The sequence below is a fragment of the Pelodiscus sinensis genome, chromosome 5, assembly GCF_049634645.1.
Source record: "Pelodiscus sinensis isolate JC-2024 chromosome 5, ASM4963464v1, whole genome shotgun sequence".
Taxonomy (NCBI): Eukaryota; Metazoa; Chordata; order Testudines; family Trionychidae; genus Pelodiscus; species Pelodiscus sinensis.
Window position 1 is genome coordinate 59,244,840 of NC_134715.1, and position 60,948 is coordinate 59,305,787.

The 60,948-nt window shown below is 40.1% G+C and overlaps 1 protein-coding gene across 1 annotated transcript; it reads right to left on the reverse strand.

Annotated features, from left to right (window-relative positions):
* Nucleotides 1-39,436: 39,436 nt before the first annotated feature.
* On the reverse strand, nucleotides 39,437-59,756 carry GASK1B (golgi associated kinase 1B). Its single transcript, XM_006121862.4, has 5 exons — nucleotides 59,485-59,756; nucleotides 57,624-58,904; nucleotides 49,549-49,763; nucleotides 44,254-44,480; nucleotides 39,437-42,356 (listed from the first exon to the last, which is right to left on the reverse strand). Exons 2-5 carry the CDS (start codon nucleotides 58,582-58,584, stop codon nucleotides 42,149-42,151), a joined length of 1,611 nt encoding a protein of 536 aa, XP_006121924.2. The 5' UTR covers nucleotides 58,585-58,904; nucleotides 59,485-59,756; the 3' UTR covers nucleotides 39,437-42,148.
* Nucleotides 59,757-60,948: the final 1,192 nt, after the last annotated feature.

The window sequence follows — 60,948 nt, forward strand, 5'->3', positions numbered from 1 at the left end:
AGAAGCTCATTTTTAGACCCAACTACTTTGAGAAAGTGAACTATGAGGAAATTGTGGAGAAAGATTTATCATTACTAATGCCAAATCATGGCTGTATCTCACACAGTCCATGCGGCATTGGCAGCAGTACATGCATAGCTACACTGGCAGATGTCTTACTTGAGGTCAATCTTACTTTCATTGACCAGAATGCCATGCTTCAGGCCAGCTCTGTGTATGGACTGGAAGAGTGTATATTTCCACTCCTTCCAGAGACCATGATCCAAAGCTCACTTGAGTCTGTGGGCATCTTTCTATTGACTCACTGACTGACGGCCTTTGGATTGCAGTTAAAAGGAGCAGAATATGATGTCATCGAGTGCTTGTTGCTGAAATTAGATTTAATGCCTGTCCATTCGACCATGCAGTCATGCTAGAAAGCTGTAGCTGTTTGTGCATGAAATGCATGGTGGCAAGATTCTATTTACCAGTCATATCATATGCAACACTAATTGCATATTACAGAATGATTTCCTATTCCATTTTTTTCCTTTATCACCAGGTACGTTATCTGGGGTAGTTTCTACTCTTAAATTTTACTGAATGGCTTAATACTGTCTGCTCCACTTTAATATATACACAGTGCAGTGTTCTTGTATCCTAGTAGGTTTCAAGATATTAGAAACAAGGTGGGTAAAGTAATATATTTTATTAGACCAACATCTGTTGATGAGATAGACAAACTTTCAAGCTTAAATATGAATCGCTAGATGCCAGAAAGAATAACTTCAAAAATGTACTTAAGAAAAGATCATACAACCTAGAAGAATAAAATAAAGTTTTTTTGCAGATCTACCCCCAAAACCATCTAGTCAATATTCTGTAACACATCATACCCATGCCTTTACCTCAAGAGAAGCCAATAGCTATGTCTGGTCCTTGGGCAAGGTATGGGGAGGCTGCTCCATGAGCTCAGAAGGGGAGGTGCCTCAAACAGAAGGAGTGGGACAGTCAGCCCTCAGCACCACCTGGAGCATGCCGTGCCACCCACTGCCCCTCCCAGCCCTTAAAGCTGCCTGGGACTGCATACTCTGAAAGTGATTTAAAGCATCTGGGACTCTGGGCACTGCCTCTTCTGCAATAGTAGTGATAGTGTCAGGTAGCCCTGGACCTGTTAGCATCACTAGGCCTCAAGGCAGTTGTCTCTTTGTCTTTCTCCATTGGCGGATCTGCTCACCTCTCTGCACAGCAGAGCAACAAACTATTGCTCCAATAAACAAATGTCAAATATGCACTGTTTACACTATCCAGCTATAGACTTTTGAACATTGTTATTGGTAAAAAGCAGATGGACATTACAGTAATTTGCCGGTTACAAAAATTATTATGGGTACGTCTACACTAGCCCCCTAGATTGAAATTGCAAATCAAGCCCTGGATTTAAATATCCCATGCTTAATTTGCCTGTTCCCGGCCTGTTCCTGGCCAGTCGCCATTTTAGAAATTGACTAGCCTGAAGTTACTGCCCGCATCTACACGCGGCAGTGAAACGGGATTCTGAAATAAAGCCCCTAAATCAAATTAGCTGGTAAACCTCATTGCAGGAGGAATACCGGCTAATTTGAGTTAGGGCTTTAAACTAGATCGGTCTAGGAGGCTAGTGTAGACGTACCCTAAGCTGCATTATCTCATTTCCTGCTGTTTATCATTAACGTATGGAAATAACTTGTGCTGTCAATTATTCTGATTGACTTTATTACAATGATAGTAGCTATACCAAGATAGGAAAGTGACCACACCCAACAGAGTACAGCTGTAGGTCTCAGCCTACCTGCAACATGGATCTCTGCTCAACTTGTGTTTGGGAAATATAATTTTTTCAGTGTATGAAAAGAATATACGTAGCTTGTGTAAGATCTAGGAATGCTCATTTTCTGTGTCTTTTCAGATTTATGAGTCCTAGTTACACATAACAGATGTCTCCAGTTTCACCAGGGAAAATAAAATTAAATTATTATGGAGGGGGAAAAAAGCATTTTTGCATGGATTTTTTTTTAAATGCTCAACACTGTTTTCATGTGACCTCTGTGTGAAAATGTCCCGTATTTTTTGTAACTACAGCCCTCTGACTGGAACTGTCAGCAACATGAACATTACACGTATTTCAGAAGAAAACAAGAATAACAAAAGCATTACTGAATTTGACACGGACGTTTCCATGGAAAAAAAAATCATCCATCAAAAAGGGGAATCAGAGGTGAAGCCACAAATGTTACATTGTTTTCTGTTCTGCCCTGTCAGCTATCTACCCTGTTGACCCAACTGCAGCTTTTTGCCCTCTGACATTTAGCAAATGGTTACAAAGCTAACACAATCTCTGGAAGGATTCCAATTACCCATCTTCAAGAGATTCTCAGTACTAGTGCTAAGTAATGAGAAATGAGATATACTCAGGAAATATGACTCCCCCAAAGTAGAAAATAAAATGATTTATAGACAACTTGATTATTGCTGCTTTAAAAACCTCATAAATTCATGAACATAAATCTGAACATTTGTTGTTGAGAGTCACATACTGAACCTTTATATAGATGTATATTTTATTTCTCACTTATTTTAAGGTTTAACCCTGTTCTCCTGTAGGAGGGCTTGTATTTTTGTGTAACCCTTATAATACCCGTGATAGAATAAGATACATGTATTGTTCATGGTAAATGTCCTGACCTAAAAGGTGTACTGGCCCCCTTGTGTCTGTCAGGACTGTAAAATCACTGACACAGTTGCATACTTCAAATATGGAACCTATTTTGCCCTTCAGTTATTTCAGTGCAACCTCGGAAATGACTCTTGTTATCTTCTTACTTCAAACATACTTCTTGTATTCTATATCTGACACAAAGTGAAAACCCCTCTGGAGTTATGAATGCCAGTATAAACTAAGAAGGTTACCATATCATATATTGCTTTGAACTGGATGTCAACATTCTTTTCAGGCATTTTTCTTAAATTTCGCAGTTTGGTGTGTCTATCCAGCAGCAAAAAAATGCAGCATTTCTTGAGTTGCCCAAAAATAGGTTCCTTAGTTTCCTGTTTCTATGTTGTATCAAAGGCTCTGGTAAACTAATTTTTATTGGGATGGCCAGTAGCAATATGGGGTAGAGATGGAAAAATTTAACCAGTTAACCTAGTAAACGTTAGCCCTAGTTGCATGCTTACCCAGTATCTAATTACCCCCAGAGGGCCAGGTCCTGTGGGAACAGACCCTCAACTGCAGCGGCCCAGCTGACAGGACCCTAGCTGGAGTGGGCCTGGCCAGCCAGAGCAGCTTCCTGCCCATGGAACAATGGGCCCACCAAGTGTAATTGCCCAGGATGAGTTGGAGCAGCCCCAACCATGGAGGGCCGGGCTGGAGGAGTGGAATGGCCAGCAGGACCCAAAACATGGGGCCGTGGCCTGGAGCAGCCCCCACTGCAGGATTCCAGCCCTCTATAGTTAACTGGTTAAATAATTCAATTTATATTGTTTTACCAGTTTACTTTTTAATGAGTCTTTACATCCCTAATATATGGTGCAGAATTATTATTGATTCCAAATCTGCTCTTTATGTATACCCCAAAATTGGTGCTGCATGTGATCAGCACTGAGAGAAATATTTTTCACACAATCCCAAATCTTTTCATCCAGTACATAGCCCAAATGCTGTATCGCCATTCAGGGTGAGGTGGAAAGGAATTCTTTTCCTTGGCTCTGTACTCCTGAGACACTAATACTCCCCATGAGACTCTTCATAACAACTAGAACTGGTCAGATTTTTCCAAATAAAAATATTTTTCAATGAAAAAGATCTTTTTTCAAGACTGGAAAGGGGAAGGAAGGAAAAAAGTAAGAATTTTTTTAAAATTCAAAATGAAAAATTGTTGAAAAATCCTTTTCAAAGTCTTCATAATGAAAACATTTTTGACATTTCTTTATTGGGGGGTGTAATTTTATCTCCTTTTTTATCATTATAGCATGTTATTATGCTCACCTGTATGGCCTACTTGTGCTGTGGGGGAGACAGCTGTGCCCCTACACCCTTACTACATCTTTGTGCAGCAGAACCATGCTGGTTGTCAGCTGGAGTCTGACAGAATTATTTTCCAGTCTGAGTCACTTTTTCATCCCAAGGAGCAATTTCATTCTCTAGAGTGTAAATGATATTGCTCCTTTTAAAAATGTCTTCACGCTGAAGCCTCAGTTACCGTCTTAGGTACTGAGGCTATATTTTAGTTAGCAGGATTGCGTAGCCCTCACAGAACTAGGGGCAATCTTCTTGCATAATTCATTGAACTTTGGCTTGATTTCTGTTCGATGAGCTCACTTAAATCCTCCCCCCAACATTGATCACTCCTGCATGTGTACTAAAAGTGCTGAACAGTCTACTTTAGGTCTCACAGTAGTGGTGACCCTATCTCAGCTAATAGTTAACTGCAAAATCAATTGATCAAATAGCATGGCACACAAATACAAGTCTATTTTTTGTGTTGTGACTCTGCCTAAGTTGAATTTGTGCATCTGATCATGAATTCCCTCAGTGTAGTACATTTCCTCAATGGGGGTAACCCCAAAAGTGTATCAGCTCCATTGTAGCAATTACTTTCCCAGATCCTCTTGGAACTACCGATAGAGTTGCATAATTTGGGCCCCACATTAATATACATTTGTAGCAAAATACAATGTAATAATAATTTGTGGTGCTTTATATTAAAGAGTCTGCTAGCGTACCACAAGGGAATAACTCAGATTGTTTATCAAACAGTGGCAAAGCTTCAAACATTCATGTATTTGCCATGAGGCATATATGTTTACAGTAATTACAATTGATATTTTTTAACTTTTTTCTTAAAACATATCATAAATACTGCAGCACAACTCATTGCTCCATGACAGTAGAAAGGTTATGTTATGTTTTAATAATTTCTACAGCTTTTTCTTTACATTCAGTTAATTTCTGTACGTAAATTAATGTTGTGTAATGATGCTAAAGATTACAGAAGGCACTGTCATAGAAACAGTACTCAATACCCCCACCCATCAGGAGAGGTTTAGAAATAAATTAATGCTGAAAAGTAACATAAGTCCTGTAGGGAACTAAGTTAAAATTCTGAAGCTAATGATCTAGCAAATTCAGCATAAAATTGGTCTATTCTGATTAGAATAGACTGCCAGACTGCGTTATAGGACATGTCATCATTAAAGCTATGTCTACACTGCCGAGCTTTTCCGGGATACTGGAGGTATCCCGGAAAAGTTCTGCCATGTCCAAGGAATGTGTCTGCTTTTCCAAAACATTTTTTGGAAAAACAGACACATTTTTTCAGCATTCCCGTAAACTTCGTTCTACAGGGAAGAAGGGATGTTCTGAAAGAGGGTTTTTTTTTCCAAAATTTGGCCTCATGTAGATGCCTAATGTCGGAAAAGCCTCTTTTGGAAGAAAAGCAGGAAAAGAACTGCAATTTGTGTATCTTTTTCTGACTTTTCTTTGTATTGTAGACAGCCATAATGTAGCATCTGGAGAAGAATTTTTTCACAGGTTTGGGAAGAATATTTCCCACATTAATCCTTAATGGTTTGATTCAGTAAAATGCAGTAGAGGAAGTTATGTTGAATACCATATTTGAACATAACTGAAAAGGTTTATGTGATACTCATCATCTGTTGTGATTTCCAATCTAACAACAAGGCTGAAGGGAGACCAATGTCTGTACAATCCATGCTTCATTAAAAGATCAAACAATTTCATTCTCCTTTGCCATGAGTTCAAGCCTATCTCTTCATATCTCTGAAAATCGGCTATAGAGAATAATAGTAATCCTCTGCAAGTACCCTCAACTTATTTTGCAATGAGCCTTCACAATGTGAATGTCTCAGTGCTAGTTAGACTTTCCTCATAAATTGGCTAGCTTGAAAGCATGAAAGCACTAACAAAGTTTCAGGAAGGAACAAATAGCAAAAGACTACATTTAAAACAATATTCTCCTTTCCCGAAATCTAGCTGGAAAAGAGAATGAAAAATGAAGGTCAAAATTGTCTCTAAGTCAACAAAGTACATCATGAGTTTTAGGCCACACATTTAATCAATAAGCACAAGCCAAATTTGCAAGAAGAATAGCCTATCAAATCCAAGAACTACCTCAGAGATGAATTTTACTTCAAGGATTTAATTTTTTTAAGAAACGTATTTTCAGTTCAAATACCTTCAAAACCATTCTCAGTAGCTTAATGAAAACATTTCAGCTAGGCAGTTTGTACATTCCACTGCACTTAAGTCACAACACTAGCTGCAGTAATAAGGAGGCATGTGTCAGGATGAACTTTTTTTAAAAATTGTGCAGTGCCTTCTAGAATAATTGTTCAGCATTTGGGTTCCTTTTCAATAATATTCTAAGGGTTCTTCCTTAATCTGAGAGCTTCCAGGAGGCAACAAAACATGGAAGAAAAAAACATTTTATCTACCAAACTTGGTAGAGATTCTAAAGATTCTCGTGGACATATTATAGATCAAAGAATTTAGCATTTGAACAGACAAATGTTAAACTATCAAAAAATCAAAAGCAGCAACACAAGTAATGTGGTAGGCACACTCAAAGGAATGAGACAGAGTGAAGATCAGAGCATATTGGCAGATGTTGTTTCTTTGATCTTTACTTTCAAGGGATGATCTTTACTTTCAACACCTGCTACAGGTTGAAAAACTTTCATTTTACTCCAATTAAGGCTTACATGTGTGCTCACAGTATGGTTGAATGGTTTTTAAAATGTAGTTGTGTTTTTCTAGTCTCAAAAATTATTTTTACAGAGGAAAAATGTCTATAAAAGATGCAAGGTGGTGGAAAATCAGGTCCCAAAATTGTCTTGTAATACATAGAGAGTGACAAACTGAAGTAAAGATATATGTTAAAATAGAAAATTAAAAATTACTATGGGATCTAACTAGAAGTATCTGTGTCTTTTCTGCTATATAACAAACCACTGTTTGCTAGCTAATAAGAGAGAGAGTCTTTAATATTATTCTAAATTTTTCCTTCACAAATCTATTGCTAACCCATTGCAGACAGTGAGGTCTTCACAGGTGCAAGAGAAAAATTTGACCCATCGTTTTATTTCTGTAAATTCCAGAAGTGAAGAAGTCTAGAGTATAATACAACATCCATTTTGCATACAAGTCATTCACTTCATACATTGCACCTAGTGCACTTTTTATATAAAAAATGATATGCTATGATTTTAGCTGGAAAAAAGCCACTGAATAGTGACATCTAGTCTCCTTCTGAAAGTATTATACATGTTTTATTTCACTGGTGCCAACTTTGTGTCCTCAGAACAAAACCCAAGAGCAGCAGCCACTTATTCTCAAACTGAAATTAGCTCTACCAAATCATTCTTCCAAAGTATCACCAAAAGTTATTTATGTTGTTTCTGGAAATTAACCAATATTAGCTTCATGACAATGATAACAGAAATAGCTAATAGATGGTAAAGTATATAAGAAAAATAGGAATCACATGGTAAGAGTAATATTAGATTTGGAGTAATGAGTTGCTCTAAAAATATGTTAACTTTTTAAATAATCGTGCTTCCACCTCCACCACCTTCTGCCAACTAACACTGATCTCAAATTTCATCAATGCCAGACATGTTGATGGGACAGTCTACCTTTAATTTGTATAAAAACTGGAGTAATTCCTTTGAAATTAATGAACTTATGGCAGACTACCATATTTGTAATTTAGAGTATGCCTACCATAAGTGCTGCAACTCTTCACAGAATCATAGAACACTAGAACTGGAAGGAACCTCAAGCGATCATCAAGTCCAGTCCCCTGCTCTCACGGCAGGACCAAGCATCGGCTAGAACATCCCTGATAGAGGTCTATCCAACCATGAAATGTGGTGCCCAGAACTGGACACAATACTCCAATTGAGTGTTCAGTACTCCAATTCAGGGTTGACACTCCCTATGCCAGATGGAGGGATTTGTCCATCAGTGTAGGTAACCCACTTCCCTGAGAGGTGTAGCTAGGTCAACTGAAGAATTCTTCCATCAATCTGTGCTGTTTACACCAAAGGTTAGGTTGACTTAACAGGTCTGCTCACAAATGTGGACTTTTTTCATACCCCTGACCGACGTAGTTAAGACAACATGATTATCTGCCATAGACCAGGCCTGAGAGTTGAACTTAGCTTATGAAGTAAGTTTACAAATGGTTCCATTTTAAGTATATGTGGACAAGAAACAATTTACCCATCCTGAGAGAATTTTTGAGATTTTGGAACATTTTCCTACCACTGACTGGGACAAAAAGTTGAAATCTCAAACCAAAAAGGAGGTATTGATATCTCCATTTTACAAATGAGGAAACTGAGGTAGACAAGTAAAGTGACTTGTCCAAAGTCACACCAAATCAGTAGCAGAGCTGGCAATGAAAGCCAACTCTCCTGTCTCCCTGCTATCTTGACAAATGTTGGAAGATAATAATCGAGTGGTAATTGGACAGCTAATCTGAGTTCTAGATGTCAATAAGCATAACACATTATAGAAATACACCATTAGTTGGCAGAGCAGACACTGTCTTTACCCTAGCTCACAGTTGTTTCCCCTAACCTACTGGTATGAACCCTGGCTTCTCTAGGTTGAGCCTCAGTTACTTCACTATTACTCCTACACCAAAATCCACCAGATTCTGGGAAAGGTACTCAGTCATACTGCCAGTTTCTCACAAGAGAGGAACATGCAACTTGATATCATCAGCATACTGAGACCATCATAAGCTATATGTGTGTATATATATGTTAGAATTTACACACATATGTCAACTGTATAAAATTCTAGAGCTCAGCGTATTTATTCATTTCTGTTACCAAGGTAAATATTTCAAAAATAAGGATATCAAGATCTCAAAAATCTTTGCACTAAGATCTCTTCAAGGGTTCATGAGTTAACCACATTTGATGTTTCTAGGCTAATCCATTGATAAGAGATATACAATAAGTGCTAGAGTTCTTTTCAAAAAATGAAATGATCTATTAAGCCTTAAGACTGTTTACTCCGTAGTAGTTATATAATTCACCTCTGATTAAGCCAAAAATTACCCCTAAGGAATAGCTGACGCATGCAAATTCAAAGCACATAGATCAGTCTAAAGGAATGGAAAGGATATGCCAAAATCAGTCCAATAATGATAACTCAGTTACTCCTTTAACTATGGTGCTATTTCACAAACTGATGGTTCTGATGAATAGAGCAGGGTTATGATAGTTTTGCAAGGTCTTCAAAATAGATTGACCAGACCACTTGGTCTCTGGAGAGGAGAAAGTGCAGCTAGAGTGTGTAAATGATTATTTTAGGGTAAGAAAAGTAGACAGAAGGGTTGACTGAGTCAGAAGAACACTGTATGTGTGTGGGAACTGCAATTACGAATGATCTCAACATTTGTTGCACTGGCTCTTTCTTTGCTTCCTACCATTTTGACATCACAGCTATTGAAAGTGCTGGCATCGGGCTGTAACCAGTTGGAGTTGTCAAAGCCTATTAGATTGTAACAAACCAAAGGTTGTGCTCATAAAAACACAAACAGGATTTTCTGTTCACAAATCTGCAAATATGAATGTATGGCTTGTGAGTTACAGGGAGGTTTGCAGGAAACCCTGTAAACCAAATTCTGGAGGAGTAACATACGCTGCCAGATAGTGACAAACTATTCTCATCACATTTCTCACCACGATCTCATCCTTTATTCACCTTTTTTTAGGGTTGTGACATTGTGAGACTTATTTTCTGCCACCATAAAGGTTTAAAAACCTAGATTTTTCCACTGTCATAAGGGAGCTCTGTGAATCAGTTTCCGAGTTAACTGATCATTTCTTGTTGCTTAACAGCGATATAAAGCCTCCCCAATCAGTAGAAGGAAGGTGGCCTTTTATTAGGAAGGCCTGTATTAAAACTTAGTTTAATTACTTCTGTGTCAAACACATAGTCAAGCATTCAAAAACCAACAAATCTCTCCATTTGAATTTAGCAGAGCTGTTTGAAGAACTGATTTATATTCACTAATCACCTAATTCCTTCAGCTATCAGTCCTCCTATTCTTGTCATCTGTCTTTATGCTCTCTGCCTATATTTTCCTTAAGGAAACAACATATCACACACACCAAACAATAAAATGTCGTTCACTGCCAGCAGGCATGTGAGGGGTATGTGAAAAAATATATGTTTGTTTCTTTGCTGATCATCAAGTTTTATCTTTTGGTGTTCGTGTATCTTGGACCAATCCTGCAGGATGCAAATATGATGATAAAATTGCTGTTTTAAACTCTGTGTCATTATTCTAGCACAGTGGTTTTCAAAGTGCCTTGCAGGTGGGCCACAGCTCAAGACTCAGCCAGGTAAGCACCCGCACTCCCGCCCCATCCTCCTCATTCCCGGATCCCACACTCCCATCCTTCTCATGCACCCCCTGCCAAGACCCGACACTCCCATCTTACTCCTGCACCCTCCCTCCTGCACAGACCCCCAACCCCAGCCCACTCCTGCACCACCCCTTCCTCCTGGCCAGACACCCGATCTGCAGCCCCCTCATGCAGACTCCCTCCCATCAAGACTCCCCACCCCACAGCCCATTCCTGCATCCTCCCTCCCATCCGGACTCTGCACCGTGAGCCCATTCCTGCAGCCAACCTCCCACCAAGACCCCCCACTCTCAGCCTGCTCCTGTACCGAGCACAGACAACAGCCACCATGGGCCCTAGGGCAAAGTGCGGGGTGGCTGGCTCAGCACCCCCAGAAGCATTGGGTCCAAGGGCAGTCAGTCCTTAGTGCCATACAGATCACGGCACTGGGCCCTCCCCAGCCCCCAAAGCCATGTGGAATGGCACTCCGGCACTCCTGCAGCAGTTCAAAGGAGCTCTATGCCCCTTTGAATGACTGGACCCCAAGGCAAATGCTTTCTTTTCCCCCTGTTAGTGGGCCTGCCTGCACCCTACTTTCCACTCAGATCCTGCACCACCATTTTGTCATCTTGTATGGTTGCACCCTTCCCACCCTTGCTGCATCCATTTTGTTATCATGTGTGGTTGGCTGATGGGCCGCAGAAAGGTTTGCATTGAGAGAGATGGGACGCAGATCAAAAAGTCTAGGAACCACTAGCATGATAGTGATGGCTAATATTAAATAGATCATTCATCCTGACTGTGATGGACTTGGAGCTGTTCTGTGATAATTTATTAACATTATATGTTGCCCTGTTATTGGTGTGTTTTCCATATGACTATATTTGTTTAACTCAATAGAGGCCTGTCTGGAAAAAAAAAAACAAGTGGGAGGAGAATGGGCTCAAGATAGCCACCTCTTTTGAGAGATAAGGAACAATGCCAGAACTATCCGTTTCTGTCGGTTGTTTCGAGCCAACCTCCAAAAGTGGTTTGAACCACAACAGAACACAGGAGTCAAAAGAACTCTGATTAAAAGGGAGCAGCAGGTGTTCAGGAAAACCATGCTGAGGCACAGGAATCAGAATGGAGGCCTCTGAAGAACTCAGGTCCGCCTGAAGGTATGGCAAGAATTTAGGTACGACAGATGTAGATGTAGAATGGTCATTGAAAAAAATCTAAATGCTTTGTTCCTATTGCAAAATAAACAACATCTTTGATTTCAGAAAGCCACTTTCTCAATGTATTCCACTGGCCACAGATTCCTGAAGGGATGTACTACCTGTGCTCACACAGCCAGATCAAGTGGGTAAGAATGGTGGAAACACAGTGTAATGATGCTCAGAGCTGGGAGAATTGCAAAATTCCACCCAGGATTGGTCAAAGAACAGGGCCTGACACCTGTGAGAATGCACACAGAGAGACCAGGAAGGGGGCAGAAGTGCAATTAGTCCTGGAAACATTACATCATCTTTTTGCCAATAAATGATTGTTCCATTAATGTTTTAGTGTTCTGTGCTCCCTAATTTTATTGTGCCAATTATTGGGGTATAACAATTTCCTTGGGAGACTTTTCTATGGCCTCATACAGTTCACTGTCAGAAAATGTACCCCAATATTCAGCTCAATTTTCCCTCTCTTAGTTTCATCTTAGTTCTCTTAGGGTATGTCTACACCACAGAGTTATTTTGAAATATCTTATTTCAAAATAGTTAATTCAAAATAAGTTATTTCAAGATAACGCGTCTACACACAAAATGCATTTCAAAATAGCATTTTGCTATTTTTTACTGAGTGGGTACTGAATCGCATTTAAGGCCGGCCGGAACCAGGTCCAGCAGGGCATCAGGTCAAGAATTACTTTGCGTGGCTGCTGGCTGAGGCTATCTGAGGCCTGTGCTTAAAGGGACCGCCCCCCCCTCAACCTCCCGGACAGCCAGCTCTCAGCTTTCCCTGCTTGTTTGCCTACCTCAATGAGGGACAGCAAAGCATTTTGTCTCTGTGTGCTCTGTAACATGGAACCAGAGCTGGATTCCATGGTGCTTCTCTTGGACATGTTGCTGCGAGCCTGGCTGCACTTTCTGCAGGCTGCCTTCTGGGAGGTCCATCGGGGGGCTGTCAGTATCCAGGAGGCCTTGTGGGAGAGCTTCCATCCTGAGGAGCACTTCCTCCCTGGTCTGCCCCACTGGGGGCTTGTGCCTCATTCCTCCCTCACGTCCTTCCACTTACCCCTCCCTAACCCCCCTTCCTGATGTCAAATAAATAAACAGAGTTTGTGTTCATGAAAATCCGTGTATTTTAACAAAACTGGGGGGGAATGAAACTCTGGTGAGGCTGGGGAAAGGAGGAGGGAGAGAGGGAAGAGAGGAGGGGAGAGGGAAACCTGGGAGGAAGGAGCTGGAACGGGGAAGCAAGGGGGGAAAAGGGGGGAGGGGAAGCTCAGGGCTCAGGGTTGGGGGGTTTCACCAGACCAACTTGATTTTCATGCAAACCTGCTCCTGGGTTCGCATGTGGCCTTTGGTGGCCAGGCTGGCAGCTATCCTGCCATAGACAGCCGCGTTCCTCCATCTTCTGTGGATATCATGGACGTTGGGGGGCATCCCCCCCCCAACCTGAATAAGGTCCATGTCTGTGTAGACGCTAGTAAAGTTATTTTGAAATAACTTTACTGTGTAGACATACCCTTAGTTTTCTCCTATTTATATCGCTGTTTCATATGAAATATTTCATCCTTCCCCTTTCGTGTTTACATCTTTCAGATTGCTTCAGATAGATATATCTCCTTTAATCCCTCACTTATCCATTGCTTAGCCAAGTAATACATATTTTAAGCTCTTTTAATCCTCCTTCATAACCCAATCCCTCCAGCCCATTAATAACATTTGTTAGTTTTCTCTGAATTCTTTTTAGTTTGTCAGTATCTTATATAGAACTCTGTGCAATATTCAAGGTACAGTTGAATCAGATTCATAAAGAGTGAGACAATCACATACCCTTTTCATGACACAATGCAGTTACATTTACATCAAAAAACATTCATGTTGGTGTTTTGCAGCAGCCAGATCATATTGCAGACGTATGTAATTTGATGTCCTATGCCACATTTTGATCTATACAGCACTACTGATTCCCAGATTTTCCCTCTTCATGAATGAATGAATGAATGAATGAATGAATGAAATCCTGCCTCCATTGAAGTCAGTCGCAATGCTCCCTTTGACTTTAGTGGAGCCAGCATTTGACCCTATGTATTTCACATTATTTGTTCTAAATCTGTTGGTCTTTATTTTCCCACACCAAAGCATTTTTTATGTCCCAGTCATGTTTGCAGTCAATCTGGGTTCTTTTGTATTTCTTCCTTGTCCCCACATGTAGATGGTGTTTCCTTCCAATTTAATGTCATCTTAGGGTCTAAGCTCTCTATACATTATATGTTCATTCAGATCAATAATGAAGCTATTAAATAAAACTAATATTGAGGATTATAATGAAATTATTTAATATCAAAGCTACCATAAAGGCATTAGCATTCATATATGCTATCTTCTTTATTTGCATCAGTGTGGTGGGGTCACCGACCCCACCCCCTCCAATCCCCAAGGCCTGGTCCTTTAAATGAAGGCCCAGCCACCCAGTCCTTTAAACGCAGGCCCAACGGCCTAGTCCTTTATAGGATCCCCTCTTCGTCCGGGATCTGGGAGGACGGGGGGGGGGGGGGGCAGACCCTCAAGGGTCCTCCCTCTCCACCGGGCCCCAACCCAGGGCCCTATCTGTGGCAGGTGGTTCCCACCACTGGCTCAGTGGGGAGTTCTCCCCAAAACTCGCCGAGCCCGCTGGGTACTTTCCTGGTCCCCACCCTGGGTTGCTTCCTACCCCCTTGCCCTGGCAGCCAGCGGTCCCACCTGTGGATGCAGGTCTGGCTACAGCAGCAACGTTGGCAGGCATGGCCGTGGAGACGGGAGTGGCTGGTGCAGCGACAGCTTCTAGGAGGGCTGCACAGTTCAGCCAGCGTTGCAGTCTGGCTCATCCCGGGAACAACAGCAGCAGGGGTAACTGGTCCAGCACCTCTTGTTCCAGCTGCAATGGCTGTGGCTCCTGTGTCTGGACAGGAGCTCCTTCCCCTCTGGTGGCTAGCCCCAACTGAGCAGTCCTGCAGCTTTTTATACCTGGGCTGCACTGTGAGCATGCCCAGCAGGGCTGCGGGCAAGGGGCGGATTCCGCCCCCTTGTTCAGTGCGGGGCTGACCAGCCCTGTCACAATCAGGATAGATGAGTGCAAAATTCATGCAAGCTAGACATAATTTACTTTATGCACTACTGCATCAATTAAAAAGAACATTAACAATGTTCCTGAATTTTACCTATAATTTTAAAAGCGCTTATAAAAATGGGAAAGAGGTTGTATCTGGTGTAACGTGGCTTAGAGTGCATTCAAAAAATGCAAAAAGAACAAAGTTCCAATGCTCACAAAACCACAATTCCTCCATCAAGATCAATTTTGTACAACTAGCAAGTATAACTTTTTTTCTCGGTTAGCTCAAATCATTACTGTGACTTTAACATTATAGTAAAAAAGTGATATTGGATGTTCAGTAAGGTCAACATCTAGCATGTGGAGGAGACACCGAAAGGAAGATTTTTATTTTAGGCATCATCTCTTCAAATGAATATTGGCAGAAGGAAATGAGAAGGGAGTAGATTAGACTTCTTGTTTATTGTGTCCTCTGGCTCAAAGTAGGCCCAGAGAGTGGAAAAATGCAGCTGGGAAAGAAGCAAAAGAAGAATGGTATTTTTAGAGCTGACATTGCTCTCCAACCCAGCAACAGCATGGCAAAACAGAGTCAAGGCTGAAGGAGGACACTGTAAAGTACTGAAAATTATTTTAATGGAAGTTATTACAAAGCTTTGACAGCTTTTCTTCTAATTACAAACAGGAAGAGAACTGGCTATCCAAGCCAAGTTTTTCATTATTTGAATAGAGAGGTTCCTTAACAATAGCTTAAAGTTTTGTTAATAGATCAAACATAAATAATAGCAGCTGCTTTTTCATTATGCAACTACTATCAGTCTTTCTCCCTGCCTCTGGGTTGTTTTTTTTTGTTTGTTTGTTTTTTTTAATGTCAGCAGTGTCTGGGCCAAAGAACAATAAAAGTAAACAGTAACCTCTGGCCTTGTCTATGTTTTTTAGTATAATCAATATTGTTATCTCAGCATAACCCCTTTTAAACCTGGTGTAAAAGCACTATGTGGCTTGGCTTATTCATTTGGGAAAGGTTTTTTGCCTATATAACAGCATTGATATAACTGGTAAAACATTCCCATGTAGACAAGATTTTAGATTTCCTGGGTTGAGGTTTTTGTACATGCTATAGCTATAGCATCAAGAAGGTAGCAAGTCAAGTGACCCCTGACAAAAGTTGCATTTTAAGTTTTCTGCTGAGCTATCTTAACTTGTCCTTTGGATGCCACGCTTTAATCAAATCACAATAAATACAGTTAATTAAAGTGATTAAATGATTAATATTGGTATACTCCCCTCTCAACATGCCAGAATCTCTGCTGATGCAAACAGCTATAACTTCATGGACTTCAAAGGAATACAGCATCTGCTTAGCCAATAGTGAATTTCTGCCAATGATAGGGAGGCATCAGTCTGCTAATAAATCCCTGTGAGCTGAGCACAGTATAAACTTGTTTCCCATTTCTCTTCAGTATATTAACCTCTTTGTAGTTCATTTTTAAATTTACTTTACTCCCAGTTTGCCTGAAATTAGACTCCTTTTTAGGAAAGCTTTTTTTTTTCAACTTGTCTAGATGGAATCGGATTTTCCAACGTGCTATATATATTATACCAGGGCCGTTTTCCAGTACGATCATAAAGGAATTAATTAGTCTTAATTGACTTACATTTTCCATCCTTGTGAGCAAGCCATTACAATGTTTCTATGCATTAGAAATATAGAACAAACATTTCCTTTCTGTAAGTACAGGAAATAATGTTTGGAGAAGATTCAAATCAATTCTCCATGGAAAAAAGTGGTAGGAACAAGGGAAAGATTTGTATGTTTCCCAATTACTATAAAATCTCTCCCCTCTAGCCGCTTACAAAGGAAAAAAATGAAGTTAAGTATACTTACCTCCTCTGGCATTTTTCTAAAGATTTATTCAGTCATACAGTACATTGTGTAAATGAAAGGAAACAAAAATAGAAAGGCTTTAGCCTAAAACACTTTTCTGTCTTATTGTGAAGTTCTTTATTTCTTTGTCTGCCATCATAAAACTAGGTTTTCAGCTGAGCATGAAAAACCACAGCAGGTCCTATGAGAGGCCAGTCTTCATGCCGTACATGCACACTTAGCCAAAGAAGGGCTGATCTCTGACACCTGCTCACAGCTGTAATTTTCTGAAGAACTTATTTAGATAATAACATTAGCAGCATCAAAATGGTACCTCCCCCATAGTCCAGCTGTACCTTCCAGGCATCAACATTTCTGTCCTCTTCTCCCTTTGTTATTATTGTTGTTTGTTTCACACTGTATATGAAGACAGAAAAATTATGTACAAAAACAGTGTTTCTCTTCATCTGCCACAGTTTGAAGTTGTATGCACGTAGAGATGTTATCTGCCTAGTAATAGCTGTCTTATGCAATTATATTTTACATGTCTGGCTTTTGCTATATTATACGGTACTTGTCTTTTATTACTACCTAACACCTTAATTGTGAAGTGATAACAAACCCTAATAAAGTGGTAGCATGGAGTTGTGCTATGCCAGGACCAGACCATTCACAATGTGGTCTTTGGTTTCTTGCTTGCTCTAAGGGAGACATAATCTGTGCCAAACTTCGTGCCCTCTCTTTGTCAGCTCAGCCCTGTGGCCTGTACATTTGATGGGTGGAGACAAGGCTACTTCTCATCCTTGTGCACCTACTCCCTGACCACCTGTACTGGAGAAGCCTCATGGAGGTTCCTCCCCTCCCTGAACTATCCTCCACAATATCAGGATGTCTTGCTGCCCTACATTTCCATCAAAATTAGTGGGCCATATCTTCCTCCCCTGAGTAAAAGCATGTGAAAAGAGAGTACTCACATCACAACACCATGGGCATCTGATGGAACATAGTTCTAACTGCATCATCTTCTTGAATGTGTAGGCCCAGCAGTGGTGGTCCACCACAGGTATTGGGTGAGATACCCATAAATGGACTAGAAATCTCTGTGGGCATGTCTACACAGCAAAATTAATTTGAAATAATAGCCCTTATTTCAAATTAACTTTAATAGCGTACAAACCGCTATTTAATACAGGCAAACCGCTATTTCAAAATAAAATCGGAATAGCGGGGTGCTTAATTCGAATTAGTTAAATCTCATTCTACGAGGAATATTGCCAAATTTGAAATAGCTAATGCGAAATAAACACTGTGTAGACGCTTATTTCGAAATAGAGGGCCTCCAGCCCTTCCCAGTTTCCCCTGGTGGCCACTCTGGGCCAAACCAGGAAAACTCTTCTCCTCTCCCCCAGCCTCAGAGCCCTTAAAGGGGTAGACTCTGGCCACACAGCACGTACCAGATCCAGGCCTGCCAGCAGTTGCTGCCCCTGACCCAGTGGCCCCACCATGAGCCAGGCAGCCAGAGCCAACCAGCGGTCCCCGCCCAGTCTCCCAGCACCCAGGAGCCAGCCAGAGGCCATAAATGGCAAGCACCCTCCTGGACTAGTGCAGAGATCATGGACCTCATTGAGTGTTGGGAGCAGGCCCCCAAGATCCATGATCTCCGTACTAGACTGAGGAACGCGGCCGTCTACGGCCGCATAGCTGCCACCATGGGCAACAAAGGCCATAGGTGCACCCAGGAGCAGGTGTGCTTCAAGATCAAAGAGCTGAGGCAGGCATATGCCAGGGCCACTCGGGGCAGCTCTGCAGCAGGGGCAGACACCTGCCCCTATTTTAACGCCCTAGACCGCATCCTGGGGGGTGGTGCGGTCCATGCCACCCTGGGTGGCAGCGAGCTGGGACCTGAGGGCCCTGACCAGGGCATGGAGGAGGAGCCGCCACGCCAGCAGGACCCCCGAGCAGTCCCAGGAGAGGAGTCAGCAGGGTCGTCCAGGGAGACCACACCACGAAAGTGCCGTCACCGTACTCTTCTGGGAGGGAGGGCGGGGAGGGAGACCAGGGACCACACACGTGGCCTTTGCTTACCACGCATCACGCAGCAACCTGTGCATGTGCGAGCACATGCCGTGCCACTCCTGGGCAGGTGGCTCCAGCTGGCTGCCCCACAGGGGCTGTGGCCTGATAGCCACATGCGTGTGTGAAGAGACCTGAAATGCTCCTGACCCTGGGGCAGGACCCAGCAGGACGCCCTCCCTTCACAAGCCTCCTCTACACAGAAGCAGGGGACATCTCCCCCCGACCTCGGCCACACAGGGGCATGGGTGCAGTCTCGGGGCAGCTCCCACTCACGGGGATAGCTGGACATTCCAACCATGGCCTCTGTGCAAGCACAATGGCTCTGACTGTGCAGGGCACTGTCATCCTCACCTCACAGAGGGGGGCGGGGCTTCACCCACTGTGTCCCAAGGGAGAACTGACCACTTCTCTTCTTTCTGTACAGCCACACCAGTTGCGCGTGCAGGGTGCACCGGGACATCCTCCCACTGCCTCATGCCGCTCCAGCGCCTACTGCCTCCCCAGCTGCCACTCCTCCTCCCACTCCTTCTCCCCCTTCCGCCTCTCCCTCCTCAATCTCCACACCCTCCTCCCCATCCCCCCGAGGGCACTGAGGCCCCCACATCTGCCGTGCTGTGAGACACTTGGCCCGGCGAGACTCCCACCCCTGAGCTTCCCCTCCCCCTTATTTCCCTTGCTTCCCCCTTCCAGCTTCCTCCTCCCAGTTTTCTCCCTCCCCTGTCCCACCCTCTCTTCTCCCCTTTCCTGCCTCCTTTCCCCAGTCTCCCCAGAGTTTCATCCCCCCCCCCCGCCCCCCGGTTGTGTTAAATAAAGAGAGTTTATATTTTTGAAAATACGTGTATTTTATTTTACATCAGGAAGGAGGGTTAGGGAAGGATAAGTGGAAGGTAGGCAAGCAAGCAGGGACACCTGAGAACTGGCTGCCTGGGGGTGGAGGGGTGTCCCTTTAAGCACAGGCCTCAGATAGCCTCAGGCAGCAGCCACACAAAGACACTCCTTACCTGATGCCCTAGCCCTGACCTGGTTCCGGCCAGCCTTAACTCCGAATCAATGTCCACTCAGTGTGGACGTGGTATTTAAAATAGCAAAACGCTATTTAAAAATGCATGTTGTATGCAGATGCGTTATTTCGAAATAACTTATTTCGAATTAACTATTTTGAAATAATATATTTCAAAATAACGCTGTAGTGTAGACATACCCTGTGAAAATAAGCTAACAACCCTGCATACTTCCCACCATCTTTAGTTCCTCCACAAAGCTCCCAGACCCTCTCCTTGCCCAATATGGGCAGCATGGTTGATCCCATACCCAAAACAATGAACAGAAATAGAAAAGGTCCAGGAAAAGGTACCAAGAATGGGCTTAATAGAAAAAGGAATTGAAAACATTGCATTTTATAATTGAGGAAGACAAAGGGACATGATAGAAGAGACATATCTGAGCTAATGGGTGGTATCATGAATGGCAGAAAGGAGTTGCTATTTACCCTTTCACATAATACAAAAACAAATACACTCTAAATTAGGTTAAAAGATAATACATTTAAAATTATTAAACGCAACGCTTGATGGGACCTGATTCTGAAAATATTTAAGTAGATGAAAAACATAAACACATGAATCACTTGCTTTTAAAGTATAGAATCATAGAATACTAGGACTGGAAGGGACCTCGAGAGGTCATCGAGTCCAGCCCCCCGCCCTCAAGGCAGGACCAAGCTCCGTATGCTCAGGACTGGACCATTACACAGCATATAGTTAACCTGGGAAACTCTCAGCTATGAAACTGAGACAAACAGTTTAGTCCTTTTTTTGAATAGTATTAGACACTTATACTGAATACTACACTATCATCCCCAGCTACATTAATAAAGAAAGATATATTGGGGATCTGACCCAAGAATTTGGCACAGTAAACATGAAAACACAAAATCAATCCCATCAATAGATAAAGGCTACTTTTATTCTCAGAAGACAGAGTACTGCTATTGCCTGCCAACGCAATTGGCCTTCTTCAAGGGTCAAGACAAGATCTGGCTTATTAACATTTGTCAAATATATATTAATATGTGTCAAATTGTATGTTTTATTAATTATTTATGATCTGTAGCTTTTTTTAAATTCAGCTATACAACTGGGTAGATTGTCAAAAAAATACAACAAATAACTGATTTGATGCATACCATTACATATTCTGAATAATGTAGCCAAAGACTTTTTTATTATTATTACTTGTCTGGCTCTAGTCAAGACTACACCAAATGACTGTTGTTGACTACATTTGCAAATCCTCCTACACACACTAAGGGTGAGCTACATCACCCGAGTAAGTTAATTTAAAACATACTCCCCATTTTCAAACAATATTGCAATTGTGTTATTGCCAAATTCTTCCCAGACCCCATCACTTTATAGAAATGATATTTTGATTATTAATTATCATATTTGTTACCCTGCAAATCTAAATTTTACAGTTTCTTTTTTAAATAATTTCTCATCTGGCAATCCAAGGTAATGAAGATATGCTCCGGGATGTTTTATTTGTCAGAAAAGTAACCATTTGTATAATTTGGGTACATACAACCCAAATTGTGTTTTTATTTACACTGGTGTGAATTCAGTGGAAATTCTACATATTAATACAGTGTTCCCTCCCCCCCCTTTTTTAATGAATTGTGTTTGCACCACTTCATCATTTTTTATCTGAGCCTATTCTAGCAAACAAATTCTCTAGAAAAAATGTATGGCCTTTCTAAAGAATTAATATAGATTAACCATGTGGTTTGCTTAACTTCTCTTTGTTCACGCCATCCAATTTATCATACACAGCACACACAAAGCACAGAATGGACTCTGTGTTCACTGGTGGGCGTATTCTGTTTTAACTTCTTCCATTTGTAGAGTTATACTTAAAACACAAAGCACAAATTGGCACTTGTGTTCTCTTCATGGTATACATAATTGTGCAGCTGTACCAGGGAAATTACATACTACCAGAAAGGTTAGCTGCCTTTTCCACTGGAAAAAACACTGCCAACTTATCCTTAGAGGGAAAAACACCACCAGGTTCATTCTATTGAAGATTTACTACTAGAGGGTCTAATCCATGCTACTACAGTAGTATATGGAATCCAGTTATTAATCATTATTATCATTATTTCAATGTACTGCACTGTTGACTAAAATTAAGGATTAGTTCTTTTGTATATAGAGTATAATTACAGCTTTAAATATTCCTCTATATTATTCAACATGGGTGAAATCCTGGCCCCACTGAGCTCTTTAGAAAAACTACTATTCAGTGAAGTATGGATTTCACCTATAGCTTCTCTCTTATACATACAGTAATTCCTCATTTAACACGGTAGATACGTTTCAGAAAATGATTGTGTTACATGAAAATGTGTTATGTGGGGTCAATTTTCCCATTGAAAATAATGGAAAAGGTGGGGGTTGCGTTTCAAGTGGTGGGGAATGGGGAAACCCAGCTGCCGGCCTGCAAGCTGGGTCGGAGGAGAGGGAGCAAGGTGCCCAGTGAGAGGGGGTCACCGGAGAACGGTGCAGCAAACCCTCTGCCGCTTTGCAGGGAGGCAGAGGAAGCCCCGAGCAGCCACCGGCAACCGGCAGGCTGGGGAAACCGTGTTATTTCATGGATAGTCGTGTTGTTCAAAAAACGTTCCACCCCAAAAAGCATGCTATCATGAAAACGTGTTAAGCGGGCATGTGTTAAGCCAGTAATTACTGTATATTAAAATAAAAAGAAACTGTTCCATTGCGATTTACTATATCATGTAAGGACTGGTAAATAGTTTTATTGTTAAGGATATTGACGTTTGGTAGTATGATGATTAAATCCCTTTTATTATGTATGTAACTATCCTGTCTCACGACCATATTCTTTTCTGGAAGATATAAGTAAATCTGTCAGTAGTTTAGAATTACCACAGGGGTGGGCAAAAGGGCCTCCACGGGCTGAATCCAGCCCACCAAATGGGTTGATCCAGCCCAAAGGATGCCCCACCGCTCCTCCACCCCCAGGCCAATCAGGGCCTAGGGACAGGGGGGAGAGTACGAAGTCTCGTCCCCCACCAGGGGTGCACAGCACTTAGAGTGAAGTGCCAAAATTGACTCTAAGCGGCATGCACCCCTTGCAAGATGGGGGCAGGGTAGGAGGAAACTTTGCATGTTTGCCCTACTAGAAGAAGAAGGGGAGAAGAGAAAGAGAGAGAAACACGCACATAAGAAATACCCATACAAAACACTTGGGTACCCTTCAAGTTATCATGGTAAAGTATATTTTCCATCAACACAATCACCAAAATTAATTGGAATAGGAATTAAGTGGATACCACTTTGTACCTTAGTCCATTACTTATTCACAATATTGCACATACCATTACATAAAATTGCCAAGATAAACCTAGATACATTTTCTTATTGCCTTGTTAATATTTTTTAATAATACATTATTGGAAATGAGTAGAGCTGGTTGGGAATTTTTGGACAAAATATTTTTTCATCAGAAAATGCCCGTTTGGCAAAACTGAAATGATTCCCAGAAACATTCTGGTGTCAGTGAAGCTTTCTTTGGGAAGGATTCTCAGGCCCAGTATTCCTAGCCAAAAAGAAAAGAAAGTGTAACTATGTCATTCTTCTAAACATAGCTATTCCATTTCTTTGTTTGATTTCAGGGAATGGTGCAGTATCTGTTCCATGGGCAATTAAAACACTTTTGTGGTACAACGATCCAAGTCCTACATCTCAAAAAAGTTTGCTCCAGTTCTACTGACATAACACAAGATATTATTGGGGAAACCTGTGCATGGGGCACTACTCTGCATTTTTTGTGTGCAGAAACCTCTCATACACCTCCATAGAAATTCGGAATGTAAAAAAAATGCAAGATCTACAGTAAGTAAGAGAACAAGTTTACACAAGGTACACATTTGTCTCCTTTGCCTTCCTAAAAAATTGAAAAGCTTCAGAGGGGTAGCCGAGTTAGTCTGTTACTAGAAAAACTTAAAAAACAACAAATAGTCTTGTAGTACCTTAAACATATTTTGTTAGTCTTTAAGATGCTACTAGACTATTTGTTGTTTTTTTGTTTTTCTAAAAAAAATTAAATCAGTCTTAGTCAGAAGTTTTAGAACTAAATTAAATTAAGTTTTTTAATACAAAAAAAATTAAAACTTTATCTTTTTTTCTCATGTAAAGCTCAGCTGATGAACTTTTCTTTTTGTTTAAAAAAAAAGAAAAGAAAAAAAAGAAGCAGCAATTTTATGGAGTGAGACAAAATTACACCAGAATCTGTTACAGAAAAAGAGACTTCTTTGTGCAAACCCAGCTGCTTGGAGCTGTGCCAATGCACGTCCTGTAGGAATGAACTTATTTGCCTAAACGACTGTAAGACTTCATTTTCCATTTCTTAAGATTGCTTAGGACACAAAGCTCTTGTAATGGTGTAGGGTGAGCCAAATCAGCAACTGCAAAATGAATCCAATAAAGACCTTCTTGCAGTTTTTCTTCTTGTTTTATCAAAACTGATCAGCAAAGATTCTATTCAACAAACATGATAGGCGGGCACCCACATTCTTTTGAGATCTTATAAAAGCAGTACGAAAACTGTTCATGACACTGCATAATACTCTCTTGTATTTACACAAAATCATTCAGAGTATTACCAGTTATTCTGCATAACAAAAATACCTTCAGTTATCAACTAAATAAAAACCTTGTAGGGGAGAAGGACGATCATACTATATTATCAGAGCACAGAGGGGACATTTAGTAATAATAATAAAGGTCAGAATTTACTAATTGCACTTTTTGTGCAGAGAGGAAGGCCTCATATGTGTTTGGAGTCCAACAACAAAGTAGGGTAAAGCAGATTACATAATACACATACTCACTTTTGGATTTATGGATCAGCAGTAGTCACTGAGACAGATCCCCACATCCCATGCTTTATGAATTTGACTTATGGATACAAATATGCATAACTCAAAGATGCTTTGGACAGAATACCTATCGATTTTAATATCACAATCTGTTGGATCTGTATATTTTATTTTGGTGTATGTATCATTCTTGTGTATAAAGTTAGAAATATGGGGTAGGAAATGGTTTATGGTTTTAAATGTGCAAATGAAAGCCATCAGTTGTGTTTCCAGTGCTGGGACACCTCAATGTTTGGGTAATTACCTATTCACAGCCCCTTTTGTCCTTTAAGTCTAAGTAGTGGTTGGTCTTAGGAAGACATGTAACCTCCCCAACTGGTAGGATCTGACTAGATAATTTTCTATGGAATATGAAGCAAAGAATTCATGCCTAAAAGGAAGGTTATTTAAGATGTGAAGTTTTCAGGCTCTTGGTTTTTAGCTGGCATGTCACACCCAAGAGAATGAACCAGAGACCCCAGAGGAAAAGATCTTCTTCCCTGGTGTGTAAATCCTCCTTTCATTGTTAAATGGGACATACCTGAATGTTTTTTTTTGGGGGGGGGGAGCAGGGGAGGGTTCTGATCCTATTTGGGACTGGGCTCCTGGAAGCTGGGCCCAAAACTGCATTCTCCTCAGACCTGAAGAGTTTCAGTGTCTTTACTGTTGTTTAGGGAGGGAGGGGTATAAGGATGGGGGAAAGCGGTAGGGGGAGGGGGATCATGATCTCAGCTCTGTGCCTTGGCTGAGGGAGACCAGATGTAGCCCAGCAAGACGGGATGCTGAGAAGCTCCAGAGAGCAAGGTGGCAAGTATCAGTGGCTTTATCAGAACAGCAGGAAGCAGCCCCAAGGGGTCTTCTTTGATCTCACTCCCTCATAGCCACTCCACAGTTAATTTTGAAAATAATTTCAGATATAAGCAATCACTTGTTTCAACCACTTTAAATGAGCCAAAAAGTCACCAATAGCTTAAATATTTTATATGTTGTGTTTCAACATAAGATAGAGGTTTTATGGAAAGTTTGGTAAAAATCAGAGAGGAAGATATTCGGTTTTGAATTTTTTTTCATTGGTCAGATTTTTAAAATATTCCTGTCATTTTTGTCTCATTAGGCACCAAATTTACTGTTTGCTTTGGCTTGCTGAGAAATATCTTTTAATTTTAATTGGAAAAACAAGGCTATAGGGAGCTGCTTGTTTATATACAGGGCAAAGTTTTGCATTATCTATATTTTAATGTTTTCATATAAATAAGTATTTATAATATTGTACTGCCCTACTGCTGCTATCAGGTTTCCCTACAGTCCAGCATGGGGGCTGAGCCTAGCCAAAGGGGTTTATATGCACTGTAGGTGTATGGGCAGTGCAGAGGGGAGATTTGCATGAATTACTGAAGGACTAAAAGTAAGAATCCATGGGTGGATGTGTTTGAGGAAATAGAACCGCAGGACAAGAGCTGGGGAAAGAGATCTGAACTAAAGTAAAAGGAAATTTCATAGAATAACCATGTAATTGAATATACATCCCAGTTAAAGTCTAAACTCAATTCCAAATCTGAATTTGAAAACCTCAAAGTTTTCAGGGTCTTCAGATGAGAGATATAAGTATGGTTAATTTTGAATATGGGGACCATCTGCAAAATTCAGATCCAAATCTAGGTACATTAAGATTTTGGAGTGATCTGATCAGATATTTTGTTTCAGACTTGTCTCAAGCCTAAACTTGTCCAAACTCCTCAACTTCATTGTATGCTTTCCGGTAGTGCTTGAGAAATTGCATGAAAATTTACGTTTTCTGAGTGTGTCAATACCTCAAGCAAAACTGTCCCATGAATCAGGTTAGATCTTGTGTATGATTTAACAAACCAATCAGATAAACAAAATGTGCACAGCTCTGTCCTATGGGCAGTAGCTTGGACATCACCTGCTACTAAGAGAGACGTTTGTCCACCCCTTTTTTGCTATAGGTTGGACCTCCCTTGGCTGGCACCTTTGGGACATGACTGGTCCCAAACAAGGGGATTTGTCGAACGAGGGGAGATCCCTTCCAACATGGCCTGTGCTGCCCCCAGCTAGGACTCCAGCCCAGCCCCACTGCTGCTTGCCCGGCCAAGGCTCCCCAAGCTGGAGCTCAATGGCTGCTGGAGCTGCCAGGGCTCTGCGTCTGCTGCAGAGGGTCCACAATTGCTGGCCAGAACTCCCTGCTGTGCCCTCCTCCCTCAACACGGAGCTCCTGGCTGAGTTGTACCCCTCCCCCCACTCCCACTCCTGCCCTACGGCCCGACTGCCTTATACTTGGTCTGTAGAACCTCTGTGGTCCTGCCAGACTATGGATGTTGCTGAACCAGAGAGTCCCAGTTAAGGGAGGTGCAACCTGCACAATGAAAAAAACACTATGGAAAGCAGGTGCTCAAAGAAATATAACAAAAGAAGAAACCCCTCAGAAAAGCAGGACACAACAGAGAATTTTTGTTGACAAGAGCCATGTTTCCCTTTTCTACATTTTGAGCCAATTTAGGCCTTCACTTACACAATCCAACCCACTGAAGACAATGAGTTTGTACAGGTGTAACTGAGCCCAGAATTTATCTTGTTATTTATCAAAATGGTCAGATTGAAGATTAACTTTATGTGTTGAATATTTATTAGTGTTCAACTTCACTTGAAGTGTGAACTGCAAGTCCTTTCATAAATAAATTAAAGCTGTCTAGTTTAAATGTGATGGCAGTAAATCTCTTCAAGCCCTTTGAAGTTTGTTATTAGCCTGATCCAAAATGTATTGTAGTAAATGGGAGCTTTTCTGTTCATTCAAGGGATATGATAATATCCCTTTGGATAATGCCCTACATGCAGGGACCAGGCATAATAAGTTATAAATAAAATTATAGCAAGTCTCCTTGTTATAGCAACAATACTGCCGGAGTGTATTTTTCTCAGCTGTGTAACAGAAGTGTCACAATATTTGAGCTGAAAAGGTGTTCTTCTGATCACACTCATTTGTCATTCAGTTAAAAATATAATACAGACCTAAAATGCTCATGTTCCTAATGCTTATATTAACGGTGTAACCTTCCTGATTGTTGTTCTTTTCAAAACTTATGCTACTTGATGTTGTATATAAACCACCATGTCTCCAGTAAAACAATTCATGTAGCATATATACCACAGTTCCCAAAAGTGACTGTACATGGATACAGTAAGTCAGGATCAGTGGTCATTTCCGGATGTCTACTTTTTCACTGTGTCAAGCCAAAATAATTGACATTTTATTATTAACAGTAATTCAGCTCTAGAAGTTTGCTGCCCTGTTAATGGTCCTTGACTTCTTCAGTAAACATGTGGGGCTCATCTCTGCTCTGAAAAAATGAACTGATAGAAGTAGCTAAATCTTGGTATTTTGTATGGGAAGTTCAGCTGTGGGAATGGTCTCTGTGCTTACTTTTTTAAATCTAGTTCAATCATTTGTATGTACTGTTACTAGAAGATTTACCCAGCATTGCTTGGGTCCATAACGCAAATAATTTTTGTTTTTCTTCATTTGAATCATTGCTCTGGGGTGGGGCTCGGGATGAGGGGTTCAGTATGCAGGCTGCCCTAGGGGACAGGACAATCCCAGCCCTCTCTCACTGCAGCAGCTTGGGACCAGGTGAAAAGTGCTTCTCCATGGCCGCTGCAGCTATACTGAGCACTATTATACTATTATTACATCTGGGCTTATTGTACTGCGTATATTATTTTAAATCTCCCTCTGTGTCTTATTCTGGCTACCTATCTGCAATCAGATTCCTATAGTCCAGTTTTATTATTTTATCAGACTGTAATTATTAAGTAATTATGATCCAAACCCAGAGAAGTCATTCCGAATCTTTCCATTGATTTCAACAGGCTTTGGAGCAGTACCTGAAATGAGAAATAGCCTTTGGCTGAAATGGCAGCATTCAGACAGTTTAGGAGACATATGTTTGAGCAGGAAAGAAAACTCACAGAGCCAAACTCCCTCTAGGATACACACCAATTTTTCCAGATATAGATGTAAATTTATGAAGATTTTAATTGAGACCATATACATAAGCCACATGCATTTGCCTTTTGGCTTGTAGCATTCGATAGCAAATGGCATACATCTTTCAGCAAAGGGACCAACCAGCTGTGAAATCCAACAGACAAGAGGTAGTATTCTTCAGTCAAAAATTCATAGCACTGAGTGCTTTTAAATATAGTGAGAGGCAAACCACCTTTGAGAAAGTAATGTAGTCCTTTCTTTATGATTGTATAAGCAATTTTCATCCTTCCACACAGGATGTTTTGAAACAGTTAAATAAATTGAAAAAAAATTTCTAAATTATATTAGTAACCTCTGTGGAATAATGCTTGGATTACTTATTAAATAAAGACTATTACCAATGTAACATCAGCTGCAGGTGGAAATCTGAATGAATGGATGATGACTATACTCCACTCATTTTTTATGCTCTCTCAGTCCCTTGTGTATACATGAAAATGTGAGGGATGGATTTTGTATCCGGAATTAGCTGAGAGATATGTAATGCCATATCTGAACTAGAAGCTTCATGCTTCAGCTGAGACATTGCTTATTTTAGCATATATATGAAATATATTGTGCTCATGAAATATGCTATGAAAACTTTTGACCTTAGAGTCATTTATGCTCCTTCGATATCATTTATATTTTCACCAAATTTAAGTCACCTTTACTCTGCTCTGCCAGAGCACTGTAGAGAAACCTTAGTGATAACAGTAACTAGAGTCAGCAGTTTTAGGTAGGAATGAATAAATAACTAGTGTGAAAGGCTTAAACTATCTTTTAATCAAACTACACCCTAGGGCCAAGACAACTTCCATATATTCCTTCAGAGGAAGAAAATGTATGTATTGTCATCTCTTAGGGAGGGAAAGTGCCATATTAACTTCATTAATATGCTTCAGTTTTCTGAATCTTACCTTCATGTTACAGGATGGTCAAGCTTGGAGATTCCTGATTTTCCTTTGATTCTTAGTTTACTCCTATGTTCTCGGTTATCTATTAACACACCCTTTTTCTTTACTTGTCCTTATTCCATTACTATATATCTCCTTTATCATCTGTATTACAGTTGCAACCACAAAAAACAAAGAGCAGTCCCCATTACACTTTAAGCACTATATCACCAAGTAGGAAAAGTAGCTCCCCCAGCACAGATACTTATTCTCCAACTAAAAGATAGGAAGCTTCACCAAATTTTGTTTATATCATCTTCTAAGTCTTCAAAACTAATTTAGAAATCTGTCAGCGGGAACAAACTCTCCTATAAGGTTTCTGACTTTCTCTGGTTAGGCCAGAAATTCAGCAAAAATCTGGTTCAGCAGAAGCAAAACTGCTTATCCATTCAGTAGAAAGTTATTAATTGTTATTAATTAAGTTATTAATGGCAATACAGAACCCTGCAATCTACCCTTCCCTACAGTGGATCGAAGGGCAAGAGCTGGTGAAGATGAATGAACAAGGGACAGGGACAGGATGGGTCTGTGTGAAACGGTGGTCTTGAAACTCTGAACAGATGGCCCTTTGCCTATCTTACAAGATCTCTGTAGTTTTTCTATTTCTCTTGGGTTGCAGGGACTCTTGGCTACTTCTGCAGTAGAATAATGTGAAGTGAGCTCCATAAGCGCAAACCATGAAAATTATACAGCTATGTATCCTAAAAGAAACCAAAATTGCTGTTGCTTTATTTCACACTATATCCTAACCCTTAAACTACCAAATACAAGCTATGTCCAGGGAACACGTCTGCTCTTCTGACATTTTTTGTGGAAGAGCAGACGCAATCTTTCAGAAGCCCTGTCTTCCTCCTTCCATGAGGAGGAAGGGCTCTTGCAAAAGAGGAGGTTTTTATGAAATTTAGCCTAGTGTAGATGGGCCAAATTTCAGAAAAGCCTCTTCTGACAAAACTAACAGAAAAAGGTATGCAAATTGCAGAGCATAATTTGCATACCTTTTACTGATAAAAAGCGGCAGTCTAGACATAACCACAGACATTGTTAGGAACCATGTTGTTTTTAAGGATATCTTAATTGTACTCTGAAAGTGTGATTCTATATAATAACATAAATAGGAAAAAAAGGCATATTTATTCCTATTGAAATTTAGCCATTGCTTTGATTTACAAACCAAAGGGTTAGTCTCAGAACTTTCCCCCACAAACATTCTGAATAACAAAAAAACTTTTGAGAATTTTCTTTTGACATTTTAACATTTTTCATGGTAAAATCTGAACATTTTCATTTCAATTCAAAATTAAATTTTATTTGAAAGGGTGTTTGATTGGAACATAGATATACTGAGTGAACAGGAAAATGGAGAACCAAGCCTGAGAATGTGTCGTCAAACCGGAAACATTGCTCAGAGCTGTATTTTTTAACCAGTACACTGGAAGGGTGAATATCAAGAGCGTTAGACTAAGACAGAAAAGCTCTGATTTATGTCAACAGGAATTTTGCCACTTTATGGTCAGGATCAGGGCCAAAGTTTGGCAGATTAAATCTGAATTCTGATGCAACACGATGACAAGCACAATCTGGTTCTGATGCCAGTGAAGTCCACATTCCTGGGATGGAATGCAGGCAGCAGGGGACTAAAGCTGACTGGGAAAACACAGTGTCTTTTTACCCATGCACTCCAATGAACGTGTCCCATGATGCAGGGCTTTGCTGGCTGCAATCACATTAAACCTGTGATGTTTCAGTTCAGAAGATCCTAACAGAGTTTATTTGGGGGTGGCGGGGGACTCTTCTTTGGTAGTCACTCATCCTGTTCTTAAATAAATCTATAACTATGGCACTGAACTAATTTTCTATGCTTATGAGTGAATATCACCAATTCAATTCCATACATGAAAATGGAAAGCACTTGTCACCACTTTGGAGACTCCTAAATGAGAAACTTAGTTAAAAGAAATGACTAGCTGAAAAAAGTGATTCAATGGAGTTCAGTTGTAGTATCAAGAATTTGTATATATTGTTTGCAAAAATTTCATATCTCAAGAAGGAATGCCATGTTAAAAAGCTTGGAAAGCTACAGCGAATAGATCCTGCCAGCCCCTTTTGCCATAATATTCTTCACTTTCCAGTTTCATGACTTGCCTCATCCATTCAACTTCTGGGTTGAACCACTATCCACAATCAAGCTATGTATGTTCTCCACTCCCTGCTTGTAGGGTGGGATTCTATTATCCCTCCCAATCCAACACTTCATTTATCTACCACACAATGCTTTTTTAGTAAGACTTTGGCAGAAATGTACCCACCCACAGGCAGTACATGGATTTATTTTTCCTGATTATAACTATACTTAAAAAAAACAGACGTGGAGCATTTGTGCTGAAAATGCTGCCCTAGATTATGAGCGGAAGATGGTGTTCCAAGTAGCACTGAAACAGATGTACGTTTTATTTTCTTAGTAGGCAAGACAGCCATTGTGAAAGCTGAAGGATATTCCCAATGGGTGGTAAAGCTGACAGGAAAAAAATCAAAGAAACCTTAGCACTAAGGCAACAGTGTAACATAAAAAAATGTGTCAGCTCTCCGTGGTCACGCAGATTATCACTCACATGATGATGGAAGGTAAGAATTGTTTCCCAGTGTGGTGTTGACACTGCATGAGCTTTAATCTGTTGTTCTTTGCCTTTCAGATCTCTTGCTTCAGAACACAAACACTAACAAGATGACAAAAGCTGTATTTGAGCATTATATCTACTTGCACACTAGCATTTCAAGTTCAAGTTTAGACATAAAGCACAATGAAGAGGAAGACTGTGATTTTAATGGGGCATTAACCTCTTTTGTTCTTTGACCTTTTGTAGCTCTCAGAATATATCAACACTTCTGTCGCATGAATTACCTTATCAGCTCAGTCGATGCTGCTATAGCCATTTATGCATCCAATTACAACTAGAAGCATAGATTTTGGTGGCATTTTGTACCATTTCCAGGTGCAGGTATCCCAAAGCACTAAGCAGTAAAGCCCAAATCCATGAGTCAGCAGATTCAAGCACTGGGCCTGTGCTAGTGATCATTGCAAAAGAGGGAAGTAGCATCATGACCAGATTGCAGAGTGAATCTGCAAAAAACTCCCACATCTCCCTTGTCTCTCCTTTGCAGAAGTCAAAGGCAGGTTGGAAGTGTCAGAGAAAATGTAGTTGATTAAATACAACTTTTCATTATACTTTTTAAACTGTAAGTTTGAGTATAGTAAGACTTATCTTCCATACACAGTTGTTCATTCTCTTTCTCTCCCTTTTATAAATGAATTCAGTCTTTTGATAGCTGCTGGACTGGCAGCTCCAGAACCAAAGTTTTTAATCCATAGCATCGGCAACAGCATGCCATCTTACTCACGATTCCCCAGGAATGGTCTCTTAATGGAACACTCACTAGGAGTAAAAAGGTAATTCAATCTCTCTGCCCAGTCACTTTTTGGTCTTTCTACATAACTAGTCAACTGGGATCTAGCTAATGGTACTCAGATGACAATTCAAAGGATGGACTCGATGAATAAGAGATTATAGGGAGGGTGAGGATAAACCATCAAGGGTCTTGAAAGTAAACCAAGTAGCTTACCTTTGACACAATGGAGGAGGAGTCAATGGATGGCTGCAAACATATGAACAGGGCACGACTGCTTTTGCAAAGGCCAGAGAAAAGGATGTTGCAGTAAATTTTGCCACAAGGTAAGTGTATGGGTGAGTGTTAGAGCTGAGAGGATAGATAGGAAAAGTGGTGTCTTGGGGTATGTCTAGACTACAGGCCTTTGTCGACAGAAGTTTTGTCGACAGATACTGTCAACAAAGCTTCTGTCAACAAAGAGCGTCAAGACTACATCCAGTTCTGTCAACAAAGCAAGCTGCTTTGTCGACATGACAGTGTAGACGCAAAGGACAGTGTATATGCAATAATACCGTCTGTCGACAGACCTCTGTCGACAAAAGGCATTATTCCTCGTAGAATGAGTTTTACAGCTGTCGACAAAACTGCTGAGTTCTGTCGATGTTATGTCGAAAGAACTCAGAGGCAGTGTAGACGCAGGTATAGTTTTGTCGACAAAAGTCCACATTTGTTGACAAAACCCTGTAGTCTAGACACACCCTTAGAGATGTTTTGAGAAAGAACTGATAAGATTTAGATAGAGCCTAAAGGTGGGAACTTAGGCTGTGTCTAGACTACACCTTTCTGTCGACAGAGAGATGTAGATTAGGCACGTCGAAATTGCTAATGAAGCAGAGATTTAAATATCCTACGCTTCATTAGCATAAACATGTCCACCGCTTCTTTTCGAAATAGAGCTTTTTTGAAAAAAATGGCAGTCTAGATGTGGATCTGTGGAAAATAAACCCTTTTTCGACAGATCCTGTATTCCTCAAAAAATGAGGTTTACAGGATTTGTCGATAAAGGTTTTATTTTTGACAGATCTGTGTCTAGACTGCTGTTTTTTTAAAAAAAGCTCTGTTTAGAAAAAAGCAATGGCCATGCTTATGCTAATGAAGCACAGGATATTTAAATCCCTGCTTCATTAGCAATTTCGACGTGCTTGATTTAGCCTTAGAGAAAGATCTGAGTTAAAGATGATGCCCAGGTTACAGTCCTGAAAGACAAGTAGGATGGTGGCACTGGTCACCATGGCTGAGAAAAGAAGTAGGAGGGTAGGCTTGAGGGGGAAGGTTCAGACTGCTGTTATTACCAATTTTGTGCTTGAGTCGATGGCTAGACATTCATGAGGAGATGTCAGAAAAGACCCCAAATTTTCAGAGCTAGAGGTTGTGTTTCAAATAGCTAATTCCTTTATCTTCCTTGAGTATGGTGCTTTTATAATAATAAAAAATAGCTGCTGTTTGGGTATGTGCAGTTTCCTGTTGAAGTTTACGACAATTGCACCACAGCTACCTTGCTAGCGTCATTTAGCTCTCTAATATTTTTAGCAATATGAGCGTGCATTTCCTTTTCTGGAGAGACTGGAGGCAGGAAATATGGTCCATTTTTATCTCTGGTATGTCATGTATTGCAGGGAATTAAGAAGAATAACCTGTTTTTTGAAATTCCCAAACCAAAAAAGGTTATCAAAGCACCAGTTTTTACCATCTGTCAGACGTAGTTCTCACACTTCATAAAATTGTCTCTCACATTGGTACCATTATCTGTAACAGTTTGTGAATAAATTCCATCCAAATCTTGAAGTGTTTCACATGGCTAGCTGAAGAATATCACTGATAAAGCATGCTAATACTGCTTAGCAGCCCTCCAGCGACTGCCAAGCTAATGTTTTCATGCAAGGAAGCACAGATAACATTCCTTAGCAAAGGATGCCATGCCAATCTTAGATCATTAAATGACAAGTACAGTACAAGGGCTAACCAGGAAAAGGTCCTGATAATCTGAGACAAACAGTTTCTAGAGAAAGTTAAATTCACCTATTTCAAGCTCAGTTTTAGTTCAACAGACTATATTGATATAAACGTTAAATTCAGTGCAATCTCATGTCTGCCAAGAATAGGACTTCATAATGAAAGAAGGTTTTTATGTTTTGTATCCATTTAATTACAGTCATTTCTCATCCTTTGGCAGACTGCCATACATTAGTAGGGTTTTTTTTGTTTTGTTTTGTTTTTTTTGCCATCTCTTATCCATTCCAGGACATCACACAGTCTATCTTCTTTCTTTTTCAGGACTGTATTTTGTGCCAAGCCCTGAGCTGGCATAAATCAACTTGCTACCACAAGCAGTTACCAGACTTGCACGTCATAAGGATCTGGATCCAGTGAACATGATCTTATCTCTTGAAAGATCTTCAGATCAAATTGCTCCCAGCTGACCATTCTCTGTGCATTAAACTACCAGTGTTCACATAAGGTGTCTATACCTATTAGTATTACATAGAGCAATCACCAAGGAAGAGAAGGATGTGCTAAGCTCTACGGAAAAATCACTAGGAGGACTTAAGACCCTATTTTTATCATTCTGAGAGACCCACACCATTGAGCTATGCTATACTTTAGGAAGGAAGAGAATATCTACATTTTTATTGTACAAAATTTCATTGAGATTTTCAGTGAAGATATGATTGGTATGTGATCAATCACATCTTGTTTCAAAAATATCCTCAAAATGTATAGGAAGTACTTTGCAGATGCCAACCCATTATTTAGTCAATTTAAATTACTGATCTCAAATGTCCAAATTCTGAGCTGGATCAACCTCATTCTTTTATGAGGTTTGGTGGTAGAACTGACTCTGCAGCTTGCTCCAGAAACTTGCAATTCCCAGGAGACCTTGCAACACCCAGGAGTATTAGTAGGAGTTGAGTGTCTCCTGACAGGAGGCCCTGTACTCCGCTTCAGCATCCCAGGCAGCTCCCCTGCACAGTCCATTGGAGTCATGCTGCCAGGACTTCTCTGGTCCTAGTCCTTTAAAACAGGTTCCTGATCATGGAAGGATCCCTGGGGGTGTCAGGGGTATATCACCTTTTCATCCTAATCTCTGCAGTGCCAGATGACATGATTTGTGTTCCCCATCCCTACCCCCACCCAACCCTATTTCTCGTCTATCCCTTTGCCCATAAGAGCAAGCCATCAATGTGTCATGGGAAGGGATGGGATGGTGTTGTGGAAGCAATTGACAAGACCCATCTGTATTAGCAATTTGATATCAGCAAGTAGAGGTTGCCCTCCGTGCACGGAATTAGGGTCACAATTGTCCCCCTGCTCTTGAGTATACCACTATAAATCTGAAGTAACCCCATTCAGTTATAACCTTGCTTTATTCACAATGTAATTAATTTAGCAGTGTTACTGTGTATTTATAGCTCGGTAAGAGGAGAATTTGACCTAAAATATAGAAAAATGTTAAGACAATCAAATACAAAATTATAATTAATCTTGAGAATTTAAGAACACCTAAATGACCATGCTGGGACTAACCAATAGTCTTTCTAGCCCAGAATCCTGTTTTCTGACAGTGGCCAGGTGCTTCAGAGGGAATAAACAGAATGGGGCAATTATCCAGTTATCCACCCTGTATCCAGTCCGAGCATCTGGCAATCAAAGTTTTCAAGACACTCAGAGCATGGGGTGGCAAATACAAAAGTATGAATTATAACAGCTAAGAGGATAAAGTAGCCCAAGATTTTTTTATTCTTAAGGTCTCTGGAGTGTGCATTTCTTCAGGAGCCCAAAAATGCAATAGGAAGCACTAAGATTATTATGCATTCTTCCCTCCCCACAAAAAAAGTAATCTGTATAGTTTATGAGACAGGAATGTCAGCTTTCTGTTCTAAAGCCTGTTCATTCTGTTACAAATTTTACCACTATAAGTCATCCCTTTCTGATACCAGAACATCACCACAAATGGATATGGGTTTTTTCTTTTCAAATTTAAAAAGTATTTTTCTTTAAATATATATGCTTGAGTAAGACTAGGCTACGGTAACACCACAGTACTCACATGCTTCATTGCTAGTCAACCACATTTAGTAAGAAAGGGTTATAAGGCTCATGAGTAAATGGCTAGAAAATGTTTCCACGGGAAAAGCTTCAGATCTGGATAGTTCCTTGAAAGAAGTAGCTTCAACCCTGCAGCTCTTTTAAAATGCCATACCATCTGTACAGTAAGAGTTGTTATTACTTCAGATCTTAGTACTACTGCAAATGACAGGGATCTCAATTAAAAACCCAGTGAACATACTCATTTTATTCTTTTTTGTTCAAAACTCAGACAAGAACACACTCTCTCTCTCTTTCTAGAAATAATTGCCTAAATTATTCATTGCTTATGACACTGTTTTAGGGTTAATTGAAAAGGACACTACAATGGCATTTTTAAAATATTCAAAGTCAAAGAGAAGAGAGAGAGACTGTGGGATGTAACACTAAATAGACCGTTTTATAGTGCTAAGAAAATATCTCAGAAATAATATTCTACTGATAGATAATTTACACTCAGACAACAAGCATTTTGCCATTTTTCTGCATTTAATAGCTAAAAGATTTCTTAAACAAAAGTATTATCAGAGGGAGATACTGTGCTTTTTGGAGGAAACTTTCAATTTGTCAGCCCCCACATGAGTACACCAATTGAGATTTGTATTCACAAAACACTTGCTTTGTACTATATCTTTCAATGCTATTTAATCTGCTGTTCAAGTCTCCTTACTTTTTTACAATTCCAATTTATGTGGTTCTGGCTTTCAGACAGATTCAAGAATGACACATTGTCCTTTCCCCACCCACAGATCTTGGATTCCTACCACTAGCTACACCCCTCTAACTAATATGGAACATGAAGCTATGTCTGGTCCCATATGTCCATAAATGGAAGGTAGCCTAGCACAGATGATGTATGAGTGAATGAATGAAGCTAGTGCCCACAATTTCCTTGCTGACTGCATGCCTAACAGTGGCACAGCAAAACTTATTTTTAACGGATTCATTTTATTCTGGCTTTCAGACAGGAGTGCCATTTCATCCTTAGGTTGTAATTTTTAAAATAAAGTAAATTAATATTAAGCTTTATCCCAGCTGTTGAGGTGAGAGATCTCTTCTGTTTGAACATATTAGTAGCATATAAACTATGCAGAATGTTTATTTCTGCATAAGCAGTTATGTACACACACTTGAAATGTACAGGATTCTTTTACTAAGAAATCCTTCACCTTTTATGAATTAAAAACTCAGTTATCCTTACTTCAGCTATTCAGTAATTATACTCCCTAGATCAGTCATTATTCTTTGGTTTATTAACAATACTATATTCCACACAACATTAACCAATAATATAACAATAATGCCAAAAGTGAGAGTTGTTTCCTGGGATTTGTATTTATTATCACCATGACTAATAAGTCAACCCGTGATCTTGTGTCCTATTCTCCTATCAGTACTCCTTAAAGTCAATGGGAGCATTTGTGAGTGGTATGCACTTCCACATGGGGTGCAAGATAAGGTGCTTAAGGACTATATATAGAAATATTAAGGCACCATGATATTGGGGGACAATGGAGGTGTAGGTGCAGAGCCCTCCACAAATACCAGAAAGAGTTGTTGCTGAAGCAGACACTGTACTTTAATCCCTGCATCTCAGACAGTGCTGCTGATCACTTCTGGAAAGAGTAATGTCTAGCCCTAAGTGGCTAGCCATGGTTCTACTAACACTTTAGCCTCCTTCACCCAGTAAGGAAAAGTTAATACTGGCTTTGTCATAAGCCTCAGAGAGACCTTACACCCTGTGGTGGCTGCTTAAGGTATTGGCACTATCTTTGGCTAAATACACAAAATGTGTAAAACTCACACACAGCATTGTATGGCATCCAGGGAAAAAGAGAACTCTACACAAAAATATGATTAATTGATTTTGGGGAGCTGGAATAATAGGTATAGTGGGGGTGCTGTGAGCCATGGAACCAAACTGTAAACCCTGTATACGATGGAAACTACTTGAAGCCAGTTGGTATGGTACTAGATATACTGATACATGACCTGCTGGCTTCAAGTGGTTTCCATCATATGCAGGGTTAACAGTTTGGTTCCATGGCTCACAGCACTCCCCACTATAAATATCATTCCAGCACCCCTGGATACAGCAGCACCCCAGAACCCCATATTCAAGCACCTATGAATCCATTTAAAATAAAAGAATATCAAAATGCTCTCTCTGCATTCCATTTCTTTCTCCTCTTTGTTAACTACTTTTCTCTAGGCTTTGCCTTAGCCAGACCATAAGTTAATGTAAAATTGAAATATAACAACATCTGGCAGGAGACCTCCACAGATATTCCTTCTGATTTGTGTTAAGTGAGAGCAGCATCCACTGTAAGTGATGGGATTCAACTCATTTAAAACTTTTTATTAAAAACCTTATACAACATTTTTTAAATTTCTCACATTGGAAAAATACTGTTGTGCATACATGATCAGAGATGAGAACATATAGACACGTGTAACATGCCCTACTAACCTTCTTACATGTTCAAAGGGGAAAAAAACTTTCTTGAATGTCTAGTGAGTACCACAAACAGCTATATTGTCATGGTATTCAATAATGATTTATGTTTTATTATATCTGGAAGCACATTAAGACCTAGGAAAAGTCTTTTTCATAATGAACGGTGGAGAGTTTGTCACTTGCCCAATACCCCTCTATTCAGAAATACTTCTGACAGATTTCAACTAGTGTGGGTTGTCATAACTTTTTGAAGTCACAGCTACGGTTTAAACCTGTTGAGGATATGCTTCGTTGTTGCTTCATGATTCATCACATCTAACAGCAAAATATCTTCTTGAAGAATAGTGGACATTCTTAATGGAACACAAGAGACTGCATTTGAAGTTGAGAGAATATTGAAAACAACATTTTCAGTTTAAATTTTACAATATTAATTTCCTTCTTGTTTCCTTTCTGTCAGAATTCAAGAAAATGAGTTTATTGCCAGGAACATTTGTAGAAGTAAAAATATGTACTCTAATATAGCAGAATACACACAGATAGCTGATATGGAATTTATAATCACCATTAGCTGCACTGGAAACCTGATTCTTGAAGTTGGATTCAGTCCAACAGGAAACAGAAATCTACCATTTGACCCATAAGTACCAAACAATTAAAATGATGAATATTTATTACACTCAAAAAAAGGCACTTGTCAATCTGCAGACCAAACTAGACAAACTGTGGACCAAAAAAAGGCAGTTGCGTTCCAAATAAATCATTGGTGAGAAAATATTTGTCCTTGTGGTGGGGATATAAACAGGCTATTGAAAGTTGGTTATTGATAAATTATTCATTGATTACCAGGAAAAATTTAAATTGTGATTATATGTCTATGTTTGTATGTTTAGTGAGAGGGGTTCTTTTGGATCTGATGTTAGTTTAATAAGTCAGCTTTGATTGGATTTATTGATTTAACAGTTATTAAAGACACCCCAGACTGCAGAAGACCTACCCCGTAGTTTTCTTACAACCTGTGTTCAATCTTCAAATGCTCTCTCTCTCGATTTCGCAGGGTAATTATACCCTTATTATTCTATTATTTATCATTCCAGCCTTACCTATTTATTCCCTTTCACACATTCTTCTTATCTTAGGTTATTTTCTAAAACTGCTGTTCTCTTGTAACTTTCCAAATAGGGCAACAGCTTATAGTCAGCAGTTCCCTCTAAGCTGTGCACTAGCACAGCTTCACAGGTGATTAATCAGCCCCACCCAGTCATAGGCTCAGGGCTGGGTGCACAGAGATGACTGACTGAGTGGGGCTGATTAATCACCTGTGAAGCTATGCTGCCACACAGCTTAGAGAGAACACTGCTTGTAGTTAATCATTATTTATTTCCTTTGTTAGAGCAATGTTGTTATACCTCTTCCACACTATTGTGTTACTAAAATATTTGGTTCAGCAATTTCAATATAAGCTAAAGGTTACCACTTAGTAAAATTCCACTCCTTAAAGTTAGCTTAAGTGCAAAGTGTCCTGGGTTCTTGTTCGCAGGCAAAATTTAGATTCTTTCTTTGACCTGTATTAAGCATCAAAAAGGCCCAGTTTCATTGCCTTCAATTGAAGTCATATCTGTTTACAAAAGAGCTGAATTTGGTCCCTGGATGTCACAGATGCAGTACAAATATCAGCCATAGGAGAAACTAGAAGTTTTTGTGTTCTTAAGGAACAAAAAGAAAGAATGCAACTCCCCGAATTAACATTCTCTATTGGAGGTTTGGTTATGCATTAAGATTTGGGACTTCCAATCAAAAGTGCTCAACATTGGCTTAATTCTGCTCCCAATTAAATTAATGCTAAAACTTCCTTGATTCTGATAAGAGCAGTTGGCCAGTGCTAAGCGTTTTTGAAAATCCCACTCTTAATTAATACATAGCTGGCAAAAGAATCAAGTGGAGATATATCTATCTTTAACTGAGGCTATGTCCACGCTGCCGAGAAAAGTAGGAAAAAGATATGAAAATTGTGAAACGCGTATCTTTTTGCGTATCTTTTTCCGCTTTTTTTCCTGAAAGAGTCTTTTCCGAAATTTGGCCTGTCTACGCTGCCAAATTTTGGAAAAAACTCCTCTTTTGGAATATCCCTTATTCCTCTCACCAAAAGGAATACAGAGATGCTGAAAGAACATGTCTGCTTTTTCAGAAACTGTTCCAAAAAAGTGGATGTGTTCCTTGGACATGGCAGAGCTTTTCCGGTATGCTGGAAAAGCTCTTCAGTCTAGACATATCCTGAGAGCATAAAAGAAACGTTAGCAGATTAATAATCCAAAATTAAATTATTGCATTCTTTATTACACTGCTTAGACATCTTTCTTAGAAAAACACAGAACTAGCTGTATTTAAGAATTTCAAATGTTAGAGAACTAGCACTTTTATACTATATAACATTTTTTTCCAAATGGCTTTAAAAAAGCCCAGGCTTATCAGTTTAATGTTGTGTTTTGGAATTTAAAAGAATTTTAAAAGAAACACTAATTTTGCCATCAGTTATTGCCTTATATAAAGTTTTATATAATTTTTAGAGTTAGAAATAAAAAGACTTTTATTCATTCATGGGTAATACTTTGGCTCCATGTGCATTTATATAGGTCAGAAGAATTTTGGCCCGCCTTTCTACCACATCAATCAGTTTCTCAATTCCTTGGCGACCTCCTTGGCTCTCCCAATATACTTTGTCAAGGAACAGAGACTGTAGAAGCTTCTCTCGCAAGCGTTGGCTTTTCAACACTGAAATTGCTGATTCAGGGAACCTGAAAAAACATAAAGGAGTTTATCAGCCTTGGCATCACTCTGAGCTACGTGGGTTGTGCCCATGAAAGCTCATGATACCATCTACATATTTTGTTGATCTTTAAAGTGCTACCAGACTATTGGTTATTTTTTAAGTTTTTCCTGTTACAAACTAACTCGGCGACCCCTTTTAAGCTTTTTTACAATATTTATGTTGTGTTTTAATAACAAATGCTATGTAGTCATCAACGTATTTCAGTGCCTGCCTATATATATGTACACAGTCCCATTCATATCTACCTCATCTATTTAAATTAGACACTGCAGTAGTTTGATGAGATAGGGTCATAGTTATGATAGTGGCTCTCATAGGCTCCGACTTCTCCTCTAGCTGGGGTCCTTGAACCCCCACTCTGCCCAGGCCCTGCCCCCACTCTAGCACTTCCCCCTAGATCCTGCTCTGCCTGCCTCTTCCCATTCCAACTCTGTCCCTGCCCCACTACATTCCAACCTCTTCCAAAATCCGCCCTCCCCCCCCACTCTGCCTCCATTCCTCTCATTTCCTCAAGTCCCTACCCACTTCCTTCTCCTCCCCACAGTGTGTCCCACTTCTGCTCCTCCCCTGCACTCCCAGAACTTGCTGGGCACCATGAATCAGCTGTTTGTGGGGCTCCAGAGCACTGGGAGGTCAGGGAAGGAGTTGGTCAATGGGGATATCTGCAGACAAGAAGCACAGGGGGAAAGAGAGGCAAACAGGGATTGCTTAGCTGCCCGTAAGTGTTGAACATCTACTAATTTTCCTAATGGGTGCTCCAGTTTCAGGACACCATGGAATCAGCACCTATGATGGCACTTGCTCTCCAGTCTGGCCAACTAGCTGAGCAGTCCCCGATGGGATGTTTATGAATGTATGTACTCTGATTCTGGGGTTATCTGGCCTGCTAGGGATCAACCAGGCACAGGGCTAACCTGGCCATGCCCAATATATTCTGATGGCCAGGAAAGGGGGGATGTGAGAGCTGCTTTGGAAACTCTACATCATCAAATGAGACCCCCTATTCAGAACTGAAAGGGAACCCTCCAATGTCCAGTTAAAGCAATTTTTACCCACAATAGTGACTTAAATGTACCAATGATTCAAGTCCACATTACTCAAAAATATCCTAAATTCTCTAGGCTTAAAAAAAAAAGCGGCTTTCTAGCTGCATTTTTTTTAAAGACTGTAGAGTTCTGCAATTCTTTCCTTGAGAAGCTTGAGAGAAAAGTTGCATTTTAGGACCTATATTTATAAAGATCTCTTTTTGTTTTGTTTTTCTTTTAAAGCAGTGTGAAATACAGATGTGTGCAGGACAATCTACATAAATGGGGCTTGCGCTATCAATAACTGACAGCATGTGGTGTTTCTGCACTGAGGGTTTACTGTGGTGACTTACCCATTTGCAGAATGTCTACATTAGAAGTTTCTACCATGTAATGACACCAGTGAAGTTAGAGTGGTGCAGATTTTCCTAGTCTAGATAGGCTTATTGATCTTGCACACACACACACCGCTCCATGTTCCCTTCCGCTTCACCTCCCTTTTGTCAATCATGCCTTTGAGGAAAAGATCTTGCCTCATCTTTTCTGTAAAGCACTTAGCTGTAAAACTGTGTGTGACTGTCCAAGAAATAATACCTGCCTACACACAAACATGTGTATCTCTATAACTTAGTTTAGTCAAATTTTCCTATGGAGGAAACATAGGACAGACACTGGGACACGTCTTTATTGTGCCTGGGGAAAAACAAGAAAGATTCCTCATCCCATTCACCAACTCCTAATCCCTGCAGACTTCCTGCACAGCCTTTTCATTCAGGAGTGGATAGGAAAAAATCTACTGAACCCCATGCAAATTTGTAGGGATGTTCTAAAACTTACTCTTTGATTCCTTGTAATATTTTGAAATCCAGATTGTCTTCGCTTCTGTCAAAGAAACCTTTATTATCTATAAAGACCAAGTGCCTACGGTCATGCCTTCTCTGAATAATGTGCGTCAGGTCAACAGAGTCTTGATCCTCACATTTCAGTTTCAGTCCTTTCTGAACACAGGAATCCTCCTTGCGAGGTTTGAACCCACAGCAGTTTCTGTCCAGTCGATTGTAGACCTACAAATGAAAATAACATATGACTAAAATGAAATGCAACAGGATACAAAGTTTGACTCATTTAGTCCTACTGGTCTAGAGGCACAAAAGGAGTTGGGTGCCCAAGTCTGAGTTTTAAGTTCCATTGTGATGACCAAAATGCTGAACATTGTAGGTACATTGTAGGTACCTAAACTCAGCACCAAAGTTTTTACAGTAGTAGGTCCTCGGAAGCCTACATTTCTGTCTCTCAGCAAGCACATTGCTGCTTTCCTTTAGGCATCTGGATGCCTATCTTCCACCTTAGCTCCAGGGAAAGATAGGTGTTCAGTCAACTGAGACACATGAAGGTGACTCTGAGTGCACCTACCAGATTGGGCCCCTTAGGCAAGTTCAATACACATGGGGGTAGGGAGAAGGCGAGAAAAGCAAACTCTTCCTGGTAACTTTTAGCCCTAGTCAGGATACTCATCTGAGATGTGGGAGAGCATCAGTCAGAGGCTGCCAGCCACATGAAGGGATTAGGGTCTACTACTTGTTAGACGAGTGGTCTAACCACTGGGCTATGCTGAGGTGCTACATCCTCGGTAGATCTCCATGTGGAGCTGTTCCACTGTGGTTAAATAAAGAGTCACTGTTGTAGAGGCACTGGATCCCCACATCCTGTGTGAGAGAGCTAACTACCAAGCTACTGAGTCACTCCTCTATCTGCTCTCCCTCTCTGGCCCAAATGTGTCTTCAGTTATTTAATCTGGATTGCAACAGCACATACGGGAGAGATGAAGGGAGCCCCACCTCAGAATATCTCACAGCCAATGGTCAGAGCACTCAACCAATGAGGAGGCACATCTTCACAATGGGGGACCTCAATCCACATCTCAGGTGCATACCCTAAGCACTGAGCCAAGAGATATGAGGGAAGGAAGTGGTTGGCCTCCTTTACCCCCCCACCGCTGTCTTCTTGCAAAAATGGCATAGGTCTATAATTCCAAAGAGGGTCCCTAGCTGTAAAATACGAGCAGCGATAGGGGCCCCCCTGCAGTGTCAACTTAGACACATATCTCAAGGGAGGGGCACTTACCACACACTCCTTTTTCAGTATATCTGATTGGCTAACGTAGGCTTCTTCCCTAATGGTTATGAATCTTATAAAGCCACCTATTTCTCCCCATTTGCTTCATAGGGGCTTTGGTAACAAACTCAGACTTCGTGAATCATATTTAGGCATCTAGAAGTTCAAAGCCAGGCACTGTGATGCTCAGCATCACCATGTCTTACTCTGGTTAAGCATCCAGGCTTCCTATTACTTAGACTTGTTAGATTTTGGAAAAAAGTGATCATGCCATACTCTGTTTCATTCAATGTCCAGGACAGATGGTAATCAATTAAATGAGTAGCTATTCAATGTTTAGTTTTATCCTCACTGTTCAATGTGTGGCCAGAGCCTGATTTACTGCTCAATAGTTGAACCCTGTTGTGAATACAGAATTATCAGTTTCCTGATAATTACCCTCATGGACATGGTGCTTTACAAAACATTCATTTATCTTCTTAACATGTCAGTAAGGTGAGATGATATTATCCTGATTTTACTGAGAGGGAACTGAAGTACAGGTTAAAAGTGTTCATTTATTTTGTGTTTATGTAATTACTGAATCAAAATGCATCTGCCCAAGAGGTCTGAATTAGGATTACATAGGCAGCCCTTAAATCTGGCACGTCCTAACTTTTGAGAGCTTGGCTTTGCAACTTTAAATGTTTAGCAATGTTTTTGTGTACTTAATATACTTTTATATCTTGTGTCTAATGTATTTTCCTAGTTTTAAATAACTCATATGGTGGAGGTTTTACTTGAAAAAACACTTCCATGGTCTAGTAGATTGCACTCTTAACATACTTTCCTTGGTATGCAGACTATTTTCCTCTTTGATCAAAGTCATCCGTTCCATTAATCCTTCTTCTGTTTACCAGGACCACCCTGTGTAAGCCCCTTGCTTTCCTGACAGTTACACATTTCAGCTAGTTGTAACCTGTTATCATACCTTATACCTCTCCCTCCTCTATCATCAGATAAGCTACATATATTTACTCCTTTTATTTTTTCTTCATTAATCCCTTCAACTACTGTCCCTTGTTCTTCAAATTCCCTCCAATTTCTCTGTATCTTTCTTCTCAGTTCAAAATCAAAATCTTTCCACGAACAGAAATTTACTCCCTTGATTTTTAGTGCTAGTTACTTTCCTAAGACGTGGCCTAGGAAATCTTTACACAGGTATGCCATACTCTATAGTGAATGTGACTGTGTGATATATCAAGGGAAAGCTAGCTGGAAATGGCGATGATCAGGAAAATCTCCAAGTTTGAATAAAGGGAAACTAGTCATCATCTCTCAGGTGATGAGAAAATGTGAGAATCAACATGTTTGAAGTTATTCAGGAAAATAAGTGTGCTTACTAGTACTGGAATAGCTCAGAGGTTAAAACTGAAATGCAATACTTGAAATGCAGTTAGAGAATTACTAGCTAACTGAAACATCTCGGTCCATTTAAGTGCAATACTCTTAGAATATTGATCACTTTTACTAATGATGACTAAAACTCATTATATTGGTCACGTCACCTCAGATTCCCTTGTCAATCTGTCCCTTTTTTATGGATTTTTCAGGCATCAGTTTTCTCCTGCTGAAATGTTTCTAAAGTTTGTTTTATGTTCAAGTACACCCTGAGTGCACTTCAGCATTCAAATGAGCAAATCTCTCAAACACCTATTCAGCTGTTTGGCATACACTTCTGACAATTGGCAGAGCATTTATTGGAATCACAGGACATCCCAGATTCATAGCCTGCCTTGTAAAAGTGATTTGCTTCCTTTTTATTTCATGAATGGCTCAAGCCTTCTGCATCTCATCGAGTAGTTAACTTTTATTTCTGGATAACCACAGAGTTAACATAATGTTCGTTGCTAAATTGCTGTCTTTACTCTAGAAGATACTTAAATTAAAAAATAATAGATACTTCTGTACATCAGTATAGGAACCATGCTATCTTTTACACCATTAGAAGAGAACACATTAGCATTTTTAGATTAACAAATCAAAACCCATTTAAAATGCTCTGACGCACACTGTTCTATTCCTATAGTGCTATTGCTATGTTTAGGATCAATATAATCCACATATGACTTTATATCAGATTACAAGCATTACTCATACGTGGTAGGATTGAGGATGGAATCATTACACAAATGACAACTTAATTTAAGCAGAAAATTCATATCCTATAATTACCTCAAGCAGTGTTGCATAAATATAACTCTAAATTTCAACATCGATTCATCCTGGTTTAAAAAAAAAAAAAAACTTGGGAAGGACAGAGATTTCTACACTTAAAAAAATCATAACTTTCTAGAAAGTAGAGTTGTATGTGAAGTGAAATGCAGAATATATCCAGGGACTATTGTAGCTCCTAGATGAAGGTATCTGGTGGGGACTATGCAGAGGTGTACTGAACTAACAGTAGCTCCCGGAGAAACAATTTACCCACATCTCCATATCACGCAGGGGGGAAATGGAAGACCTTCATAAATTCCCTCCATGTGCTACATCCCAAAATGAAGTTTTCTTCTTTGATCAATGTTACAGTGTTGATTCATATTTAGCAGTGATCCTCTATAACTTCCAAGTCCTTTCTTGCAATACTGCTTCATAATCATTTTCCCATTTTTTGTTTGCACACTCAATTGTGAAATCCTAGGGATGTGTGGAAAGAGCATTCACATGTCATAGATTATAAAGCTAGAAGGGACCACTTGTGAATATCTAGTCTGACTTCCTGTATAAAACTGGCCACAGAATTTCCCATGCACCATTAGACCATTTCTGTTAAAAAGTAAAATCTGATTTTGGTTTAGAATTGTCTGTCGATGGAGAATCCACCACATTCCTTGGCAAAGTGTTAAGAATGTGTGTCTTATTAATAATTTAAATTTGTCTTGCTTCATCTTCCGGCTATGGTATCTTGTTATGCCTTTGCCTACTACAATAAAGAGCCCTCTAATATTAAATATTTTTTATGTCGGAATAAAATCATCTCATAACCTTCTACAGTACAGTATTTAGAAAAATAAATAGATTGAACTCCTTGAGTCTATGTTTTCAAATTTTTAAAATAATTCTTGTTGCTCTTCTGAACTATCTCCGTTTTTTCAACATAAATCCTGATTGTCTTATTGGCACTTGAAATGGACAGCATACTCCAGTAGTGGCTGCACCAATGCCAGATACAAGGGTAAAATATTCTTGACTCTACTCAATATGCCCCTTTTTATACATCCAAAGATTGCATTAGCCATTTTGGCCATCACCTTCACACTGGGACCCATGTTACATTCACTCAATGTCCTCTTGGCAGGAAGAATGCTGAAGAAGGAATGCCGTATGTTCTTTTAAAAACATTAACAAGAAGAAAGACCAATGAGATTCTCGCATCTATGGCTCAGTGCCAGCGGCCTTTTGCTGGAGAAGGGGAAATGAAGGAACTGGTGTCATTGCAGGTGATGCTCTGCCTTTTTCAAGAGCATGAGACTGGTGCTGCAAAATGGCTTAGGGCCAAATCCTCCATAGCTGAGTTCTACTAAATGGAATGAAAATGAGTCACATCAGCTAAGGATCTGTCACTGTGCCTTACAAATAGAGGTCCTGACTGTCCAGTGCCTTGTATATTTATTTACACCTATGGATGTAAAATACTACCAAACTAGAATGGCAGCAGTTTACCCCCACTTTGCACAAGTGTAAATGAATAAAGGTGCAAGGCAGTGCTGAATAAGACCTGATCTTTTTTAACTTTAGGGTTGTACAACGTACCAGAAACAAGGCAAAGGGACACAAACACAAACCTTTCTCATTAAAGACAAAGCCTAAAACCATCTTTTTAAACATTCCCCTTCTGCAAAACTGCAACCAAGAGTGAATTTTTTCATTGGATACATCTGTGGAAACAGTTTATCCTTAAGGAGAATGGTGCTCAGATAAATCTTGCAAACATTGATATTCTGTGTAAACAGTAAAAACGTCACATTGCTCCCTTACCTGCAGAAGGAAATCAAAGAGTGCCATCTTAGACCACTCATGGTGATGGACCTCAGTACAGCCCCACTCAGCTTTGGGAACTTTGCCATTCTGCCAGCATTTCTGCTTCAATAGCTGCTGATAGGCCCCCCAATTTAGCTTCACTGACGAATGGGTCCTATTATTTGTTGGAGTAAGTGAAGAGTCCCAGAGAATAACGGGACATGGTAGACCATCTGAGAAGAGGAAAAATAGAATCATTACCATATTTGAATAATTCTTTTCTATTGGAAACTAAAAGAATGTGGTCAGTCTTTAAACATGGTCTTGGGTATCATTGATTACAGCATTTGTTTTTAAAACAGACTTTTCAGATGTGGCAGGAAAAAACTATCAAGCCCCAATAGTTTGGTTTATGTGTTCATATTCCACATATGAGAACAGCCACCACAGAAAAGGAGAATGTCTCAATACCTGAGAACTGCTCTCTGTTTGCCATAAGAGCTGTCTGCTTAAAAGTCACTCTGCTTTGGAAGGCTATTCATTAAAATCACATTTAAAAAGTTTGGCAACCAATCCACAGCAGGGGTAATGAAACAATGTTGATTTTTCACCAGTGGAGGCTCTAGCCCAGTGTTTCCTCCTTTCTCAAGCAAATATGAAAAGAGCAAACCCTGGAGTCCAACCCAAATGGATTTATTTTGTCATCTTTAAAGTTTTGCTCCTACAGAGATAAGGTTTCACACCTGTAACTAGAAAAATTATAGATAGACTATGTAAGGGTGTGGCATGACTTGGGCTTTATCATTCATGAGCACTATGTCCATGCCAATGAGACATACCAGTCATCCCAGAGGAGGCCAAAAAGACCTTTACTCCACCCCACAGCATCATGTGTCTTCATATAGGATACATATCTTACAGGAAATCCATTTTAGAAAGTTTAATCAGTTTCTAAATGCATATCAATTATATTTGTCTTATCCTGCCAGATATAAAAACAGGTGCCTTAGGCACGATGATTCCATTTAGGCAGACCTCAGAGAGAGGAAGAATTTCTAATCACATAAGCTAGATGAAAAAATAATTGCTAGAAGATTTAAGGTAACACTACTTTAATTCTTAGAATTCAGAGTGATAACAAGAGAGAGAGTGAGACTCCTTCCTAAAGCAATGAAGCACAATCATCCCTACCTTGTTTTTACATTGCTCTTTCCAGATTGACCAGATAGGATGCTTTGTTACAGAATGCCCTTCCCCACAAGTAGGACCAGGAAACCCCCACCTATTAAAATATCAGCTTGCCATTCCAACTCAATCCTCAATACACATTTTAGAAACCTCTAAAAATTACCCCAAAATTGCCATTCACTATGTAATAATGTCACCATATTTAAGTCCTATATCACAGAACATACCACACCAAGGCTATAAATAAGTGCTGTATATCCTGTTGGGGAATTTTTTTTCCAATGGTACAAAAGTTCTTGTGGCAAACTCTGTTGTTCTGCCTGATGGCTTAAATTTGACACTAAAACACTGAATCAGGATTGAATACTGTTGTTTCACTTCAGAGCAGAGTAATTTTTTGAGATGGAAGCAGGGAAATTACATGGTATGCAAAGAAGGAAACATTTATACGACAAGTTATTAGATTGCAGTTACTGGAATATGATCTAAGGTTTGTAATTTTTGTGTGGTAGTTGTGATTAGTGAGCAAAAAAGTACAGGGCAAAATGGTCACATTTTATGGTACATCTAAATAATCATATTGCGTCCAGAACACTCCCAGAACATTGATTCCAATAGCACCCTCTGGCATCTTTCTGAGAGCAACAAACAGATTTACTTAAGAAAGAATCTATCCAGTCCTGACAAGATCTGCAACCAAGTTCGTAAAACATCAGAAGATGCTGACCAACCTAAAATAATCAGCAAGGACAACAAATCAGGAAGGACAACTGGTGTTTGCCCATTCTTAGCAATGTCTCATCTGCCAACAAGGTCAGTGTACTTTTTATACCACTGAATTCTCCCAGGACACAATGACCTTGAGCAATCCTTCACTAATAAAAACCTGCTCAACCTGATTCAGAAACCTGAGATGCAACAAAATGGGCTGTACCATTAAGACCAGGCATATTTCTAACTTCACCAAATCCTGGCACTCACACACAATCAAGGTTATCACACACAAATGAATTCAGTGTATAACTCCAACCACCCCTAGAACTTTCCTATTAGCCTGTTTTCTTAAACGAGGCCTCTCCAACCCAGAACTAAGTTTTTTTCTTCATATGCCCTTCCATCTGCTTCCTTTCACTGCCTTCACTAATAGCTACACCATCTTCCTCTGTCATATTCAGCTTCTTTCTCTTCTTCTTCCCCTGAAGTCAATGAGGCTCAGCAGTTTTAAAAATCAGGACACTTATTTAGTTGCCTAAATAAGGATATAAGAGCATAACTTCAGAGAATTTACATTTGAAAAGCTTGGCCCAAATCTTCCATATTCAGTCCATTCCCCCAGCATCTCTAATTCTGGGATCCACTTCTGAGTCTGTCACCAACATACCTCTTAACTTTAGCCAGATGACCTCCGAGTATTGCTTTCTCTTTATTTATACAGTAGGGATAGTGGTAATTCCCTTCCTTTGTAAAGCACTTTGAAACCCATAGAAAAAAGCTCTGTATCAGAGTTAAAAATATTATATGTTGATGGGCCCAGAATTTAATCTATTTTCTTTATATCAATAATCAACGTGCATGCAATAATTTATGGCTTTTCCCCCAAAGCAGATATATCAATGTCCTCTAAACAAAGCAAATGCCTTCCCGCACATCCAAAAAGGTCAGCATAATGACCATCACCTCGTTGTTGTTTATTATTTTAAGGTTATGACAATATCATGCCAATTTCCATTCAGAATTTTTAAAAGACTAAACACAGGAAATGTTTGTGATTCACAGGAAACAAAGATAAACCAAAACAAAACCTTTTAACTTTCTAACATAAATGGAATTACTGGAGCATACCCAAGGTCTGTTAATTAAAAAAAAAATTAAATTGTGAGGAGGAACATGGCAACACAGCTTATACCAGCAAAGGAGTCTTTTGCTAGTGCAGCTTATTGGGGAAGGTGAGCTAACTACAGTGGCCAAAAAATATATAACAAACAAAACAAAAACCCACACCTCATTTTGCTGATACAAGCTGTGTCCCCACTAGGGACTGGTATAGCTATCTTGATAAAACCTTCTGAGGTTAAGCTAACCCTCTGAACTACTGTATAAGGAAATGGTGTAAGCCATTGAAACAATACTCAGAAGCGCTTAAGCAGTAAGCATTACACACTTTGGAGAAATCTTGGAAGGGAAGAAAATCTTAGAGCATGAATGCAGATTTAAAAGAATGTGTGAGGTGTGCATAAGTATTGGATTTTTGTTTTATAAATTGTTGTGAGAATATTCCCTCTGGTCTCTCACTCAGAAACGGCTATTTGACAACAAGCAGGTCTCAGTGTGTCAGTCTGAAAAAGGGCATCTACAGAAGCATAATTTAAAAGCTGCTGAATACATAAGAGTGAGTTCTCACTACCCTGACATTAATGATTAATAACAAATTAATCAATGAATCATTGATATGAATGTCATATCATTTGGTGTGATGGAAAGAGCATGCTAAATGTGTCAGGTATAAGAGAAAATCTCCTGTTATATTTATCACTGTATAGAGTTTTGTAAAGAAACATGGCATCTATACTCAATGGAATTTTCTATCATCTCTATGCCAAATTACTAGCATCTATTTGCACACAGCCAATCTTGAAGTGAGCAGAAACAATGCTATTCAAAATCAAATACTTCTGCACTCTAAATAGGTTTCTGGTGCAAAAACAACTACATAATATTCAGTGGCCAAGATCTTCGGCTGGTATAAACTGGCACAGCTCTGCTGATTTCAATGGAGCTATGCCAGTTCAAGACATATGAGGATCAAGCCCACATAAACAGATATAGGACTCATTTCAGTACATCAGAAAACCTGAGGTTGAGAGGGGAAATATTGCAAGCCCTAAGCAAAAATAAAGATGTTCAGCTGAGGTTGGTCCTGAAATCAATGAAACCAGAATCATCTCTCTTAACACCAGAAATCAATCTTCTGGGGTTACATTTAGTGGATCTAGTAAGGACTTAGGATGTTATAATGTGTTTATTTAGGTCAGTGTTTCTCAAAGTGGTCAGCTGATCCACTCTGAGACATCTGCTAACGGGCCACTCCATTAGGAAGCAGCAGCCAGCCCACACAACTTCTGCTGGCTCCCTTTGACTGCAAACAACAAACCGGAGCCAATGGGAGCCATGAGGTTCCGTGACTGCAGAGCCAGTAAATATACAAACCAGAGCAGCCAGTTAGCAGGTCTCTCAGGCTGTGTCCAGACTCAGGGGTTTTTTCGAAAAAAGTAGCCTTTTTTCGAAAAAACTTCACCTGCGTCTAGACTGCAGCCGCGTTCTTTCAAAATTAAATCGAAAGAATGCGGCTTTTCTTTCGACGGTGGTAAACCTAATTCCACGAGGAAGAACGCCTTCTTTCGAAAGTGCTCTTTCGAAAGAAGGCGTTCTTGACAGCAAACAGGCTTTTTAGAAAGAGAGCATCCAGACTCACTGGGTGCTTTCTTTCGAAAAAGCGGCTTGCTTTTTCGAAATTCCGCGTGCAGTCTAGACGCGCTCTTTCGAAAGAGGCTCTTTCGAAAGTATCTTTCAAAAGAGCCTCTTTCGAAAGAGGCTTGCAGTCTAGACATAGCCTCAGAGTGGATCTACTTTGAGAAACACTGCTTTAGGTAAATATGTAACCGCTGAAAATTTCAACAGTTACATGTTTACACGTGGAGAGCAAGCGGTGCACACAGAGAGCCAGTTTTAAGTCGGCTCCCCATGCATACCAGTTCCTGTGGAGTTGCCTGCTCTTTCCTTTTCCCCATATCCTGCTACTTCACTACAGACTGGGTCCTAAGTATGCCAGTTGAACACACACATCCCCAGTCTACAGGTGAAGAAATTATGGACATGCTATGCAGTCCTTTTGCTTGGCCAAAGTCCAGAATAAGATTGGCTGTGCCCTGACACCAAACAACTATAGGTATCCCTGCTTGTTTTCTAGGTAAGGGGGCACAGAACTGGGACAGGAATGGCCTGAAAACCTCAGGGCAGCATGAAGAACAGCTACTGATCTATTTGGAAGCATACTCTGTACATGAGATACTCCCTAATTCCACACCTCCATGTTGACATTACCAGACCTAAAGCCCAGATTTTTAGCCCTAGGATGTTCATGTGGACTTCAGAAGGCTTGGATGTAGGATCATCCACTATTTGAACCAAAGTCCTTACCATACATTTATGTAATTTTCCCACTTCTTTGCGGACCTTACTTTGCTCATTTATCTCTTGGAACGAAAGGCGATCTTCCAACACAAATTGGCATTTATATTTTCACATGCATAGAAATATATTTGCTTGGTTTTCAAATCAAAACTGTGAAAAATTTGGTCCAGCATTAGTCTTTATAGCTATGTTACTCTTGATAAATCACTAGCAAAGGACATTGAAGAAATAGTTATGCCCAATTTTCCATTCTAGCAAGGCAGAAGTGTCACAGAATAAATAGGAAAATGGCAAGCAGAGAGCTCAGGTAAAGTATTTTGCAAGCCTCTCTGTCACCTGTTAGGGGAGGAGCTGCAAAAACAAACAAATAAATCAAAGTTGTTTGGGGATTTACAAAGCACCTCTTTGAAAATGGCTGTCATATGAAGAGTGATTAAAAAGCTGGGACTAAGACTTTTCAGCTTAGGTGGGATATGATAGAGGTCTATAAAATCATGACTGGTATAAAGTGAATAAGGAGAAGTTATTTACTTGTTTCCATAACATAAAAACTAGGGGTCACCAAATGAAATTAATAGGTAGCAGGTTTAAAACAAACAAAATGAAGTACTTCTTCACACAACAGACAGTCAACCTGTGGAACTCCTTGCCAGAGGATGTTGTGAAGGCCAGGACTTTAAAAGGGTTCAAAAAAGAACTAGATAAATTCATGGAGGATAGGTCCATCAATGGTTATTAGCCAAGATGGGTAGGAATGGTATCCCAGGCTTCTGTTTTCAGAAGCTGGGAATGGGTGATGGGGTGGGATCATTTGGTGATTACCTGTTCTGTTCATTTCCTCAGGGCCATCTGGCATTGGCCACTGTCTGAAGACAAGATACTGGACTAGATGGATCTTTGGTCTGACTCAGTATGGCCATTCTTATGTTAACATTTTTCACAAAATGAAGGACCTTTTAAAAAGATTTTAATGCTACATCAAGCATGTCTTGTTACATTAATTACACCATGACTAAGGCAAGCTATAGGAATGTGTCAGCTTAGAAACTGTAAAAGGGTCCAATCCTGCATTGCTCTCTTTCTCATGAGCAGTTATTATCATACAGTCCCTCTGGAATCACTTGTGCTGCCCACAGACAGGTTACTCAAATGAGTAAAGGCCACAGGAGAAGGTTCATTATTTGTTCATCCTGTTTCCTGAAATAATTTTCACTCCTTTTCCAAATAAGAAGAGAACAGCAGATGAGGTGTTCTCCACTGAAATTTGTGCAGTTAATTAACAAGCCAAGCCAAATACACTCAAGCAAGTAACCATGGCAACCAAGACAGCGTTTGAAAACCAGCATGTTTCAAGATTAATCAAATGGAGAGAAATAAGGAGCTGTGGTTGTTCCAGAAGCTAAACTTGCCCGTTTAGCTAGAAAACATGAAACAAGACCCAAATGAAAAATGCCTTTTTTCTCTCCTCATTACCTAGCAACACTTTTCATGCTGTATGAACAGAACCAATTACAGGGAAAAGGAGGCTGAAGAAAATAGAATCTCTCTCCCAGTCAATCCAAAAGATGTTGCAGGCTGAAGGCATTAAGCAACTCAATCTACAGTTAACTTAATGGCAGTTTCCAAGGGGCTTGCACTCTCTCTGTGCAGCCATATTCTGCAGAATTCCTGAAACTGAACTACCTTAATGCCTAATGACAGTTCTACAGCAATAAATCCTGTTCCTAAAAATAGAGTATGCATAATGTGCCTTCCATGCTCTGCTACTATGAATAATATGCAAAAGCCACCAAACTGTTATTCCTAGAGATTCATTCATATTGTCGTAAAGGCTTCCAGAGAGAAGTCTTACACAGGGTTGATAAATCACACATTTCCAATGATATTTTTGCTTTACCTATATATAGATATATGTAATTTAATTTTAGAATGAACAAATACATTATATTCTGTTAAAAGCAATTTGCATTGTACATAGTACAACCACAATGAATATAGCAGGTGGGTCTAGCTAACTAGCTAGACACAAGTGTATCATGAGCTTTACGTTGTCAAACAGAAAAATCCTCTGAGACTTCAGTGAGTACACAGTTTCGGTTTGAATTTCCAGAGGTATTTGTGCTTTTGGGATTATGCCAAATTAGTTCAAGAAGGAGCCCTCAGACTTCCCCAAATAGATGCTTGGGCTATCAGAAATGTATCCCATATCTGCTACTGGTGACAAATGAGTTTAAGATAGCCGCAATATCTTATAAAAATGAAATCTAGGGGCAGTGAAAGGGTAAAAACTAACCCCTAAAGCACAGAGCACTGTGCTGACAGACTTCTCAATTGGGCTCGCTTTAATTTCATCTTTCTATATAATTTAATATTCACAACAAATGACATAAGAAAGTATCACCCCTTTCTTCCTCCCCCCACCATTAAGTCTTTGATGGAAAAGAAGTTGTCTGTCTATTCTCAATTACTCTGTTAGTCTATGAGGCAACCAGAAGCATTAGTAAACGTACGGTGTATAACATACTTCAGGACCGAACTATTACATTGTAGGGTAACCCTGAAATTACATAAAACAGAGATGCCAGATTAAGTTCCCTGTAACTGTGCCCTGTACAGTTAGTTCTTGAACCATCTGAAATTAAAGCCCGCTGTTGCCCAAACACAAAATACTGGAATCCCCCAGCTGGAAACTAAAAATCAAGTGAATTTGTTACCTTGGATGAACTCCGATTTCCTGCTTACAGAAGGTAAGGTCTTGTTTAGCCCCAGGATCCTGTCTAAGTGGAAGGCAAACACCTCACTCATATCAAGGGGTCTCTTGATGAGGCCGCAGTACCCTTGACTGCAAGATGCTCCTGTGGCAGTGGGACTCCCCTCAAACACCAGCAGGACTCCATGCTGAGAAGGTGCTTCGTGGATACTGCCTATCCGGGAATCCGCCAGCAAGCGCATGCTTAAGATGTCATCTTTGCTCAGCCAAGAGGGGGGCCTCTCACTGTATATCCTGATGTTACTCTCCAGAGCCTTGGGCAGCACATTTACACCTCCTGAAATTCCAACTTGTCTCCGACGTCCCCTGCCCACCAGTTCCCTCTCTCTACCCCAGTGCTTCTCCAGTTGGTGCTCTGGTGTCTCTGAAGCTACTGCTGCCCTCATTATTCCCACAGAGTGGCTAGTCCTCCCCAGCTGCAGGGCCAAGGCCTCCTCCTGCCCAGGGCCATCTACTGGAAAGTGCGGCCCAAAGGGCAAAGGGAATGCATGCTTCTTCCTCAGCTTGGGTTTCACGCTGCCTCGGATGTTGGTGGGCTTACTGCGTTTGGACCGCAGTGTGATATACACCACATTGTGTGGGACTGAGGTCCCATTGACACCCACCTGGGGCCCTTGGAGATCAGATGGGAACACGGTGCCATCCAGCAGGATCCCCAGAAAAGGTGTTTGGCCAGCATTTTGAAGACTCCTGGAATTTACCTTCTGGTGTCCCCCTCTGTGTTGGGGTAAAATGTGACCCACTTGACTGACTAGAAACCCCAGGTATATCACACAGGCTACCCCCAGCAACAGATTCCTCCTGGTCCTGAGGCGCCTGCCACTCCAGAGTCTCCGCACCCGTGGGGTGCACAGTGAGCAAACAAACCAGTTTATGAATTTCCCTGGCTGATCTAGGAAGGTCATTTCTTCAGTGAATCCACATGATGAAAGCAGCTCATAGTCTTCCGTGGTTTACAGACAGGAGGATGATGCATGATTTCCCTTCACAGATCTCTATTTTTCTTTTCCAAATAGCTTCCAGAGCAAGCAGTACACAGGGCTAGTGGTGTGGCTGGGAATGTAAATGTTTAATACTAAAGGTTCTGACACTCCACCGCAACAAGCTGCAAAACTCTTATCAGCCAGCACAGGGGAAGTGACTTGTTTCAGGGAATGAGTGGAGTCAACTGTACAAACAAAGTTAAACAAGTCACGATCCAAAATGTCTGAGTCCCCTCTGCAAGCTGTAAAAGGAAAAGAATTACAAATAATATTTCTTTATCCACACGGATCTAGATCATGGCATCACTCTTTCTCAATTGATAGATCTGGAGACAAGGCAGAGATCTAGAGACATGCCATTTTACAGATTTCAGATTAAAATGAGAAAAATAAAGAAACCCCCAACATCATGGAACATGAGAAACAATTTATAGTCCCAAGTAACTGAACTCCGGCATTAAGAGGAAAACACAGAAAAGCCAGATTTCCTCTCCTTATGTTTATGACAGGCAGGTCCTCAAATTAAAACCACAACTTCTGCTGTTAGTTTCAAAATATAGTGCATTAACCGATCCAGTACCAATACAAATATGCACATTTCCATTATCAAACAATGGTTACACTCTGGCACAATAACAGTTCACATGCTTCATAAGCCACATTAAAGATAAAATACTGTTAATTCTATACACTCTTGTGAAGCTATAAAATAGCATTTCCTGAATGACTGAGTATAATTTTCAAATACAATAAAAAGCACTGTCATCTCCTCTCAAGGAAGAAAAAACACAATTTACTACAAAGATATAGAAATAGTCTTACCTATTCAGCTTGTCCCATCCTTGGCTCTGGTAAATCCTTATGCTATAGTAATACCAATAACTTAGAAAAAGCAGTGTTTCTTAATGGACTGTGGCACACAACCCAGATTTAAGTGTGCTCTACATTTCAGATATTTGATTGTAGGCTTAATGCTCTTTGTAAATATACTAGATTTATAGGGAGGCTGCTTGCATGTGAACTGCTATAAACTTACATGAACCTTGTTATAAAAAACCCTTCTATTTTAAATTCTGCAGTGAAAAGTCCTGTGAACTGTATGTCTTCTTAAAGTAGGTTCCAGCAGTTTCTAACTCAGGAGGGCCCTCTAGTGCATTGCACGCAAATGTGTTTAAGAAATCCCAGTCTTCCAAAGTAAAGGGGAAACCTTGCTCTTTTAACATATCAGTAATCATACATCTTTATATTAAAAAGGTAACATGCTTTAAAAAATACTAGAATAATAATATTTTTCAGTTACATAGTGCTATTCATCGCTAGTTCTAAAAGGGAACATGTCATTGGCCTCATTTTACAGATGGGAAACCTGTGAACAAAGAAGTTAAGTGACTTGTTCATGGTTGCACAACAAGAATAGTGGCAGAGCCAATCATAGAACCTGGGATCTCTGATGCCTCCTTTGGTTCCCTATCCAACTAGACCACACAAATTCCTATAAAATTAATGTAAAACAGTAAAAATGTATTCATTCCACACAAGTTCCTATTTGCTTTATGGCTCATAATAATACAGAGAATCTTTTCTTTCCCCCCAATTACTAAAAATAATGGGAAAAGCACTGTAAGGTGAGTATATATTTTCCAAGATTACTTAAAATTTTGTCAAATTAGTAGTTTTATTTTAAATTAACTTGGGCTTTGTAATTTTTATATATGGGTATTGATTATGAATTCTGAATCACGCTAGGAACTCCCTATGCCCATACATTTTCTGAGAGGACAATGCTCCAATGAACTGTTCTCTCTAAACTTGATTTCAGTGTGTACCTTGAGTGACATGTAGACATAAGAAAGAATTTTCCCCTTCAACTTATGGCTCCCCCTCTCTTAGTTTATTTCAAGTTTTTACTTTAATAACTTTGTACTGGTCTTGTGAGTACTTTTGGCTGTTCCTCTCTGCTCAAAAGATTTTTTGGTCCTCTGTGTAAGAGGGTTTAGCACCAGAAGTGTTGGAAGTTCCTTAGACATGGGGAGCCACTGATGCCTGAGCAATGGTCCTGCTCCCCATTCTATCTCTTCCCCCAAGGCTTTGTCCTACTCCTTCCTGCCACACACTCAGCCCCATCCTCTTCTGCCACTGCTCGTCCTTAAGGTAGAAAGACATAGACATGATTCCCTGATTCTCCCTCCCTTCTCCCCACCCCCAGTTTGGAAGGCCACATATAGAGTATGTCTACACTGCAGAGGATTTTTTTTTTAAACAGTCGTTTTTCTGAAAAAACTTGAG

Coding starts and splice junctions, on each gene's coding strand:
- GASK1B (XM_006121862.4), bottom strand. CDS start 58,584: ATGACCTTCCTAGATCAGCCAGGGAAATTCATAAACTGGTTTGTTTGC. Junction 49,764..57,623: donor GAAATCGGAGTTCATCCAAG/GTAACAAATTCA, acceptor TCCTCTTCTCAG/ATGGTCTACCATGTCCCGTT. Junction 44,481..49,548: donor TCTTTGATTTCCTTCTGCAG/GTAAGGGAGCAA, acceptor TTTCATTTGTAG/GTCTACAATCGACTGGACAG.